We start from the raw sequence: 62,897 nt of genomic DNA, 5'->3' as shown, positions 1-62,897 counted from the left end.
TGGATGGATGAGTTTTGTCCATTTGATTCTGGAAAAACTTAGCACAGGACTTTTCCTTGTGTGCCTCTTTCAAACAAAGGATGTGCCTTCCCAGAGCCTCTGGATATACAGAAAGGTAGTGGCAGTATTGGCAATTTATGTATGCCAGCAGATTGTACTTTGTTTTTTTCTTGCTGCTGCATTTAATTTTTGTTTTTCCCAGAAAAGACTGCTTTTTAAGTAGTATTTTAAAATAGGAAAAAAAGATCCATTTTTTTTATCCATGTGTTTATCTCAATGGCTTTCTGTTGCTTTGCAACCCAAACTGTAGACATTCCTTTCATACCTTGTTTTAGCAGAGAGCAGGTGTTGGAACTTGCAGGTCACTTCACGAAAGTAAATTTCAGTAAGGACCTTTAGGTATAAAATAGCTGAAACAATGGTAGCCATATACTGAGTTACAGGTACGTGTCATAATAGATGCACAGTTATTGGTCAGAAGCATTTTGTTGGGGACAGAATGCAGGTGCAGAAAACTCGTGAAGTTTTGGTGGAGATGTGTCACCTAGTAAACAGTGAACACTAAATACAGGAATGCTGCTGAAAAACCACCAAGAAAAAACACTTGCTGCATGATCCTAAGTTTTCCCAAGACAGCAGAGCAAATTAGCTTCCCACAGTTGAAAGAGGAAGTTTCTGCTCTCCTCTTACCCTTCTCTCCTTGTGGCCTGCAATGAATTCCCTTTTGTTATCTCTGGTTTTCATCTTTGTTGGGTCAACTGATTTAAATCACTAAAAAATCAGAAAAGTGATTGCTAGAATGGTAGAAGAACTCTTCCAATTTAGTGAATTTAATCAACTTGTGGAAAGAGTTTGACGAGTGACAGAGCCAGAACAAAGGGTGAGGAACAGAACTGACTGGAGAGTAGGGAGAGAAGGAAGAGCAGAAAGAAGAAGGAGTTTGAATTTAGAAAGCGGTGGGATGGGAATGCCCTGTCACTGGCAGGGAATGGTTAGGTCAGCTCAGCTGTAGCCCGAGATGCAGTTCTAAGAGAAAGGAAAAAACCAAACAAAAAACTCCAACAGATTCTGTATTTGATTTTCTAACTGAAACAAATTCCGAGAGTCCAAACTTTAGCTACCTAGTCCAATCAAAAGGGATAACATCGGTTTTAACACAATTTGATAGATAAATTGCTATTTATCCAGGTGTGTGGTCTTGAGATTTTTGTGAAGCTTTACTAAAAAGTGAAAAATCTCTAAAATTCAGTGAATTAGCTTTTAACATGTCACTCACAAAGGCACTGAAAATAACAAGAGTTTTAAGCTACTTCACGTTGCTTATTATTTTAAATGATGTTCCATATCATATTGTTTGCATGTGAACTATATTAAATTGAGGTATGTAAATGATATTCCTCTAGGACTTTTGAAACCAGAATGTGTAAGACAGCAAGTAATATTTAAAAATGTGAAAGCAGTAGAAAATAAAAGGCTACATGGAAGGATGATAATAAGAGCATATTGCTCTGTGCTGAGGAGGGAACATACTGATGTTGAGAGAAGATGGTGTAGTTTTCCTGGTCTTCTGCTTTTATAGAGGCTACTGTTGCTAGCTGGAAAAAAAAATCATCTGGTGATTGTAAATCTACCAAAGACTCTTCACAGCGGAAGAGAGACCACCTCTTTTCTTTCTCCCCTCCTCCTTCCCCTGACATCCATTCACTACGGAGTCTTAAGGTGGCTTTCACTGTCTCATCCTCTTGTAATGGAGGATTTTGCTGTGTGCCTTTGAAAGAGATGTGTACAATCAAAATTCTCTGAGGATTCATTTCCGAGACTGTCACACCTGATAGTTCTGATGATTGTTGTGTGGTATATTTGCTACTTTTACCAGAATCAATCCCTCCCTCCTGTTCTGCCTCTTCTCCATTTTATATCTCTCTCGGGAGCTGCAGAGCAAAAGGTGAAAATGGAAATGCTTGGTCATCATACTCTCAGGCTGGGGTAAAAAAAAATCAAGATGTAAACAAAAATGTTGAGAGAATCAAGTCTTCACCAAGTGTGCGTTATGCTGATACAGTATCTCAAATTATTCAGAGTTAGCTGTGCAGTGTGATAGGAAGAGGAAATTTAGGAAAAGCCTGTAATGAAGATGAAGCAACCATAGAAAAGGGGCGGGGGGGAAGAATCAGTAAGACATTATTTCCTTTCCTCCCCTGTAAAATAAGTTTCTGTCTGGCAAAATGATCTTGTGAATGTATGGGAACAACCTTTGCGTGCAGCCTTTTGCAGAAGGTAACTGTGAACAGGAACCAATGTAATGATGCCCAGCAAACATACAAGTCTCATTTTCTCCTACCTCACCCAACCTGTAGCTATTTATACAGGCACATTAAACATAAGGTCTTCCCTGACTATCAAACTGTAAATTTTAAAGTATGTTTTCTTACTAAAAACTACCATTCTGATTTGATAGTGTCTTCTACCCGGTCACTGTTACACTTTCAGAGGTAGGTATACAAGACAAATGAAGATGATGAAGAATCATGTCCATTGACTGTGATGAGGAATAACATTGTTTCAGCTGTTGGTTGTTAGCAACAGTTTTGACTTGAAAAAGCATTGCCAATGGCTTACCAACATGCAAACATAAGGGCAAACACCATCTCACTGGCAAAAGAACATTATTTTCTAATACAGGCATGATGGGCATCCCTGCATGAGCTGCCCTGGGGTGATGCCAAAGTGCAGTCCCTGAGAGGGAGTCAATTGTGTAGCTGTGAGTGAGCTGTGCTGTGCTGACCAGGGTGGGACCAACAGGGAAAGATACCTCCTGTGCACAGCTGGTTAGCGATTGTGGGAATGGAGCCTTGGTTTCTCCCATATTCTGTGCCTTTTCGGTTTCTGATGTGCTTTGATTATTCTGTACCCCTCTGCTTGTTCTTCACATAGGGCTCGTCGTTGGCTGTCTCTCTTCACATAAAAACTTTTGTCTGAGTTAGCATGGTATGAAATCCAAAAAGTAATGGGCCACCTTCTCTCTCGGCATGTATTGTCAGGGGCCAATTGCTATAAAATTGGTTGCGAATTTAGAAGGCTTTTTCTTCATAAGTCTATGGAAATGAATTGTTATAGTTCAATTATGTTTAAAAGATCTCTTTTGGGTTGTTAGAGAAATTTGGCTTTAAGGCAAAACTGGCTTCTTAGCAATGTTGACTTTTTTGTTGAAACCAAAATCATAAAGGTCACAGAGCTCAGTGCATCCTGGTAGTTCACTGAGCAGAAAGTATCTCTTTGAAAAGGCAGCAATGAAGAAGCAGAATACATAGAAATTCCAATAAGACGTTTTGTTGCCTCTGGCTGTAGTTTATTAAAAAGTACAAAACTAAACCTTAAAAGAGAAAGACAATTATAATTTGCCATTATTTGTTGATCTGACTTTGTGTGCAATTAATATTCAAACAGCGTTCATGGAGATGGTAATGATTTTTGAAAGTGGTTTTTTTTTTTTGTGGTATTAACAGCTCATCATCTGAAACTTATTCTTGAAGTGAATTACTGATTATTTTCTTGTTCACAATACTCAAGTTATTCTGTCAGGAAATGAAAAAAATGTTGTATGACTTAGCTGAATAGTTGACAGTAGCACAAATTGCAAATGGATAATAGTGACACAGAATTAATATTTCAATCTGTATGCTGAAATTTATTAATATAAACCGTATGGATAGTACTTAGGAATCACAAATGGCTTGGGAGATTTAATGGGATGAATCCATAAGAAATATTAGACTGTGACTAGAGTTTTGTGTATCACACGTCTGGTTTTCATTTGGCCAAGTATAAGTCTTGTTATTCATCCAGTAATGTTTTTTGCTGGTCAGTAATATAAGGTCTGCAGACTGTACACCAATGAACCACTTCTAAATTTATTTTCTACATACTGCACTGTAAATTTTTAAGAATGTGCAGGGCTAACTAATTTTATGAAGCAGAGTATTATGGCCTGCTGCAAAGGAGACAGACTGTTTTATTTCACAGAAGCAATGTTTAATTTATTTAATCTAAATTTGTTACCATTCTGCATGAGATGGAGCAGAGCACCTTAAACATATGTTCAAATACACCCTTAAATTTGCTTGGAATCAATGGGATTTAAAATGTGCTTTATATGTCTGGCTGATGAATCAAAATATGTGCTTGCCATGCATTTATAGAAGATAACTATGCAGGGTCTGGTCAGCCAAGAGCTGCATGTCCATCCTTTCCATTGGGAGACCAGGTATATTCCCTCTCAAGACACATTCAGCTCCATATCAGGGCCACACCATATAAGTATGATTGTTCCTTTGTCTGAGCAGGATTGGTTCTTCAAAGAAAGAAATGTCTTAGTTAAGTTTTTTTAATGCAATACTGTTTATTCAGAAAAAAAAATACAAATGAGTAATTTCTTCAATTACTGTAGAGACAGCAGCAGGCACTGCCTTGTGCATTATTTACAATTCTGCTCCTTTAAGTTCTTTACCTCAGGGAGCTGAGTGACTGCTTCTCAAGTAGCTGGTTTGCTTTATACTGGCTTTTTGGTTGTCAGATGGCATGGCTACTTGGATAGGTTACCATAAAACAAGGAAGGATGTGTGCTTGTGGTGTGGTAGCTACTTCATGCATGTTATCTCAGGGTATCTGTGAAGAAACTTCCGTTTGCTCTGTCTTCAGTAGGAATAAGCTAAGATGTCTTCCATTTACTGCAAAATAAGAGTGATCATAGAGACAATTGTTGCGGAGTAGCTAACAAAGTGTAAACCTGTACTTGCGCTAGCTTTACAGGTAATTTCTGTAAATATGCCCTTCTAGGCAGGGGTTGCCAAACTGTCACCTAACTACTCTGTTGTGCGATCTGAGAACCTCTCAGCTACAGGACTTGGTTTCTAATTGGTTGTTTCCCTCTGGCCCAGTCCTTGGGTGGTATTTCCAAAACTAGTTATAAAAACCTTAAAAGGGACTAAAGTTTCAAAATTCAGAGTTCTCCTTTGAAGACACTGAGCATTTTTAGCTGCCACTGAAGTAAGCATTCTAGAGTGCCTAGCTTGGAAAGAAATATACTGGTTATGTGAGTATTGTATTAAATATATTGGGTTTAGGTTTTCATCATCTCATTGACTTTAATGATCTTGAGATCTACTCCCATTTTATCCTGCCTCTGCACAGGAGAGATTACTTGTTTTGTTACTTGCCAAAAGACATCTCTATTTTCAGTTTGCTATCTGTTAAAAAGCAAAAACTTTGGAATATGTTTTGTTTATCTACACAAACCAATGCGATTCCCTCCATTTTTCACTTTAAAAGTCTAGTCATTGAAGGTCTACAGAGTTCAGAATATATATATATGTACTTCCTTAAACTACTGGTTAGAAATTGCTGTTTTAACCAAGTGATATGTTGGTTCATATGTTGGAGGAAGATATTCTTTTCCATATTTCTCTTTCTGTGAATTGTGAATAATATCTTGGGTTTGGGGCCACTCCTGTTTAACATCTTTATTGATGATCTAGATGAGGGGATCGAGTGCACCCTCAGTAACTTTGCAGATGACACCAAGTTGGGTGGGAGTGTTGATCGGCTCGGGGGTAGGGAGGCTCTGCAGAGGGATCTGGACAGGCTGGAGCGATGGGCTAAGGCCAACTGTAGGAGTTTCAGTAAGGCCAAATGCCGGGTGCTGCAGTTGGGCCACAACAACCCCCAGCAGCGCTACAGGCTTGGGGAGGAGTGGCTGGAGAGCTGCCAGTCAGAGAGGGACCTGGGGGTGTTGATTGACAGCCGGCTGAACATGAGCCAGCAGTGTGCCCAGGTGGCCAAGAAGGCCAATGGCATCCTGGCTTGTATCAGAAATAGTGTGGCCAGCAGGGACAGGGAAGGGATCTTACCCCTGTACTCAGCACTGGTGAGGCCGTACCTCGATTACTGTGTTCAGTTTTGGGCCCCTCACTACAAAAAGGACATTGAATTACTCGAGTGTGTCCAGAGAAGGGCAACGAAGCTGGTGAAGGGTCTGGAGCACATGTCGTACGAGGAGCGGCTGAGGGAACTGGGGTTGTTTAGTCTGGAGAAGAGGAGGCTGAGGGGAGACCTCATCGCCCTCTACAGCTACCTGAAAGGAGGTTGCAGAGAACTGGGGATGAGTCTCTTTAACGAAGTAATAAGCCAGAGGACAAGAGGTAATGGCCTCCAGTTGCGCCAGGGAAGGTTTAGACTAGATATTAGGAAGCATTTCTTTACAGAATGGGTTGTTAGGTGTTGGAATGGGCTGCCCAGGGAGGTGGTGGAGTCCCCATCCCTGGAGGTGTTTAAGAGTAGAGTCGACATAGCGCTGAGGGTTATGGTGTAGTTGGGAACTGTCAATGTTAGGTTAATGGTTGGACTGGATGATCTTCAAGGTCTTTTCCAAGCTAGACGATTCTGTGATATCTCTGGTAAGGATGATGTCCTTTTCAATAAAACTACCTGTTAAAATCATCCTTATCACTGCATAAATGAATTACTTCAGTTAGTATAATCAAGCTATGAATGTAAGACTAACCTGTACTCTAATCTCTGAATTGATAGAAAAATGTAGCCCAAATAGACAATAAACAGAAATTGGCAATATGGAGAATTGCCTTAAAATAGCCTCACAGTGTCTTAGGATGAGTTTTTTTTTTTTAAAAAAGAATAGTTATTAATGTGATGAGAAGAGAAATACTGGCAGCAAGAGTTCTCACTTGAAAGCAAACCTTAAAGAAATAGTATATTCAATAAACAGAATTATAAAAGTTCTTTAGAGCGGAAGGAGGCCTAGTTTTGGGGTTTTTTTTAATTTTATTTAAGTTCTGAAGAAATCTATTCTTACGTTGTATTAAGAGATGTTATGTGCAAAAACAATTAGCAGAACTGCACCCAGAGTGCCAAGATGATGTATTGTCCAGACACATATAAGGCAACATTTAAAAAGTAAGGGGGGGGGGGGGGAAATCAAGTCATGAGTGGCAAAAATCAGATCTCAGCACCAGCCATTCGTAGCTGTCCTTGAGATAAAGAGTAATGGGACAGGGCCATGTGATGGCCCTTTGCCTGACCGGCTAAAAATAAACACTGTACACACTTCATATGCATCTCTGCCTTTAGTGTGTGGGAGGGTAGCAAAATCTACAGAGGAACAGATGCTCTGCTCTTGTCCCTTTCACAGCACCCTCCCAGGCTCTTATCCCTGCCCCTCCGCTCAGTGAAGCTACATACAAGTGAAAGGCCTCTGTTTAATTCTTAATCCCTACATGATGGGAGCAGGTCTATGGATGTAGCTGAGGATTAACTGGTCCTTTAAAATAATGTTAATTTTATCTATGTTTAAAAATATCTGATTCAGGCTTTTATATAAAAGTAACATAAATTAAAAAAACAAACCAAAATACTTTATAGATTTATTTACTCACAACAAAAGAATAAATCTCACACCTCATGGCTAATAAGAACAATTTCTCATTGCTTTGTTAAGAATCTTGCCAGTGTAAAGAAAAAGGATCAAATATTACTTCAGGGAAGTACTGTGCTATGAAACTGATTGACAGTAAGAATACCTGAGTGAGTAGAAGTATCACAGAAAATAAAGGAAAGAAAGATTCTTGTTCTATTCAACACGGCATATTCCATAAGAAGTTCAGATTTCTTTATCAAAAATTTGTTTGTTTATAGTTGTCCAGCATTCTGTTTTTCATTGGGGGTTGCTGGGTTTGGTTGAATTTTTTTTATCCAAATTCTTTGCAAACTGCCAATTTAGCATCTAAGGTGATGATTTATGGTGGAAACTTGCTGACCCTTGACTGTAGGAATATAGTAAACGTATTTTAGCTAGGTACTCTGAAGGCTTTGAAATGAGTATTGATGGTTATTAATGCAACATTCTGTGTTTTGGAATGAGATTAACAGTGGCACTTCAGTTGAAGAATTTTCCTGGTTCACATCACATTACCCTGAAATTACATTTGAAATCTCTTGATTGCTTTGTTTAGCCTTTGGGCAGACATTCAAATGCTAGTCAGAAACATTAAGGGCTTGTGGCATAGGTGTAGGGATTCAGTGGCTGTGAAGTACATCGTGGGGTTGATTTTTCTCTTGACTTGAACTAAATTAAGTGAAACCTCTCTTAAGCCAGAGGTATTGCAGCAACGCAAAATGAGCATGAAAGGATAGTCAAGCACAGAGACTTTCTGCAGGCTGTTTCCTCTTATTCATTCATTCATTGCTTCAACATGTGAGGAACACAGAAGCCAGGTACAGTGCCAATAGGACATCCATCATGATGGCAGAAAGGGAATGAGGAAGTACCACTGCCCTGCTTCCTCTGCTAAGCAAATACAGATCTCTCTCTAATTACATAGTCTGATTTCAGATATGTGTTATAGATTTCCAAAATATATGTTAAAGGCTGCAAGTTGCAACCATTATAAATTACTCCAAAATGAACATTTTGTGGTTTCATCTTGTAAATAAATATAGTCTGCATATTCGACTTATAGTAATATTTTGCCTTGTTTTTGTAAGAAAAAATATGCATATACAGCTATCGTTATGTGGTTATATTCAATAACTAAAGTTAAATTTGTGCTACACATTTTTTAAAATCTCAATTTTAAATGTTTTTCAGGATGTCCTTTCTCCTAATCTACTGTGTCTTTCACAGCCCTTTTCCTCTCACCATTTCTAATTCACCTGTAAAACATGAACGTCCCTCATCCTCTCATCTACCAAGTCACTCTGGGCCATTAGGGTCCATGTTTTCTTTGCTTTTGTCATAAAACTTTTCCTGCATCCCGGTGTTTTGGAGCTCTTTTCTGCCCTCAAATCCTTTTTTAAGATTTATGTTGATCTTTGTGCTGGTCTTCCCTTTGTGCTTGTGTCAGGATAGACTCTGCTGTCCAAGCAATTGCTCGTAGACCCTCCTAGACCCCTGCCCTTCCTCAGTTCAAAAGAAGTGCTAACTAATATGATAGTGAAGCATTCAGTCAGATGAGCGGCAGGCTTCCTGAAACGGCATTCTCTGTGCAGTGTCTGTTAGAGTGACTCGCAGTGACAGATCTGCAGCGTGGAACAGAGCCAGAGAATCCATGAAGAATGAAAGATGTCCAGGCTAGCTAAGCAAATTGGATTGTATAGGGGAAAGATTGAATGTGTGAGAAATTAAGATAGACTGGTTTTTAAAAAGGAAAAAAAAAGTGCAGCACCATTGTCAAGTGTTCTGTCGATCTTAATTTCTTACAGTTTTAACTGCATTTCTTCCCTTCTCTGGCATCTCTTAGGAACTCGGTGATGATGATACCAGTTATCTGCCACTACTATATTAAGGAGATGTTTCTTCCAAAATTATGAAAAATGATGTCATTCTCTTATGAGATTTGTCACTAAGCTTCAGAGTCATTGTGGTGACTCGTAGGGCTAAGCATTCCATAAAGCTGTTAGTGCAAACTCTGAAAACTTTTTCAGATTGCATGTCAAAGATTATCATAGACCTTGATATGTATGAAAAAATCAGTCTGTTGCGTCGAAATTCTGCATTCCAGAAAGGCAAATCAGTACAGAGTCAGTGAGGAGAAAGAGTATGGTGGTCCATGGGATTAGAAGTGTACAGTGTGAGATTAGAAGCATAATTACACTACACAGTGAAGTATGATATCGAAATAATTGATCTAACCACCACTAAACTATTTCCAGAAGTGAATTAGTACAACCACATTAGTTTGGTGTTGAGTACATGTTGAGGAAGACTCGGCTGTCTTGGTGATGGGGCACATCGGTTTGAAAGGAATGTGCTAACATATCTATACAGCTCTTAGAACCAGGGGCATGCGGGTATAGAGTGTCTGCAGTGTGCTGTTCAGATTGGCATGATGTCCCAATCAGCTTGAACTGCTTCACGTTGCATACCATGTTGTAAGATGGATGTGCTGTAAAAGAGCTTGACTTGATTAGCCAGGCAACATGAGCATTAACACAAGATAGGATTTCTTTCTCTGAATGTACCACCAGAGAGGTACAGCTCTGTTTAAACTAAGGGACGGTGTTAGCAGAAGAGCGTAAGTCATTGACTGACTAGGAATGCATTGAGTCTAAAAATCAAAAAGAATTTTCTGCTAGGTCAGAGACAGTTTGAGACTGCCATCTGATCAAGTAGTTATAAAAGGGGATTTGGTCAGTATCTGAAGAGGATTAAGTGACACGACTGCAAGTGTAAGAGTGGGTCGTTTGCAGTGATTCAGGAGTTCCCTTCTAGTCCTATTTTCAATTCTGTTCAAGTGCCAGAGTCAGCAATAAATTCCACTATTGAATAGTCTGGGAAGAGCAGGATCCTAATTATTCTAACCTTGTGGAGTATTAATTGGCTCTTATCTTTGTACATATATTTCAACTGGTGCATCTATATATATTTCAGTTAATAGAGTTGAGGGGTGAAAGGAGTGGGTTCTCTGGTAGCCAGAGTATATAACCTTAAAAATGTGTAGGGAATTAGGCTTCTTCAGTTGTACCGTTAATGAAACAATTTTGTTTAATCTTGATTCTTTTTAAATAACGGTGATAGAATCAGGGAGATCCTGGTCAAATTTCTAGTAGAAATATGCCAAACAATATACATCATGATTTCAGTCATTCTAGTCATGAGGACTTGAGAACTGCTGAATTCAGCCAGATGAAAAGTCCACCTAACCTAGTATCCTGTCTTAGTAAGTAGATACTTACAGAAAAACTGTACGGAGGCAGTCATACTTACAGTGATTTTTCCATCATCCTCTTCTAGCCTTCAGTGGCTAGGAGACTCTTTTGTGTAATAGTTACTGCTGACCTACTGAATAGTACTGCTGAATTCATGAAGTCATGATTTTTTTTTTTTGATCCATGTACGGTTTGGGCCCTGCAATATCTAATGAATATGAGTTTAGTTTATTATTACCAAAAAATGTGCATGCCTTCTGACATTTGTATTATGAAAACTAATGAATAATTATTCCCAGATCACCTTTTTCATAAAATTAATGACTTAGTACAGCTCTAGCATATCCTTCTTCAGATATTTTTCTAATTCTACCATAACCTTTTTGATAATGAAATGACTAAAACTGCATATAGTATTCATAATGTGTCTGTGGCCTGAATGTATCCAGGGCAGACTTCTTGTGTTTGTTCTGTTATTTTTAAATAATTCCTAAGTTTCTGTTTGCTTCTTGAACTGCCAGATGTCTTCAGATTTCTTTCCTGGGGATACTGACTAACACCCCATGTATATATGTATATGTGTATTTTCCCTTCCTCTCTTGATGTGCATTACACTTACTGACACAAAATAGCCTCTGGCATTTTATCATCCATTCAGTATTGAACCATCCTCTGAAGCTTTTCACAGCCAGCTTTGGATTTCCTCATCCTAATCGTTTTGTGTCATCTGATTTATTTTTTTTTTCTTTGTCTCATTATGTTTGTACTTTCCCATATCATTTATGAATATATTGAAGGGCCCAGATCTCTGTTGAGCCTATGTCAGTGAATCCTGATACTTTCTTAGTGTGAATATTTCTTTATGAAGAAAAGTATACAAGCAATATCTGACTTATAAAAATCACTCATCCTTTTTTCCTTCTTCCTGAAATGAATTTTTACCATTTTAGTTTCGTTGTTTATTTACTGCGTAAGTAGATGTGTTTTTCATTCATTTTCATGATGTAGTTCTGTTTTTCAAAGGATTTGTAGGATAATGGGAAAACAACAGAAATTCACTGCTATTTGATGATTTAATTATCGTATATGTTGAGTTTAATGGCTCTAACATTTTTATTTCATCAAGGTATGGGATTCTGGCAAATACTGACAATTGAGAGTGATTGTTGGGAAAAAGTATATAAAAGAAACTGTTCTTTTTATTTTTTGAATGTTAGCATGTAAAGGTTGTCTTTGACTGTCTACAATCTTCTATTGGCTTAATCCACTATGCTTACTTATTAAGCTATGAATACCTGCAAATCCTTTAAAGGATTAACTGTATCTGCCTGCTAAGCTTTCCAAGGCAGTTAAAAATAACCGCAGGCTGATTCTACTGACACACTAAAAATTGGACCTACTCTACATTTTATGTTGTATTTGCTGCTGCTTTGACAGATGTAATACAGTCTGGAGGTACTTAAACCTTCCATGAAGATTCAGGTTGACCAAGTGCTCTCAGACCCCTGTTATAATTAGCAGCTGCTTTCCCTTACAGCCCATAGAGAATCAGCATTGGCTTTGTCTTATAAAAACTGCCAGTGACCAAGAACATAGAAGGTGGAAAAAGAAATTCAGCTTAAACAAATGCGTGGAATAAAGGTATCCTTCTCTGTAGAAAAGGCCAGGACTTGTGCAACGTGGTCTGACCATTCTTGCAGTGCAGTCCTTTATGTATGGTATGGCTCTTGCTAGCTGCAGTCATTGACTTCAGAAAGTGTGGATCTCTTCCACATTTACAGAATTATTGTTATATTCTAATACAGTATGAGCATGTAAGCTGGATGCTGCTAGATATTACTAGGAAGGGAGCCAAAGAAATGAGATTGACTCTAGAGGAAGCCTCACAAGGAATGCAGTTTCTCTCGGTGCTCCAGAGAGTACATGAGACAGCAGTACATTAAAATGTGTACTGACTACCTATATGCTCTATTATTCCTGCTGGCTATCAGGGAAGAAGTGTTGGCTTTCACCTTCTTCCTAGGTCAAAGAAGTTAAATTGTGGCATATATAAAATGGAAACTTTGAGACAAGGTTTTTCACTTTTCATTGTCTTTTGCCAGATGTTTTCTCTCTGAAGTCTTGAACTGGTACAACAGAAATTTCAAGTTGTAAAAGGGTATCATACATGCTGTTTTCTTGTTGGAAAAGGACAATACTTGATGTGGATCCTTCTTTGCTACGGTGGTTCCTACCTTCCTTAACAGATTCTTTAGGTTCCTGCCAAAAAGCAGAAGTTAGAGTGTACATAACAGTGGAAACTGGTTCTAGCAGTTTTAAGAGCTAAAGGAATATAACATGGCATAAAGCTACTTTGCTCCCAAGTGATAGGCCTCAGGCTAAATAATACTTAGGTAGGTGCATGAATCCTGCATTTTTTCTGAGATGATGAAGGAGGAATATTGGAAACCAAATGCACTGAGATGGAGGTACTCACAGAGGGCAACTCTGTCAGCATCCCTTATAAGGAACTCCTGACTGTAAAGCGATACGTACTTGGGTCGTGGCTTGCCAGCCACCTGGTCAGAGTGTAAAGCACTGACACAAGTGCAGAAGGAAAATTGGATTCATCAGTGTGGATTCAACTGTCAGTCCCAAAATAATGTTTTACATGGAAAGGCTGCTAAACTTCTTTAGAGTTTAGCTATTCTAGGAGCTAAGTAGTTGTTACTTAATTATTATGCTGTTTGGCAGGGGAAGGGCTGTAGATTTTCCTGCTCTTCTAAATATGTAAGCAAACACTGCACAATCCAAGCTGAAGGTTCTGTCTTGGATGTAATAAGCAGTATAACTCCATTAACATTAATATGTGCTACTTTATGTCTAAAATACTTCTGGGGACTGATTAAAGTTTGTGCTGAGGCAACTTCATACTGAGCTACATCAGGAGATCAGATTATCCTTTTTACTAGTTCAGCCTAAGGGAAGTCAACAAAACTTGGGAGAGCGATAACATTTTAAACTATTTTTATAGTCAGTGTCTGCCCATGTATGGCCCTAGCTGACCTGAGCAAGTGCCACGGTTAAGCAGATACATTGCTTGTAATATTTCAGCAATGTCTTTTAGAACTAGTTGCAGAATTTCTACGATGCATTGTATTGCACTATGCAGGCAATAGACAGCATGGACTTACCAGTTAGATTGTATGGTTCTACTTATTTCAGTGCTGATTTTTCTAATTAGGCATATACTGCTTAATGTGTGGGTTTTATCTGAACTTCACAAAAAACTGTCAGGTTAAATTTTACTCGACGTATATTTTGGAGGGGGAAAAATGGACTTTTACAAAATGCAGTTCCTAATATAAACTATTTAGTACTTTGGTATGCATAGAAACTAGCATTCTTATGTTTTAAATAAGAAATCGTGTGGAACCCAAGCTTGTCAGTTCTTTGCCAGAAACCTGCTGGTTCCCTGCCAGCTCATCTACCCATCCACTTGGCAGGTTGCCCAGCCTTCCAAAAGCTGCAGCTGCCTCTGTGTTGAGGATGGCAGCACTTCCAGGGCTGCAGGCTCCAGAGCAGGCGGCCAGATGGACTTCTTCTCAGGTACCACACAAAGGGTCCCCATCGGCGTGGGGTGATGTGCTGCGCAGACAGCCTCCTGGCAGGGTGGTAGACTAAGGAACTTCCAGGTCTGGAGATGTTCTACCTTTGCTAGCTTTCAGTAGTTTTCTAAGACATTGTTTTATAAGTGGACATCCTATTCCTGTCACTAAGGAAGACTTTGTGTCTGAAAAGAGGGATGTATGCATTTAACACATCACTCTGTAGCAGTCCTGCTTCTAAGGTTCATGTAGAAATGACACACAAGACCACAGCATGTCTAGAGGAATGTTGCTTTTTAAATTGGAATTTGGCTTTTGACAGAGCATTGGGTTTTGTTGGGGTTTGGGGTTTTCTTTTTATCTTAACAGACATTCCTGTTTCTCCTACAAATATCTAATCTTATTTTAGATTCATCTAGACCTCAGCAATATCTTGTGGACTAACATGCAATTTTTTAATCAGTTGGATATTCATGGTAGTTAATACGCCCTTGGTATTAATAATGTATTGTGGAAGGACTGTAATAATAAATAAAAGCTGATAAGCTTTATGTTGATGTGTGCATGGTTGTTGACCTTAACAGTTTTTCTCCTTTTTAGTGCTGAGAACAGTACAATTTAATAGCACAGAGCAATGCTAGTGAAATTTTGGAGATTGTAACTCTTCATGTTTGTATAAAAGTGCTAACCATTACTCAAACAGCTTAATAAATAATAAAAGCACACAAAACAATTTTGCTTTTTTCTGATTATTCTTTAATAGTTCACTGCATTTTAAATAACTTGTTAGAAACCTTATCTTACATAACACAGCTCTACTCCAAAAATAAATCAATTCCACAATAGTAGGCATGATTGGAGAAGAACTTCCTTTTCTGCTCCAGCTATTGCCTGTAGATTGCTACTAGATGCCATATAAATAAATAAATCTCTGGTTTACTGAAGTTAAATAATTATATTGAAAGAGACATGTTAATGTAATGAAGCAACTGTGATACACCAAATAGAGTGTTGCCTGGAGACGATACTTTTTTTTGTAATTACCCTGAAGGAAATTTAGTGAAGAATTTTTAATGTAATACACTAGAGCATAAGATAATTAATGCTTCTTACCATTAATTTGTCAAATAGAAATATAATACTATAGAAGATGGCATTCTGATAGATTTTCTCCAGGTTAGTAACTTTTTCAGCAACTTTACTTAATAACTTTACTTCATACCTTGCCCCACTAAAGTTAGTAAGTCCGCTCCTGAAGTTCCTAGTTGGGTAGAACACTGGTTTCAGAATCTAGGTGGATAATCATTTGCTTATATAGCGTTATCTAGCAGTGGAAGAACTGAAGAACCAAATGATGCCTTCTTTAATTGGACCAATGGCTCATCAAAATCAGTACCAAAGGATAGAAGCACTATAATTTAAAAAAAATATATATATATTTCTCTTCTGTTTCTCAGCTAATACAATAAACTGGGCTGGAGAAGGTTGGCCTTGTGCATTTAGGAGATGCTTCCAATGAGCTGTCCAAAATGAAACCAAGCTCAGTTGATGTGCCTCTGTGCTAGTCCAGTTCTATGTGTATTGAAAGCATTGGAGCTATGCTATAATAAAATCAGAAGGAAATAGACATAAATCATGCACGCTGTTTCTCACTGAAATGATGACAAGTAGTTTCTCTTTGATATTTATAGTTCTTTTGCACCAGTCAATATAAAAATTTTGGTAACGTTTTTCACAACAGTTACAGATGAAAAGTAGGTGCCTAACTCCATTTCTGCTTACAAACTTAGCAACAACATGCTTATATAAAATAGACTATGATGGTCATATATTCAGCTACATACTGGCATAGCTCCAACTGCATATCTGTTGACTTCATGAGAATTTAGATACAGACTTAAAGTTAAGCCCATGCTTAACTGCTTTGTCAATCTGTCTCTCCCTCTCTCATAGCTCTTAATATCGTATCAAATCTATGAAATTTAGCTCATGCCAACAGACAAATGAACGTTCAGCTATTTCTATATGTTTTTTGTACCCAAAATCATGGTTGATTTACTCTTATTCCAAGCCCAAAGAAAAGCCTGTATCCACTGTGACTTCCATAGTGGTATTCTGTGGGTGTGAGCGTCTGTGTGTGTCTGTTTTCAAAGGTGATGTATGTGCCTCTTGTCTAACCAAAACTTCTGTAATCAGACTGCATTTCACAACAAATTATTTCTAGTGAATCTGCTTCCAAACTCCTGCTTTTTGTGGTAGATGTAAATGAAGTTCTCTTCTTTTGTGGCTTTTGGTTTAAATCACTTAATGTTTATCACAGTTATTGATACCTGTTTTTCATTGTAGTTAAAAATGTTTAGAGCAAAATATTACTTTAATAATAGTAGCAAAGATTTAGCACAAGAGCTAAATTATAGCCTGAGACTGTATATGAGATGACAAAACATAAAAGTTATTACACAAAGGAAAGTATAATAAAGTTATGGCTGTAGGCAGTGGCTTTAATTAACCGTATAGGCTTTTCTAATACTTAATAAACTAAGAGATTTTACCAGAAGTGTAACCTCATATTTCTGTGATTTATGTGCATTCTTCCCCAAAATAGCATTCATCTACAATAAGATTTAGTTGGGCTTTTATGCCTGACCAAACTAATGCGTGTGATATTAGACTGTCCAGAGAGCTATGGATATATTTAAATAAAAAGATTTGTAAGTGCTCCAATTATTTTGATAAATCAGTAGCTAAGTGACAATATTGGCATAGATTAGAATGAAAAAAATATTTTAAGCACACATTTCCTTAAATTTTAGTTCCTAAAAAAATTTGACAGCATGTCCATGTATCTCTTCATGTTTTTAGTGTTTGCTAGATGTAATGTGTCCTGTAAGGCAAGGGACAACAGAATCAAGAAATAAACATCTGAGCACATCACATGTCCAATTAACTCTGGCAAGGCTAGTAAAGTCAAGTGAATATCAAAGCAGTGCTGTCTGGAAGCAGCTTTGTATTTTAGATCGTACTGGAGGTGGCAGGATGCTAGCTAGACAAAGCAAAAATACTCCAGGCAGCTGAATTTTCTGCATCCACTAAGACCATCTTATACCCTGATGAGGTCACAGCACTACAGCATTTTCAAGTGTCAGATCTCATCTCTTCACTGTTTCTAAGCGGCAGAGAGGAGGAGGGAAGCATTCCCCTCACAGAATGTAAAATATGTGCTAATGTCATTACAAGGTAATGCAGTGAAGCAGAAACCACAGTTAACATCACACAGCCTCTCCTCAACCACCTCCACCACGTTTGATTATGACAATAACTTTCAATAGATTTCAGTGCAACAATCCTCAGGCAGAAATTCTGGTGATTGTCTAATCCCAGGACCTATGCATGTTAAAAGTAGCTTTCCTTTTTCTAGCTCTTGATACATGTAGTTATCCTGTGTCCCATTTAATGAAATGGAATGATTAAATGATTGCTTTACTGGTCTGCTGCATTCATTCATGCTTGATACTCAAAAATGTGGGTGAATTTCTCAGCTTGAGTATTGCAGTGTCAATCTAATGGTACTCCTTTGGCAAAACTATGTGGGATTTATCTTGAGAATCAATTCCATGACCTTCTGACTAGAAATCTAAATTCTTCACTGTATGTTTCTGCATAGAAAGGAAATACATACTCCATTTACTTTATGTAACTCAAACAACACTGTATTACACTTGGAAGTTGTATAGCTTTGTCTCTTCTCACTCAAACCTATTTTGCAGTCAGGCAGTATCCTCAAGTAAAATGCTCACTTTCCATTTACACTTGAGTAATGGAAGAAATTTTAGACCTATCAAGTATTACACAATATTCACTATTATTACTGTTGTCAACATTTGCAGCTCATAATAACCTACTTTTTTAGTTGCCAGAATAGTCAAACATAATAGTTTGTTAGTTCTAATACGGGTCCTAAAACTAGAACAAACAGCTATCCTCAGCTTTGGGATGGAGGAAGGAATGTTTCTTTGGGAAACAACGTGAGAATTGGGCTTAGCTTGCATCTCGCAGCTAATTTGCAGCTGACAAGCATTGGAAATTTCCCATCACTTTTCTAATATTTCTATTTCATTGAAACTAAAATTATAATAACCTCATCAAAATTTTCCAAAGGGAGATTTCTCAGGTTTAGAATGGAATTTCTGGTCTAGAAAACAGAAACACGCACAATGACTCAGTGGTTAGGTTATTAAATGATTAGATTCGGAGTAGGGAGCTCAAACTGTTTCCCCTCTCCTAATTCCACGTTTGTATGCACTGCATGTTTTGAATCTTTTCCCTCTGCAACCTGAAGAGATCTGAGTTTTGTTCTCACATAGAGGCCAAAAAAAGTAAAAACTTCAGTAAGTCAGTAGTGCCTGTTTTCTAGTTAATCTTAGTGTTGGTCCTATCTTTCCTGACACTGAGAATTTAACATGGGCTGAGATGAGTACATTTATTTTAACTGTCAGGATGGTCTCTGGGGTCAGGGAAGGGAACAAGGAAAGAATAAATAACATGGAAGATTGCTTCTACAGAAAACTAAAAATATCATTGTGCTTCTGCATTTCTCTAACTGCATCAAAACTTGATCTTCTTGCTACAATTTTGGACACAAATAGAATTTAGCAAATGGATATATATGCTATAGATGCAGCACAGGCATATGCTGACATACGATTACCATATGTCAGTCTGCAGTGATTCTCTAGCTCCTTGAGACATGTTTTGTTCTTTAAATAGCTTTCCATCTTTTTAGCATTTTGGAACATGTGACTATTTTCATTAACTTTTTTTTCTCCTTCCTTTGAAGCCACATGCATTTACAACTAACTTAGGCAGAAAAGCTGATAGAAAGAAGCTAAAATAGCTTTCAGAGATTACTACTACAAATACATTTGGATCTTGAAGAGCCAACACGAACTATTGAAACCAAATAAAATCTACATTGATCTTTATAAGTAACGAAAACATTATATGGATTGGGATTTTTGTCCTGAATGCATCCAGGATCACATACAATATTTTATTTCTGGTATGTAACACAGCAAGTTAAAATTTAATAAAAAAAAAAAAAAAAAAGAGAGAAAACCTTTGTATTTAATCACACATCATTAAATACTGAGGCCTTGACTTGAACTGGAAACTGCCTGAGTCAGAACCTTACAGTCTCAGACAGAAAAGAATTCCTAGCTGCCAACAGGGTATTTCCTGATGGTTTTCACAACAAACAAACAAAAAAACTGGATATCTTCATATGATCTGCAGATGTGCAACAGGAAAGCATTTAGATGCAAGTTTTGCAGAGGCCTACTATTTTAGGCAAATAATAGATAAACAAACCTCCTATCTCTTAAAAAAACAACTCCATGAGAATAATCTTAACATCTTTCAGCAAATTGTGAGACACACAAAATACACTCAATCTTATGTTCTTAAATTCCTAAAAGTTTTGGAAGAAAAAATACTTTAAAGAACTTTAAAAAAAAAGAAGGAATCATAATGAGAACATACACAAAGATTCCTCTGCACTGTGTGCAGGTAGAAAAACTGTACTGAACACATTCTTTGGCTTTTGCAACATCTCATATAGGCTTTATCATTTGTATGATACTTCATTTGTATGAAATAATGAATCATGATTTCATTAAATACTTCATGAAATACTTCATTTCTATCTTTAGTGAAATAAGAATTGCTTTATGCTTCTCAAGAGAGAAACCATCTCTTTCTGAATGTCTGGAGAAATGCTGAGAATAACTGCCATAAACAAGTAATGAGTGAGCATTTACTTACCTTTTCTGATTGATAGATTATTCCTGCCTGGAGACATAACATAATTTCTCAATAAACTCCAGCTTTCTAACTGTTGCAATACCGAGGACACCAAGCATTAGACTTTGCTACAAAGTGTATGTATCAGCTTAAGCCAGCACCGGAAGAATTCTTAAGACTGGACTGAAAGAGCCAACGTTTACGCAAGGCCTCTGATTCAACACAGGTACATTCACTTTCTGTTTATGCATCTCAGAATGGGTCAAAGTGCTCTGCAGTGTAGAAGGGCATAAAGTAGTGCTTGACGTGTTGGACATAAATACATATGTCATGCAGACATCTACTGTTCTGAATAACTCAGTTCCTGCTTGTGCTACAAGGCACTGATGTAGTCATAAAATGTTTTAGAGAACTGATCCTTTTGCTCTTAACTGAGTAACACTTGAAATTTTGCCCCTCTGCAAATTAAGGATTGGGCCTTAGTATACTTCTGCTGAAATAAAGGCTTTTCTGTCAATTTGAGTGTTTAAGTGGAAACCAAAGTTCCACTAGCTAGCCTTCTTTACAGGAGGGTAAACAACCCAAAACATATGGTGATATGTGTATAGTTTTCCTTCCACAACCACCTTGATTTCTGGAGTAATTGTAATGAGCTTCAGCAAGGCCAAGTGCCAGGTCCTGCAGTTGGGCCACAACAACCCCATGCATCGCTACATGCTTGGGGAGGTGTGGCTGGAGAGCTGTCTGGAAGAGAAGGATCTGGGGGTTCTAACCGACAAGCAGCTGAACATGAGCCGGCAGTGTGCCCAGGTGGCCAAGAAAGCCAACGGCATCCTGGCTTGTATTAGAAATAGTGTGACCAGCAGAAGTAGGGAGGTGATAGTCCCCCTGTACTCTGCACTGGTGAGGCCACACCTTGAGTATTGTGTCCAGTTTTGGGCACCTCAATACGAGAGAGATATCGAGGTGCTGGAGCGAGCGCAGAGGAGGGCAACGAAGCTGGTGAAGGGCCTGGAGAACAAATCCTATGAGGAGCGATTGAAGGAGCTGGGACTGTTTAGTTTGAGGAAGAGAAGGCTGAGGGGAGACCTCATCACTCTCTACAGCTACCTGAAAGGACATTGTAGAGAGATTGGTGCTGGTCTCTTCTCACAGGTAATTAGCAATAGAACAAGAGGGAATGGCTTTAGACTGCAACAGGGGAGGTTTAGACTGGACATTAGGAAAAAATTTTTCACAGAAAGAGTGGTCAGTGGAATAGGCTGCCCGGGGAGGGGGTGGAGTCACCATCCTTGGATGTGTTTAAGGGTCGTTTAGATGAGATGTTGGGGGATATGGTGTAGGGGAGAACTTTGTAGAGTAGGGCTGATGGTTGGACTCGATGATCCCAAGGGTCTTTTCCAACCTGAATGATTCTGTGATTCTGTAACTGGGTGTGCAAATTTCTTCTGGATGACACCAGAAGGGAAAAATGACAAAGATGATCTAAAACCATTTTTTGTTACATATCCTAGGAAAACCTTACATGGCACAGTTTGGGTGATCCCTGGACTTAAACCCATTAACAGAAAAAGATAGTGGTGCTATTATGAGAGCCAGATGGAGGGAAAATACATAATAATACCATATGCAAGCAAAATCAGGGCAGATCTAGAATGAGGGAAGGGGGAGGTAAATGATGCCATGAATGAGTTATCAGGTACAATAATGTGAGGAAAAGATAAGCACCTCTTTTCAAAAAGGGGAATCATAGAAATTTGTTGAGGATATTGTGGCATGATTCCTCTAAATCCTTTATGCTCCATTGTTCTCTATGTTTCTCAGTGGTACTCCCCTGCTCTCAGTTTTGCACCCGCTTGTTCTCTCCACATCCTGGTGTTGATGAGATCCTGTCTGTCTAAGCTTGTTTCCCAGGCTCAGCATCTCTGTTTGACTGTGAGCAAAGCTGTCACAGCGGTAAACGCTTTCAGAAAGATATTCTGCCTCTCTTTTTTGGCCGTGAAATCAAGGTGTAAGAAGGCCTTACTCAAGGTATTTTCCTGCACTGCTACTGTGGCTGCAGGGTGAAGGCTGATGTTCCTCCCCTGTGTCACCAAGCAATGCAAGTTTCAGCATCAAAGTGAAGAGCAGGATCTGAAACAAGTAAAACGGTGGCACTCAGAAACTGCAGGAGTGAGAAAAACTGGAGGGCTTCCTTCTGCCTGGGAAGTTTTTATGTAGACAGTGGAGGCTGGTGTGAAACATACCTGCATGAGACAGGTGAAAGGGGAACTTGCTGCTTCCTAGAAGTCCTGTGCTTGAGGAAGTTTTGTGAGATAGCTTTACTTCAGGGAGTTTCAAAATGTGCAATGGAGATGGGTGATACTGGGCCATTTCCCACCTGATGCAGAATAACCTCCATGTGAGAATATACTGGAGATGTGAGGAGCCTCAGCACCAGCTGTTTATGGCTGCCAATCTACTCCTGCTGCTCCCTGTGAATTGCTAAAGTAAACACAGCCTGGGCTGGTTTATTCACTGCTCACAGACAGAACAAATACTGGAACAGTTTGTGATGCACCATAATTCTCCAGGAAATTATATTCCATAGCGCTCTGAAAGCAAAAATACTGTATTTAAATGAGATTCACAGCAGTATATTTTATTGACTTTGAGAGACAAATTCAGAAAAAGAGGATTACCAAGCTGAGACTAATAGCTGCATTCAACACACTCAAATTTACACTAGTTTACATTTTAAAATAAGCACTTCATCTGTAGGGGGAAAATAGTACTTAAACACGCTTTACGTTATTGTATAGTGCCACCTAGGGGTTACAAGCTTTTAAACTTTAGAGTGGCAAGGGGTAGGAAGCCCTATTAGCAGAGAAAGTATTAAATTATTTGTATTTTGAAATTTGCTAGGAAAACGAAGTGCTGCTGAGATTTCCATACTGTTGTATCTGGCAAAAGAGTTGTAACTTTCACAGCTCTTTGGAGCTGGCCATACTCTTTTCTCTTCCATAGTCTGAGAGTGATTGGGGATGTTGCAAATCCCGATTTTCTCCTCTACTAGCCAGGTCTTGTTCATATGATCAGTGCAGAGTTCATCTACATCTGCTGCTGCAAGGCTGGGTAGGAGATTGTTGTCGTGCTGGTTTTGAGTCTGCAAAAACTTTTAAAAAAGAGCCTTGAAAAATTTGCTTTGTCAGGCCAAAATTGGAGAGGAAACCCCGGCCTACTTTTATGTAATTCTAGTCTACTAACGGAAGGTGCTGTACGGGGGAGGAATGAGATGCTGGGACTACTCTCTCTGTGTGAGCAGATATGCCTTATTCCTCCTGACACCTACCCCCCTCCCCTCACACATTACAAAATACAGTTGGCTCCTTTTGGCTTCTTTTGATTTAGCCTAGAAATGGGCAAAAGAGACCTAGAAAAATCTGCCCATCTCAGTACCATGTTTGTTTTTTCAAACTAAGTTTTGGACTAAAGGCCTGAATTGTGTTAATTTCTTCCCTGAAAAACCAGAACTCCAGGAGAGGTACTATTTTAGGAGAAGTGTTTTTTTCACACACTTTTTTTATTCACTCAAATGGTATTTGATTTCATTCTGCATCTTCCACAGCAGATGGCGTACCTGTCTCACTGAGACCAGAGACCCTTTCTGTGATCTGCTCACTTGGTGAGTTATACCTCAGGCAGAATGCAAATTAGACATATATGTAGTCAAGACACTCTCTCCTCTGTCCTTAGAGAGAGGTAGTGATGCTATCGCAATATTTTGGAAGGAAAAATGTCAACGTTTTTGATTGCATGACAGTGTGCTTGAACTGTAATAAAGGGCAGGTATCTCTTCCCTTCCTTCAGTACACTTCACAAACATAAGCAATTAAGATTTGATAATTAATAAGGGGGGGAAATACCTGATTTTATTTGTGTTAAGTTGCTTTTTTAAATCATCCACACTGAAAAAAGAAAAAAAGGCCAGCTGACAAAGATTGCCTTGTCCATCCCTTAGAAATAGAAAAAAAGAATTATGTTGGAACTAAAAGCCACAAACATGGCAAAACAATGCTGAAAGATATATCAAAGATTGCTGTAAGTACCCCTCGGGTAAACAAGCCCTGCGGTAAAATCATAGCATGATGGGTCAAGCAAACTCCTGTGACTGTGCTCTGGATGTCATGGTGTAGAAGGGACGAGAAGCTGGATACCAGGGCTGCCATACTTGAAGCTGAATGAGCTTTGACAAGGTTGTTAAAGAAAAGCTACAGCAGGGAATAGTAGATTGACCAAGGTGCCCATCTTGATGCGGCATGCTCCGGAACAAGCAGGCTGCTGCTTAGATACTGGAGATAAACACTGTACCGAGCCTGAGAGGGGGAGCGTACGTTCACATCAGGGCCACGTTAGACATTCTTGCTCTGTCACTCAGGGTGGATTTTTGGTGACTTTCTGCTTTTGATAAAAGTCAGAATATGCAGTTACACTAGTGGTACAGTGCTTTTGCCTTTATAGGGTCTATTGCTTACTAAAACAGCACGGGTTTTACACATATATATGTGTGTGTGTATAAATACACATATAACTAAATAAAATGCATGCATGCATAAATAATTACACTAGTAAATATATACACATTAGAAGGACTTTATTGGCAGATATTCTCTAATACAGATATGGCCTAATGATCTGGGCCAGCAGCTATTTCTTACAAGATACAACAAATTCAGAGACTTGGAATAAGATACTTATGAATAAAGATTGCAGGATTCTCTCCTATATATAAAAAAGCAAGTCTGAAGATCAGAATTCAGTGAAGAGGAATTGGAGAAGCGGTGATTAATGGCAGTCATTAAACATAATTTGGAATATTCAGAATTTCAGTTACAAAATAATCATCCTGCTCTTGAAATTCCTGAAGTAGTGTTTCCAGAATCTTTCATTTTGCAGGGCCTGGCTCATTAAAAGCTGTGATGGTTTCAAGGTGTTCAGAGCTGGTGTGTCTAAAAGTGTGTTTGTTTCCAACTGTATCCCTCCGTTAAACAAAGGATCACCTTTCCTTACAAATCTTACCTCTCTGAGGTGCCTGACAGTAGAGGTAGGGAAAACACGGCAGCTGGAGGCCTACCACAGGGACACATCCTGCTTCCATTAAATCAGTTTTGCCATTGACTTCCCGAGGACAAATTTCATCCTCAGATCTGGTCTTTCTTGACAAATGTCCACCTGGCAACAAGGTCAAAATCATGTAATGCAGAATCTGTTAATCAGTATTGGGTGGATCCACACTGACTTGTCACAAGGAGAAAAACAAATCAATGTTTAACAGGAATAAATGAGGAGGGGGGGGGGAAGTCTTGGAGAACCACATCTGAAGCAGTAATATGAGAGTGTTCCCATATTAACAGATGGCAAAATTATGGAAGCGGTGTCTTACAGGAACCCCATTGTGAACATTTAAAAATCTTAAATATTTATGATGCTACCAATGTAATTCAACCCACGTCTGGTACTTTAATGACAAAGATAATGACACCAGTAACAAATGCTAATTGGAGTCTTCAGTCCGATGAGGGTTACTGTGCCCTCCAGCGCAGACTGCGTGAAACTGGGCTTCCTCGGCTCTCCGGAGGGGCTGAGCCGGTGCTCTGACATGCACCTGCAGAGGAATTCGGGGTGCGGGCACGGGGGCACCTTTTCGCCGTTAATCACTATGGTGATGAGCACCTCAACAACACTTAAGGTAGTCAGGCTGATAATCCACATAAACTAGCGAGTATTTCGAAGGTTTCCTCGTCACCAGCTGGTGACACCCGAAGGAAGCCCCCGGGTCACAGCTACCGGCCCTGGCTGCTCCGGAGGGGATCCGGCACGTCTGAACCGGGCAGGAAAGAAAAAATACGTTCAAGACAGCGGCCGGCGCTTACCAACCGCTTTAGTGCCGCGGAAGAACCGGAAAGCAGCGACACACAAAGAACCCACGCCCTTCCCCCAGTCCGCTCCCCCGCGCCCCGCTGTCCCGGGGCCCGCCGACAGGCGACAACATGGTTCCCGCCGCTCCACGGCCCCCCGGGGCGGGGCGGAGCGCAACGCGCATGCGCTCCTCCTCCCTCCTCCCCCCCCCGGCGGGAAGCTCTGCGGCGTCCTGACGTCAGATGCGCGGTCCCCCGGCAACGGCCGGACGTCGCGAGGCGGCCGGGAACCCGGAAGCGGCGGGCGAATAGGAGCGAGTGGCGCAGTCAGCGGGGCGGGCTCGGCGCGCGGAGGGCGGCGGTGGCGGCGAAGTAGTCCCGGGGGACAGCGGCCGGTTGGCGGCGTTGCGGTCAGCGCTTGGCACAGCGCGGAGAGCCCCGGCCCTATCGGCGCGCTCTGACTGCGCGGCCGCACCGCGCGGCAGGGGAGATGGCGGCGGACAAGGCGGCGGGTGAGTGCGAGGGAAGCCGCCGGGGGCCGCCGTGCCCTCCTCGGGCCTGGGCCGCCTGCTGCGGAGGGATACCACTCCCGTTGGGGGGCGGCGAGTGCCGGTACGTCCCGGGCGGAAGAAGAAACGGCTACTCGTTCTTCTCTGTGCTGTTTCCTTCCGCCGAGGAAGTAGTCCCCCCCGGCGGCAGGACTGCGGGCCGCCGGCGGCCGGTGTAGCCGGTGTGAAGCGCCGACGAGGTCCCCCGCCGGTGGGCCTGTGGCCGGGCGGGTTAAGGCGGGGGCGTATGGGAACGGGGCTCTCCGTGCCCTCCGCGAGGGGGGCTGAGCTGTTGCACCCTCCTGGCCTGGAAGGGCTCGGTGGGGAGGGAGTTATGGACGTATTGGTGGGTGTCTCCTAGAGCTAAATACCCGCTACAGAAGTTGAGCTTCAGGGTTAATTTGTTAAACCGAGGCATTCGGAAGGTGCTGGGGAAATGTGTTGCTACTTAATCTCTGGAGTTCAGTCTGATTCCCTCTGAGTTGCCGCTTTGGTTTCAGGGGATCAGTCTTTCCTAAACCTGGGCCTGAAAAGAGACTAGAGAGAAATCATAGAGATTAAAAAATAAATCATCCTCTGGTAAACACTCGAAACAAATCTCAAGTGTAGTTGCTGTGTAACTCATTAACATTGATAAGCTACTGTCTTGTCCATCTCCCTTCAAGCAAGAAGTCCTCTTTGCAGGAAAGGCCCTTCCCTCAGATGGCAGCTCAGTGGGGATGGGGAAGAGGGTGCTGTGGAGGAAAGCCAAAGGGATCTGCTTGTGTTCTTTTTTTTCAGTTGGTTTTACGTGGTGGGAGCATTATTTAAAATCACCATAAGCATTTTTTCTCTGAATACTAATATGAATTTCAGTATCTGAAAAAGATTGTGGGAAAAATTAGTGTACTGTACTAAATGATGTGTACTAAACTATCCTGTATTTATAAGCACTGCAAGCATCTCCTTCAAGAAAAAAAAATGGCATTGAGTTTTTCATATTCTTGTTATTGTTGTTCTTGGAAGTATTGAAGGAACTTTTCAGTTTGTACTTTCTTAAAAGAAAAGCATATGCCCAAATGAATCAAAAACATGAGCTATGGCAAGGTATTCTACACACTATACTTGTTCACAGCAGTTAGTTAGAAATAACTTTCCTCTGAGAAGTGTTTGCTTTTTATTGTACGGCACTGAAATCTATAATGTTTATACTAGTAGTGCAGTGCTTCATAGAAAAATGTAGTCTTGGTGCCACAAACTGTCATTAGCTTGTGAAGGCTGAACGGTCTGGCTGGTCTTCATACCCTTCAAAATGCTTTTGGAGCAAGACTCGTGATAGATTCCTCCCCTTCCAAGGAATAGATTATCGCCCTGCCTGTAGAGTTTGGAAATAAAAAATAATTCCAGAGATGCTCTGGTGTCAACAGCAGAGTTCATGCAAGATGTAATTTACAGGGCCTAGAAACAAGAGAGCTCAGGAGCAGCAGACCTCGGAGATAGAGAACAGGTGTGAGAAGGGTAATGATTGCAGTCATTCTCCAGGTGTCTTTGGGTATGTGTATGTAGGAGATACAGCTTCTTATTGTTTATGTGCTGTGGCAGCACATAAGCTGATGAGGAGAGCAGTCTTTCTTTTCAGGTGGCAGTCTCAGCTTTTCCTTGTTCTCCTCTCATAGAGCCAGTTTTTCCGAAATTCTGCAGTCCACCAGGATGTAACTTCTCCAGTAGGAACAACTGCCTGCTTGTGCAAAGCAAACAAGCCTCTGTGACATAGTGTTTCTGCTGCTCAGCCCCAGGATTGGTAACTAGGAAGATAATTTCCTGCTCCTTTAACTTCAAACTCAGTGCAGCAGCTTCCTCCAGATCAAAATCTGAGCAGCTGATTTTTACACCCTTCTCCAGGTTGCCCCTTTTGCCCCTCATCGCTAGCCTGACAAGTATTAGTTTTAGAGTTGCTCTGTACTTGTGAAAGTTGGACAGAATGAAAAGTTAAACAGGTCCATGTGTAAATATAATTTACAGAGGTAAATCGAGTCCTGTCACTTGTATTTCAGCTGATAATTGTAGCTTGTGTATGGAGAGGAGCATGTCGGTAGTGACTGGCGTGTTGTGTGTTACCCACACCACATGCTGTGCAAGAATGCTGAAGATCACTAGATCTGAGTGAGCAAGTGGCACGCTGTACGTTTTGCCAGGGAACAATGCACCTACCTGTTTCATTTTTCAAATGCCTCAAGAAATATGGAAATAATAATTTTATTTGCAAGCACTTGATCACCATTTGCAGCCAAGAGAGCAAGAATGCTTTTTTTTCTTCCCCCATTTAAGTGGAATTGGCGGATTCTCTTCAGTATCTTGTACCAGACTCCGTGTGAGATCTCTCAATAGTAAAGATCAACTGAAGCAGTAGATCATGGACTAAACAAGAGTGGCAGGATTACAGTAGATTAGAAGGACCTTTATTTCTTTAACAGGTTTCACGTGTGTTTGGGCAAAAAGTGTAGAGAGTAGCAAAAGTTTGTTGTTTTGTTTTTTCAAAGGAAAGAGCTATACTGTGAACTATGTCAGTTGGACTTCAGTTTTATTCTTTCTCGATAAGCTTCCAGTTTAGGTTTTGCAAACCTGCTTTGTTTACCAAGTCATAGCAGGTGCAGTTGATTGGATTACAGCCATAAAACTGACTTTATAGGAGAAGGGACAGCTCTGTTTTTACTTAAAGTAGTCCCCAGTTTCTTTTTGGCTTTTTTGATGTACTGGCAGACTTAGAGACCTTGTGAAATTTGTAGACCTGTCTGGATTTTTCCCTAGGAAATACATCAAACAGCTATATAAGTGGTGCTTTTATTACACTTACAAACTTAGAAAACAGTCTCTTTGGTTTATCTTTCACTTAAGACATTTTACTTCAGGATTCAGACTTCCATAAGCCCACCTTCGTTTGAGGTGCTGGTTTCACGAACTTGCATACAATGGCAGTAATCAGTAATGCACTCGGTAGTTGATGGCACTCTGCTAGGTAAACCTGTATGCGAGGAACCTCTTGACCAGACCGAGCGTTATCAGCTTCAAAAGTTGTAGAGTCTCAAGTCTCCACACTATGGTTACTTTTACTAGCATAATCTGAAAGGCATGCTGAGCAAGTAAAGCAGATAATGTAACTGTTAGTGTGAAAGTTTGAAGGAAGATGTGTTTCCTTATTCGCTGCTGTTCTAGAGATTGTTGGATCTGTTCAGTTGTACAACCACAAGATTTAGAGCAGGAATCAGATCTAGTCTATATTTAGCTGGAAGGAGAGGTGCTTCTTCCTTTCCTCTTCTGCTGTGGAAAACCTTGGTGCATCAAAAATTTTCTGAGTGTTTTTGTGTTTGAATTTTCTTTCCTTCCTTTCAAGGAAAAGGTGGTGCCAAGTGGGGTTGATCAGTGCCTTATGCAGAGTCAGATGTTACTGCAGGTGTGTGCAGTTTGTAGTCCCCTGAGGATCCATCCCTCCAGAGTACTGAAAGTGCTGAGGCCTGAATTTTGTCTAAATCACAGTGTAACTTTGTAACTTGCAGGTGTAAGATTGTTGAGATTTTAAGGGCTCAACTTCATTGGCATCTTGATGCAGGATGAATTACAGCAAAATATTTACAGTTCTTGCTCAAATGTGTTATTGCATAAGGCAATGGAAGGGATCTCGCTATCTTCCCAGCAGCAAGCACAAACTATGAATAGATTACTAAATTTGCTTTATTCCTACTGTGGATGTTAATTGGTGAGTCTTCTGAGGTTTGGTTGCCCCTTGTTCTTTGTCTTATATTTGTAAATTTTCATAGTCAGTAGCAGATGATCCAGGTATATTGGTAATGATGAGGAATGGATTTTGCAGTGGAGCTCACAGATAAGTGTTTTCATTTGTTCAAAGTAAAACAAAATTAGCAGAGTTTGCATTACATCTATGAATTCTAGGGAAGAGAAAGAAGACATTGACTTTACAAAGCCTGCCTAGCCTATTAAGATAGGAAAAGGTGGGTTAGAACAAAGCTTCCACTGCAAAATTCAAGAAATAATTTTCTGCAAAAGTGGCAACCATTGCTCATTTATAAAGTCTTTGTTTCACAAACATTAAATGATGTTTGCATCTTCTAGCATATGAGTTAATGCTCCTAGAAATAAGCTGTCTGGTGTGGTGGTTGTGTGGTGGTTTGAGTTGAATTTTTTTTTCCTCCAGTAGCCTGTGTTCAGTACAAGGAAAGGTTTGGTGGGGTTTTTTCAGCTTCTTTAACATGGAATGTCTATACTGGTTTTTAATGCAACTTCACTGAATTGTTAATTACGTGATGACAGAAGGGTTCGGTAGACTCTGAAAAACGTGTTCAATAGTGACTGAAAGGTACAACATTAGGAATTCTTTGTAAAAGAAACTAAAGACAATTGAAACCTTATTATATTGCTATATAAATGCTCAAAGGGACCACCATCATAATTGCTGCATGCTTGTCTTAATCTGGAAAAGGATATAGTAGAACTGGAGAAAATTCTGGGAAAAACATGTGAGGAAGATGCAGAATAAACTGTTCCTGCTCGCCTCGGAAGAGAGATGATTCAAAGAAAGATCTGCAAGATTGGGAGTGAGGTTGAAAAAGTGAATAGGCAGCATTTGCTCGTGTCTTGCAGTATAATCACTAGATAGCATTTTGATGGAGTATACTTAAGAGTACAAAAGTGTAGAGGGTTTTTAAAAATATGTCAGGTCCATCATTGATTATTAGCAACGATGGTTCACTTGCAGTCTCTTATTTATGGAGACTTATTCTTTTAAAGCAGGGAGCTGGGTGGAAGTTCCAGTCTTTGCTCTTGGTTTATTATGTTGTTCCCTAAAGCATTCCTTGCTTGCTGTTTAGGAAGCAGCATACAGGATGCATGGGTTTTTCATCTAACCCAGTGTGGTACTTATTTTATGATGTGTAGACTTCACTGCTAGTTTTTGTGCAAATAAAGACAATCCTAGTATGCAGTTGCAGTTTTAAAGATAAATCTAAAATGTATACATTGTCAATTAACTTGCAGGACTTTGGTTATTGATTGAGCACAGTAATTTAGGTAGGATTATTATATTTCCATTTTATGGAGAGGAATTCAGTAGAAGTATAGGATAACTTGAGATATTTTAGTGTAGTAGGAAGACAGTGCTGCAGTTATCTGGAAAGTTACTTGTACTGGCAGGAGGATCTTGAAACAGCATTTTTAAGCTGAATAGCTGTCATCACATTTGCAAACCTTCTTGTAATCTTCTATCCACTTTACAGATCAAGGTACTGAGAAACATGAAGGAGTGGGTACTTCTGGGATTACTGATCAGGAAAAGGAACTGTCAAGCAGTGCATTACAAGCTTTTCTGGTAAGACAGTCAAACTCTGAGACTTCTGATTTACCACCTAACTGCTAAATGAGCTTATATAATTATTTTTCCTGTTTTCTTAGTACAGTTGCAAATGTATTAGCAGGATATTATATCAAAAGTAGCACAGTTGTATTACAAAGCCAGTGCATGCATCTTCTGTCTGCTATGGTGTGAGAAGACTGAAGAGGATGCTTTAATGAAGTGTGCAAGAGCACCTTTAATCTTGATTCTCAAAACTTAGTAGCCTTAAAAGCTGTATAATGAGTTAATTTGAAGTAGCAGGCTGCTATTCCGTATCAGTGTTGGAAATGCAGGATCTCTCTGAAGAGTTGATTGCTTCAAGCTAAAAATACTGTATTAAAGAGCTTAAAGGCACTACATTTATTTAAAAAACAGCAACCAAACAAACCTTTTTTGTTTTATTATCTTGCTGTATTCTTTCACAAAAAGCATTTTATACTGTTTTGTGACTTTACATTAAAACATATTCTTCAACACATAATACCTACAGGCAGTATTTACTACCTGTTTTGTGTTTCGTGGAAGATTTTTTGTGTGTTAAAATTCAGTTACCAGGTCTTTCTGTTTACTTCTTTCTTTGTATTGTCTCCTAATTTTATTTAGTGTGGCAAGTGACAGGAAGTGTAATTGCTTTTCCTTTTAATTGTTGTCTCTCTATCTCCACAATGCCTTGCATAATTCAGTTTTGGATGTGTTAAATAGATCAGGGGAAGAATTCAAATACTGTCTTTTGAGATTCCTGCCTGTATGTTTCACTCATTACTTTTATTTTGTCTGGAATGTTGTTACGTGAGGCGTATGGTTACATGGTCCTTAAACTGACTACAGCTGATGTTGTTCACGGATGTCTTCTTGAGTGCTTTCTAGCTCAATTACTCTTTTACAATAACTTTACTTATTGGCATTTGATCCTGAGAACGGAAGGCACATGAAAGGGTTGTCTGTTTTCCACCTTGCCCACAGATCTACATGCCTTAAATACTTTTGATCTGTTGATTACTTCAGCTTTAGTTCTATACTGGTCCAGTTGTATCTTGTTTATCTCTTTTGTTTTTTTTTTTTTTCTTGCTTTAAGAACTTGCTAAATTCATGGAGTTGTGAGGTGGTGACAGATGTGAGCAGAATTAATCTGGTGCCTTTTTTTGTCAATTTTGCTTGCTACTGAGTTGCTGTAAATAGCTTTGTGGACTGCCTTGCATGCTGCCTTATCATATTGCACTTCCAATTTCAGTCTTGATAGAATTACTGTGAAATTGTATAGTGTATTCTATATTCTGTCTAGCAGAATGGAGTAAAAGGCTGTTAGCTGAGGAAAAACATCATAAAATAAGCTGAGCATTTAAGGGTTCAAGGTTTTTAGTCCAAGCGTGGTTGGAAACCTTGTTGCTGTGATCTGAAAGCTACTCCCATTGAAGAGAAGCTCTGAGTGTGAACACATGAAGAAAATCATTGGGAGATGAACCATCTCAATTAAAGAGGTTGCCAGCAGTTGGGTTGCAAGTCCCCCTGTTTATGGACATGATCACTAGGCAATCCATGCTGTTGATACTTGAGAGTTGTGGAAATACAGCATGTCAATGTCCTGCTACATCTCTCTGTAAATTGTCTAACTGTGCTTTCACAGGAGACTGAAGGAACTGGGATGGTTCTGTTGAGAGTAGCTGCAGAATGGCAACTTTCTCAGGAAGAGCAGAAGGACCACAGAGCCTTTCTGTGTTGTAATTCTTCCTTTAATAGAGGAAGTTAGGCAGGAGCCCAGGAGAAGCTCCATGGAACAGCACTTACAAAGGAGGAGGAAGTGGAGAGCGATCGTGATACTCAAGAGCATAGCTTTTGATTGTGAAGCGTTGACAGAGGTGGAAACGAATTTGCTTATCTGATTGACCAGATTGGAAGTAACCTTCATATGGAAGAGGTGAAGGTGATTATTCCTGTATAGGAATTGAACAGCAGAGAGTGAAGGATCATTTAGGCTTAACATAATTGAAAGAGTCTGGAGTTCTCTTTCATTCTACGATGCCACTAAATTTCTCCTGCACAAACACAGGAAAGACTAAAACTGAAAGCAGGTGAGCCATTCTGAAGTCCTTGCTTATTCCCAAGGTCAAAAGGGATTTCTTGTTCAAATCGCACCTCAGAGGAGCATCCTGCTTGGGTCCTAGTTTCAGTTTAGGCATACGTAGGTGATTGAATACTTCATTCAACAGCTAAAACTTGTAAAAATATTATTTAAACCTGTACTGGGAAAGTGACACCCTCTTTTTTTCAACCTGTTTTAAGCCAACTTCCACAGACTAAGTTGTAACTCACAGTGTCTCCAGATGACGTGAAGAATGAACACAAAGTGATGGGCTGGGATTTACGTATGCAACTGCAGCCCCTCAACGTACATGTGATGGGGAAAGAGTGTGAAAACTGAGGAAAGAAAGAATCTCGAAACTCAAAATAATGCAATGAAGAGAAATTAGAATAACACTTTTCTTGGAAACATCTGTTTATAATGGACTACTCCATTTAGCCTTCCTCCACAAAATTCTCTTTGAAGTTTGTATATGTCTGCAACTTTTAGACTTACTTCTCATACATATTAATCTGCATAAATAATGAAGTATGTGGGTAGACGTTTAGTTTGCTTCACTTGCTGTGATGAAAGACATACTCCTTTGCTCTCTAAACTTACAGATGATGCTTTCATTAAAACTTTGTAGCTTGCTCATTTAAACTTTGTATCTTCTAATGCATGTTTCTGATATGTGTGCAATTTCCAGGCTGGAAACTATGATGCTTGTTTACAACACCTAAATACCCTTCAAGACATAAACAAAGATGACTACAAAATAACTTTGAATACTGCTGTTGCAGAGTTCTGTAAAAGTAACCAGACTACAACAGACAATTTGAGACAAACTCTCAACCAGCTGAAGAACCAGGTAGTGCAAACATATTGACATGGTGCTTGATTTTGAGTATTATTAATGGTGGTGAGATCTTCCAGTGAAATAGGAATAAAACTTCTGCCTCTTGTCCCCTAGATTTAATAAAAGAATAAGGAAATAACATTATTTGTAAACCTGAGTCTTTAATCATTTAGGAAACTGGTTTTATGGTTTATGGTTTTAGTTATTGTTGAAATTGATCTGAAGCTGAAAAGTTTTAGAGATTATAACCATAGGAATACCTGCTATGTTCTTTTAATAGGAAGTTCCTTAATCTGAAATAGTTTGCGAAATAAAAAAAGTGAAATGTAACTTTACCACTCAATTGTCAGCTTTCTATTTCATTGTAAATTTTTTGCTGGATTTATGTGGAACAACAATAACATTTATTAGCTTATAACTCTTACTGATCTATCTTTAGATGGATTAATACCTTTGGAATATTTTTTAAAACATTTGACACTTCTTAAAATCATAGGTATTGAAAGTTTAATGAAACAAGTGGGTTTTTTTCAGGTTCACTCTGTTGTTGAAGAAATGGATGGTTTAGATGATGTTGAAAATAGTATGTTGTACTACAATCAAGCTGTTATTTTGTATCATCTGCGTCAGTATACTGAAGCTATATCAGTTGGGGAGAAGCTGTACCAATTTATAGAGCCTTTTGGTATGTAGACAGAAGGGTTTTGTTCATGCAATAGCTACAGAAAGATCATTCATTCTTTCTCGCTATCAGACAAGTGATTTGTAATTTGCCTAATACAGTTCTAAAGCAGTAGGTAGGTTTTGGAATGAAGAGTATGTTTTACTTATATCAAGGACAACAATTGATTTTGAGTGGAAGGTACTCCAGAGACATTTAGCAGACAAATATAATGAAACTGAAAATGGGGTTTTGACAACTTTAAAAGGTATTTATGTAAATAAGATGTCAAAGCTAATCAAATTGTTTAAAATCTGGTATTTTGAGTCATCAGACAACTTCATGGGTGGGTGTGTATTTGGCAGGGCACTCACATTTTTAAGTACTTGCATTAGGTCATGGATAATGGTATGTGCTCATCAGAATATAAAGTTTCCATCTTTTATGAGCTGTGGCACCCTGTGTAGTGGAATTGCCATATTTGTATGAAATAACTTCATAATCCTCATTGAGCTTCAGAGGTGACAAGGCTGAGGGGTGTGTGTGTGTGTCTCAGTAAATTAAGTAAATGCTACCATTTCTCTGCTTCAATTCCTTCAAGTTTTCAGTATGCCTGTTTGGGACTTACTCTGTGAAACCAGCCAAGCAGAAATGTGTTTGTGTAGAATCCTTTCAGGTTCTGTGGGATTCTGCATATGCATATGGCTCTATCTGTCTATTTAGACACTGGATCTTTGGTGCTTAAACCAATTCTCAAAATCTATAAACACGAAATACTTGTTAAGCTGTCCTTAGTCTATGCTTTTATGCTGATGCTATTTGAATGAATCACCTTTGTTTTTTAGTATATGTGCTTATATACATTGCGTAGATGTCTGTGGCTTTTTTCTTATGTAATATATTGATTTTTCTCATAATATTGCATAGATGCACTTTATAGTCAATTTTTTTTCTTCAGTCATGTTTGAAGGGATTGGTATTAGAGGTGTAAAATAATTTTTGCTACTTTGCTTCATACAGAAGAGAAGTTTGCCCAGGCTGTGTGCTTCTTGCTTGTAGACTTATACCTGCTAACTTACCAAGCTGAGAAAGCCTTGCATCTGCTTGCTGTTCTGGAAAAAATGATTTCACAGGGCAACAATAACAGCAAGAATGGAAAAAATGAGGTAAGCTTAAAACCATATGAATACCACAAAGTCTTTGTCAGAAGTATGCTTTATCTCAATCCAAAATTGCTCTTCTAAAATAATTTTAAAGTATAACACTGTGTTAGATCACCTGTATATTCAGACAGCAACTTATACATGTTAATAACTGAGTTAATTGTATACAGGAGCTGCTTATTCCCTCTCTTTCACCCTTTTCTCTTACTTCTAAGGAGCTAAGAATTGTTTTTTAAGTTGGAAAAACTGTTGTCTTCAGAGTCAAACATACACAGGTTTCCTTGTTTGTCTTGGATTATGACTATAGGAGACCCTAAGTTTGAAAGGGAAGTCAGTGTCAGAGAGGAATTGCAATTGCATACCATAGTATGGGAAATGAAACATCTTTGTTACATAGCATCTGAAAGTATGAGACATACTTTCAAATGGAATCTTTTGTATGTGTGCTTTGGAAAAATCAGTAGAATAAGTAGTGGCTTGGAAGTGAAGAGGACACTTCAGTCTTTTCCTGTTGATGGAATGTCACGCTTAAGGTAATTAACATTTTAACTTTAAGTATATAGTCATTTTACTGAAGGAAATATTAAAGAGAGACTAGAATGTGCATATCATCCTTCTGGGTAAGACAACTCTTAACATACCTCAACTGCAGAGCAACATAGCATAGCACTAATATTAATAGAGAATTCTGCTCTTCATGGACTGGTGTAGTTGTTCGTGAATTTTGATAAAGTTGTTTGGTGGGATGTGCATTTTTTGACTATTAAATACTTATTTTTTTTCCTTCATGTGAGATTGATAAAAATAGCTTATGAAAAAATCTGTAAACTGAATTTAAAAGGTGACTGATTCTCTTTATTTGTTTGATACTCAGTCAGGTAATAATACAAATAAAGATTCCTCAAATCAAAAAGCTGAGAGTGGAGCTTTAATAGAAGTTGCTAAATCTAAGATACATCAGGTAAGTGTCTGCATATTATTTATATAAGAACATTAGTTAAGTTTTTCTTAAAACCGAATGCCATCTGCTTCAAATCTAGTTCAGCATGAATTATGATACTGTCTCTCCTTGAATTTCATGTTGTAAAACAAAAGGATGAATTTATCTAGATCTTCCTTTTTGTAAGATCCATGTACAGAAAAAACTGACCCAACACAAACCCCTTATTTCAGTCCCTGCAGTTTATCATAATTTTTTAAAATTATGTTAGCTTTTTTAAAATTAAGTTAGCTGCACTGACTTTATCTGTTAGGCCTCCAACAGTCTAAATCAGCTGAAGGTTTATTTCACTGTACCATTCTGTGGAAGAATATATGAAGAAACAAAATGCTTCTCTATCATCATTCACTTATTGGCATGTTCAGTTTAGTAGGTACATGTCTGGGAGTAAAAGATTAGGTTATTTTATTTAGCTTATCATTTTAAGTGCTAATATCTGTGTTTGAATATGGAGTAGCTGCTGACCATTGAACAAAATGTGAATCTGCTTACTCTAAATACGAAGCCTGTAAGTTGTTGAAAGTCTGAATAGAATTTCTTTTTTAGGAAGACTTTTTGAACAGCTTTTTACTAACTATTTTTAAGATGTATATAAAATATTCTGTAATAAATCTCTAGATACGGTTCATCTTGCAAACCTGCACAAGTTATTGTTTTCTATTTAACAAATTTAATTTTTTAACAGTATAAGGTGAGAGCCTATATCCAGATGAAGTCACTAAAAGCATGCAAAAGGGAGATCAAGTCTGTTATGAATACAGCTGGGAATGTAAGTATTCTTAAGGCTATTGTTTTTCTAGTCTAGACCTGTCTTCTATCTTAAAACTGAATTTCCTGACTTCCTTTACAAAGAAAGGTCTTATTGAGGATGGATGTCTGAAATAACGTAGTCAGTTGGGTAATATCTTTTCTGCAAGCATAATTAAAGTAGAATTTTCTTATTGGCACTGTTCTCAGTTGCTCAGAAAAATGCACTTTATTGTTAATGATACCAAAATAACACTGAAACAGATAATAAGCAGTTAATAAACAGATTCAGTTTGCTTTATAATTTAAGCAGTGCAAAGCAAGTTTTAGTCTACTATAAATGTTAAGGGTATTACAAACTTCTGATGTTGGCAGTGGTTTAAACCAGTTCACAAAAGATCAATTCTGGGATACAATTTTTTGGGCTTTTTCTTTTTGTTGAAATTTTTTGGAAGCTTACCTCTTGCTAGAAAGCAGTTTCTTTTTTTATATAGGAGTTCTCAACTCAGAATTACGTCCACCATCCCAGATAAATTCTACATTAACTGAGGAGCAGGGAATGGGAGGAGAGCACTTCCCTTTTGTTGCCAGTCTCAACAGCTGCTAGTTTGACAGAAATCCTTCTGGATCATGAGGTCTCTGTTGGCAGACCAGGAAGATCACAGCCCAGGAGGAGGTTGTTGAACTCTGCAGGGAGGGAAACTTGGGGAGGAGTGTACTAGAAGACAGGTTGGAGAAAGATCCTCTTAAACAAAAAGGAGATCCTCTGCACTTAGCCTTTGCCATGACAGAGTTCTCTAGAATAATGTTGGGTTTTAGAGCAGTAAAAAGAGTATGCATAGTTTTGTAGTTCAGAAGAGGTAAGTGTTAATCATTGGCTCAACAAAAGAAATGCTGCTTCTTGAAAGTATTAGGGCCTAAGCCCATGTATATTAAAATGGCAGCAGAGGCAAGCTGTTTGTGGAGTGATTTAACACTAGCAGTAGAAATCATGAGATAATTAACTATTGTTTTCTCCTTCACAGTCAGCTCCTTCTCTCTTTCTTAAGAGCAATTTTGAATATTTGAGGGGCAATTATCGTAAAGCAGTCAAACTTTTAAACAGTGCAAACATTGCTGAACATCCAGGCTTCATGAAAACAGGTAAAATAGAAAACCTTCATCCTGCAAGTACTTAAATGTGTAGTATAAGATCAACGACTAGTCCTGTTAATTTTAAGCATATTAATGATTACTTGAGGGAGTAGGCCCTGAATGCCATGGGTTTATATGCTGGATATATTTTCATGTTTCCTGTTGTGCTGGTAACACTGTTGTGTTTTTCATTGAATGTTCTTCCAGACAATGCAGTGTTTGTCTATGAAAACATACTTGTGAAGGTGTAAATGTAGTATTTGCAAGGCTCATATTTGGGTCTCTAAATCAAGACATGAAGCAAAAGGCAACCTACTAGGTCTAGAAATGAGATTTCAGATTGTACTCGGAGAGGAGACTATAGCAGTTGTAAGGATGATTGTGGGGGAAATGCAAATGTTTCATGAAGTGTTAGAGTTTGACTTCTGTTGTATGCCATTTTAAGTTACTTTTCTATCTAGAAAGTATATATGTGTAGACATGCACAGAAATGTAACAGCACATAAATGTGTGTAATTTTTTAGATATAGAAGTTATCTATATACTATAAATATATATGCTGTGTATATACACACTCACTGTATATGGTGTTATTTAAAAATATTGAGATTTTAGTTGACTGTTTAAAACATCAGTTGAAAAATATGGAGAGGAAACTTGTGGCAGTAGAGAGTTAGGATTTCAAAAAATACTTGTACTGTAAAACTACTGAATTTCTTTTCTATGTTCAGTGCTGGTTTTGTGATAGCACTCTTAATTTTTTGTGCTGTAAGATCTTTCATCTAGTAGATACTGCTGCACAGATTGCAATTGGGTGATAGAAGTTGCAGAGTTGACCCTCTGAGTAAATTTTTTTAAACTTCTTATCTTAAATAAGTTTTATAGAAAATATTCAAAATATTTGTCATAATGCCTATTCTGACATATTTTGACACTTAATTTAGAATTTACTGTAACTTACCTTTCTGAGCATTTTTATGCTTAAAGTTATCTTTAACTTAAGATTTACTTTGATATAACTTTTGCACTGGCTTTTTTGCACAGTAGAATGTTCACTTAATAGTCTTGCTAGATTATGATTAAAATAATGTTTAGTTAATTTGTTAATGGTCTGTTTCTTGGTTGTCTGGATTTTTAGGGTGTGGGGTTTTTTTCTTTTTTGTCAATGGTAACCCTGTAAAGCTTCAGTTACCAGCAGATAAGTCAAAAGTTTTAATTTTCTGTCCTTATTTAGAAGGAACTTCTTACAGTGTTACCTGAACATGATATAGTTAGGAAGGAGAGTGCATTTCCTGCTTGTATGTTTAGGTTGACATATTTGTTTATTTTATAAAACTTAGGCAAGTAACATCATTTGAGAATTTCCATTTTACAAGAGCCATCTGTTAGAAAACTGGAAGTGCTTGCACGATAAGTGCTATGAAAACCTCCAGGTGAACTTACTTCAACTTGCAAACTGTCAGATTGGCTTTATACCTGGCTCTTCTAGAATATGGTGCACAAAATCTGGAGGTCTGTGGCTGCTTATATATAGGTCATTTCAGGTGAACTATCCAAGAGAACTAGAATGGTATACAGAAATATAGATTATTAAAATGCTTATGAGGCAGGGACATAACTGCATAATCAATTAACATCTTGCTGAAGAACATGTTAGATAAACCAGCATAATATGCTGACCCGTGGGAAGAGTGGTGGGAGCATTTTATGGGCTCAGTGATGTTTTTCACTTTATGAAAATGGTCCTTTGCTGTTCTCTCAGGTGAATGCTTAAGGTGTATGTTCTGGAACAATCTTGGCTGCATCCACTTTGCAATGGGAAAGCACAATTTAGGAATTTTTTACTTTAAAAAAGCCTTGCAAGAAAACGATAATGCATGTGCACAGCTAGGAACGGGCAGCTCGGATCCAGGTAAGACTTCTAAGAGGTGAAAAAAGGTGATGGAAGAGGGGTGGGTGAATCAAGAAACAAGAGAATAGAAGCTTTCAGTAATTATCAGCAAAATTCCTGTTCCATCTCTCTGCAGAGGACAGGATAAGGAGGGTAAGAATTTTTATTGTGACTTGATTTCAGAGTATAGTTGCTGTTGCCAGAAATAGATGATGATTAAATATGGGGTTTTTTTGCTGTTTTCCTTGATGTGCTATGGGGCTGGGGCAATTTCTTCTCTCGTTTGTAGTCTTTGACCATCAGTCAGGGAGATATGACAAAATGAAGTTTTCGTGACCTATTATCATTAAAAATGTTACTTGTAGTCCTGCTGTGACAGTAGGTAGAATCATCAGGATCTGAAGGATGGAGGGGGTGTGTTTGTTTTTTGTTTGGGGGTTGTTTTTTTTTTTTTAAACTTGGAAGATACAGAAAATGTGGAGTGCAATACTGTTAAATTAGCATTTGGAAGGTCGTGTATTTCTCAAACTCTTTTACTGAACAATTCCAAGACATGTGTGAGAAATGTTGATCTATTGTTTAGTTTTATGGTTAGTTTTATCCATCTACTTTTGTTTTAAGCATACAAAAGACAAGAAAATAAACTTTATAATAAGTTTTCTTGCTTTGATTAATAATACTTAAGGTTTTTCTCTCTTCCCAATAAATGATTTCACAATGAAGTGATAATTTCTTAACTACTTTAAAATCTAGTTACTATCACACATTCTACTGTTTTTCCTATTCTTCCCCTGGCCCCGTACCTAAGTGCAGTCTTAGGTACCAGTGTGAAGACAGCAAATGTTTTATGCTTGTTAACAGCAAAGTAGTTTTCTTCTGGAATTTATATGAGTAACGAAGATGTGTATTCTCACAAATCTGGGATTCAATATAAATATGACATTTAGCTTGAGTGACAAGGAACATAAATGGTTAGCGTTTAATGTACTTCAACCTTTATTAAGAATACAGTTAATCTGTCTTTGGTATCAGCTTTGGGGAAGGAATTTATTTACAGAGGGAGGCTAGTGAATTTCTGCAATGAAAGGGATTTTTGGGTGTTTCCCACAGCTTCCTCTCCTCCCAGAGTTATGCTTTCTGCTCTCCTGAGCTGCACATCCAATATGATGTAATCCTCTTCTGCAGGTAAAAAATTTTCAGGGAGACCCATGTGTACGCTACTGACTAACAAACGGTATGAGTTGCTCTACAATTGTGGAATTCAGCTCTTGCATATTGGGAGGCCTTTAGCTGCCTTTGAATGCCTCATTGAGGCAGTCCAGGTTTATCACTCAAACCCTCGTCTTTGGCTGAGAATAGCAGAATGCTGCATTGCTGCCAATAAAGGGGTAAGTAGATTTGCAAATTCCTTATTTTGATTGTAGTTATAAATGTGATCACAGAAAGGAAGAAATAATACCTTGAGCTGAACTATGCATTTTTAAAGGCCTAATGTTGCAACACCTCTGTGTAAATCCAGATTAGGTTTTTTTGTGTATATGTATGTTTGCATGTTTAATCTGCAGCTGAAGCAGGTGGAGGAAAACCACTGTAGAAACAGTGTCTAGAGACCCAGTGTTTAATTGACTTTCCTAAAATTAGAGGAGTTTGAGTAAGCTATTAGAAAGATTGGCATGAGATGAAACAAAAGCACGTAAGTGGCTGTTAGAGCTGCTCTTCTATAAAGTTACAAGTGTTTTGCTGGAGAGACTGGTTAAGCCTGGTTTTGTTTCGGCAATATACTGTCACACTCCTTTGGCATTCCAACTCAATCTGAATGGGTAATCCTGAATTGGTTTGAAGCACATTAGATTTCTCCAAATCATCTAATGGTTTACCTTACTTTGTCTTGAAATAATTTTAGAAATAAACATAAAGACATTATTTGGAAAGAAACTTGTATTGCTCACTAATGAGGCATCACTTCATAACAGGAAGCAGTATGTTCTTTCTCTAGTGAATGCTTTCTACTTAAAATGTAGATACTAACATTAATAGTTTGACTTAGTATTTATGGATATTTTATGATGCCTCAGCTTTCCACACTCATTTCACATTGATTGCAAAATCTTGGGGTTTATGTATATTTAAAGATACATAAACCCCATGTAAAATAATAGATGGTATATACTGAGAACAAACATCAACAAAAACTCAACCCACAAGTAATTCTTTTTTGTGTGAACAGAAGAATTAAACTTGCTCAAGATTTTTTGTCTCTACTAAATTCTGTACTTCCAAGGATTTCTGTTCCTGGATTGCAGGAATAACAAGGTGAAATTGGAGTCAGTGACCATGTGTAGTATCCAAGGAAGGAAAGTTTTTATGGCTGCTCTTGGAGGGTTGATACTCCCTTTGAGCTTGATGCACAGAAACAACTTTGATAGCTTTTGTTGCTGATAATTTGACATGGAAAGGTTGTTTTTCGGAAAATTTTGGACTGGGACATCTTGGATTTTTACGTTTAGACTCTAGGAATTGCATTACCTCTACTGAAACAATGAGGTTCTACCTTAAATTCTAGCTGGAGTAGTAAGAGAAAACATACATCTATCCAGTAGAGATCCTTTGTCTCCACTTCAGGGCTAGATACTATGATGTAAAAGGTATGACTGAAAGTATGTTCCTTCTGTTTTAGCAGACAGGTTGGGTTTTTTTTTTTTGATGTTTTAATGAATATGGTTATTGGATTAGACTGATGTTTAGAAGACTCATTTAAAACCAAAATACAGCACTGTGTTGTAGAACTTTATTGGAAGATGCAAAGACGCTTGTAGAGGACTACAAGTGTTTGGTTAAAGAGAAGCTTCCTTCCTGGGATGGTCTTAATTAATTTACAGGACATGGACCTGCACATGCAGGTCCAGAGGAGGCGACAAAGGTGATCAGGGGGCTGGAACACTTCCCCTATGAGGACAGGCTGAGAGAGTTGGGTTGTTCAGCCTGGAGAAAAGAAGGCTCCAGGGAGACCTTATAGTGGCCTTTCAGTGCCTAAAGGGGGCCTACAGGAAAGATGGGGGAGGGACTCTGTATCAGGGCGTGTAGGGATAGGATGAGGGGTTTTAAACTGAAAGAGGGTAGGTTTAGATACAAGGAAGAAATTCTTCACTGTGAGGGTGGTGAGACACTGGAACAGGTTTCCCAGAGAAGCTGTGGCTGCCCCCTCCCTGGCAGTGTTCAAGGCCAGGTTGGACGGGGCTCTGAGCAACCTGGTCTAGTGGCAGGTGTCCCTGCCCATGGCAGGGGTTTGGAACTAGATGGTCTTTAAGGTCCCTTCCAACCCAAACCATTCTGTGATTCTGTATTTACAGCTTTCCTGATGTACAAGTAATATAAAATCCTTAACTTTTTTTTTACTGTCTACTGTAAATCCACTGTCCAAATTAAGATGTGGCCTCATTTTATAGGACTAAATGGATGAAGATAACAAGATATGCTCTTATTTCCACTGAAATCTTTGCATATGATCTTCCTTCTCTCCATGCAGCCAAAACTCATCTAAAATTTCATTCTTTTCTCACTCAGTTGCTGCTAGAGGTTGAGAGGGGTAAGACTGTAGTGTGGGTAGCCTAAAAGTGGCATAGGCTGAGGGAGCTGAGATCAGCCTTCTTCATCCCGAAGCTGTCGTGATCACAGCCACTGGGGAACTGAATCCCTTAACTGCTGAGACTTGTTGTTCCTCTGCCAGCAAAGTTTGTGGAAACCTGCTGACAGCAGATGTGTTGCATGTCCTCTGGGGCATCTTGGTTTCAACCTGTTGATCCATGTCTGTTAGGATAAGCCTGTATATTAAAATTCAGAGGGGTGAGGACATCATCGTTCATTCGCAGAACAGAAAACTGCACCAAAATAGTACGTCTGTGAAATTAAGAGATACTGTACTTGATGCGCTGTTTAACTGTAATTCGCTCCTCCTGTGTGTGGGCAGGATGATGTCGTCTATAATTACATGATCCCATGCAGTTATTTCCACAGTATGCCCATTTCACTCGAGGTGGGTGGGATTAATTGAACAAACAGCTATATTCACTCTTTTTCTTCTGTCCCCGATTTCTCTCTGTTTTCCCTCTTTGAGTGGCCTCTGTGCCTTCTTTTACTGCACGCTATCTGAATCCTTCCAAATACAAAATTTGTAAATTTTGTCAGATGGTTCTGAGTTTTATAAAGCACAGTAAGTGCAGGAAGAACAGCTTTCTGATTTTGCAATTTTCTCTGTCTATCCTACTGGTTACAAATCACGCATAAAGAAGACACAGCTGATCATCTCCAGTGGAAAGCTGGGTATGGGGGACAGGATTAGTGTAGGTTTTGTGGCAAAAAGTAAAGCTGGGATGCTCTCATGGGTCACTTCATTTACCACAGACTAGCCAAAGCAGTAGATCGTCCCAGGCTCCTGAAGCCTATCTTTCTTCCTCCTACAGTTGTGATGTTGTGTCATATACCAGGGAGCTTGAATTTGGGTCACGAAACCAGCTTACTGTTTCCCAAATTCATAATCTTACAAGATAAAAATTAACTTTGGATGCTCCTTAATATTAAAGGCAAAGGGGAATTGTCTTTAAATTATAAGTTAGATTTGCAACATAAGTGAGGCCCTGAAGTCAATAGTGTGTTTAATTTGACCTTGTAACTCAATTTGCAATACTATTCCTTGATATCTAAGTATGGATTCATATCTATGCTCTGAACACCATACAGAAAAGTAATTTTACTGAAACTAATTTTCTCCCGCTTTAGTGTTTCAGTTTATAAAATATAGATGGAAGATGACTCCCTTCCTGCAGTTTTTTTAACAACTTTTCCAAAATATGTGCTTCATATCCAAACTAATTCTATGTATTTTTATATTTGACAGTAAATACCATTATAATGTCAATATTCTTCTTCACAATAGGTTCTGATAAATTTTTGGAATAGTGTTAGCTATTTAAAATACAGATTTAGCATGAGTTTTTCCTTCCAACTGTGACTCTTCATCACGAACTTTACTTACCAACAAAGTTGTTAAGATGGCTCATGGTAAAACAAACAAATAAACCCCAGTAAATATGGTGTAGAGATAATTGGATGGGTAGTTAGGGTGCTTTAAGTTCATTCAACCCCCAGAATGTCTGCATGCTCAAAAATCTGTTAAACAAGTTAATTTAATGGAACTTTGCATATGTTATGGTTCAGCTTCATGTTCCCCCTGGAACAGTTTGAGAGCAGCTTTTTCAGAGAATGTTTTGAATGCTGTGTAAGCAGAGAGAGAAGATCAGAAGCGTTGCAGTGCCAATTCTGAATATTATTTGGCTGATCATATGATTTCTTTTCAGATATCCTGGCAGTTCTTTGAATAAGACTTGGTTCATTGTTCTTTTGCTTTCAAAACAGAGGAGAAACTAGGTCAGTAGGCTATCAGACAAGCTGTCAGAACTAATCTGTGGTTACACTGTGTGCAGTAAAATCCCTCTGCAACACAAAGACAATAGAAGGTGCCTGATCTTTCACGGTACTTAAGATTTAAAACTGTACTCATATAAACTAGTAATTCTTGCACTTTAGCAGGGTTCAAAGTCTTCCAGCTTTCACTTATTTTTGTCAAGCTCTCATTTAACAGCCTTGATATTTTGTGGTGTTGTTTGGTGTTTTTCTTTTTCCTTTTAGACATCAGAACAAGAGACTAAAGGTCTTCCCAGCAAAAAGGGAATTGTGCAATCTATAGTAGGTCAAGGCTACCACCGTAAGATAGTCCTAGCATCCCAGTCCATACAGAATGTTGTTTATAAGTAAGTATGTTTTCCACAGGCTATTTATCTTGTTGTCATATCTTTGTTAAAGATACATGTCTGCTTATCAGCAGGTTTTAAAACTGTCGTGGAATAACTGTTCATTTTGGAATAAACAATGTAGTGAAGAGAGGCATGCTAAAATGCTTGAGGAGTCCTACTTAAACATCATTTGGATGCCTCCTTTATGATGGCCAGCAGAGGGCTTAACTGTGTAGTCATTGTAACTAAGAAGGGCATTAAAGCTTAAAATTGATTTATCTCAGATTTATATTTCCAGTTAGTTAAATCTATCCTCTTTTTCTCACTTAAAAGTACATATTTTCAGTAATCCACTTTAGAAAAGTGCAGGAAGAATCTAGTAGCTCTGCCATAAAACTTCAGGAAGTGAAGTCAGGAAAAACAAGAGAACTTATTATGTGGTTGAATCTGCCCACTCTATTTGGGCATTGTGGTGTACCTTCCATATATAAGAATAGCAAGATACATACGTTTTCATAAATTAAACGGGTTATATTAAAACATGATTTAACTTTCTTAGGATAGAGTTTTCTCTGCATTCAGATCTTTCTGGAGCTCTGTTTTTATTTTTTAATTTAGTAGGATTGCTACTCACTGGCTAACTTCTGTGTCTCTTTAAGTGATGGGCAGTCCTCAGCAATACCTGTAGCCAGTATGGAATTTGCAGCGATTTGTCTACGAAATGCCTTGCTGCTACTGCCAGAAGATCAGCAGGAGCCAAAGCAGGAAAACGGATCTAAAACTAGTAATCAGCTGGGGGGAAATACAGAAAACAGTGAAAGCAGTGAAGCATGCAGGTAAACAGAATTGCTATAAACCTTTCTTTTTGTCCAAACTAAACTCTGGGCTGACAGTCTCTGTCTGCTATCTATCCTGTTTGGCAGCAGAAAAAAAACAACGTATTTTTAAATTCTCTTAGCAGTGTTGGGATATCCAAGGAAATTATTTAGCTGCTTGTTGTTTTAATTGCTCGTATGCTAATTTTAGAATAAAATACTGAGTTGATTCCTATCATTCCGAACAACTTTAATAAATTAGACAGTGAAATTCCTTTTTTTCACTGGCCATCTTTTTTTCTGTGCTGCAAATGTTATGTTTTCCCACACCCTCCTGCCGCGCATATTGGTATTTCTCTAATTGTAAGTGAAGTTTCACATGTTACAGTGATTTTGTGTGTGTGTGCACGTGCGCCATGTACTTGATTCAATATATAAATGTAAACATTTCCCCATGATCAGATTTGACATTCATCAGCCCTAGTATGCTTTGTGTTTGTTTTAGACTAGAAATGGGAAACTAGATTTAGAAGATAAGTAGGAAAGCAACATGGAGCTATTGCTTAATAAATTGCATTTTACAAAAAAGAGTTTAAGAAAAATTATTTTTTTCCTCCTTAAAGCTTCAGAAAAAGTAACTTGTAGACAATGCATGTTAAATAGCAGAAAGGTGGTGGGGTTTTTTTGCATTGATCCTGATACATTCCGAACTTCCTTTTGAAGGATATCTTTGGCCATAGCCTGCACTTCTCATTAATGACCACTTTGAGAAGGGAAGAGTTACAGTAACTAATCTGGAAAAAGTGGCTATGTTGGAACTTGAACTACTTAAAGTAATGAAAAAACACAATGTTTTTGTCAGAACTAAGGACAGATAAATTTTAAGAATATAAGATCTATTTGTCACATGGCAGGATTTACTGCACATATGCTGTGTCGCGTAGGCACATTGCGTGTCCTTGTATATTCTGAGGTTGCCTGGAGAGAGACTAGGGCTGGGGGTCGGTGTCTGTTACTGCTATAACAATATTTGAAGGCTGTTCTCTGTAACCCTTTTTTCCCAATGACAATCTTTCCTGTCAAGTGACCAAATGATTTATAAAAGCCTGGTGGGTTTTTAAAATTTTTTTCCTTACCAACATTGGAGGTTGTGAACTAACTTCCCCTGGCAAGCTGTATGCAGCTGATTGAGATGAAGCTTCTGTGGTTTAAATGAGATTGCAATTTTAAGTTTATGGGGCCCACTAAGGGGCAGTGATGAAAACAAAATGGTAGCCCTTACTCAGACAAGACCTCCTTTTTTGTTTTGTTCTGGATTTGTTTGTTTTCATAGGAGTGAGGAAAGGAAACATGCCCTGTATGGAAAGACCCTTTACTACCTTCTGCTTTCAAAACCAGTTGCTTCTTCAGCTTAAAAAAAAAAAAATTAAAAGAAGACTCCCTTATATCTCCCCATAGTCATTGCCAGTTTCAAAATACCCAGCAACAAAGCAGGCTGTTCTTGAATTTGTGTGTCACGTTCTGAAAGGTTCTCTAAGGATTTGTTCCTACTGACAAGAGACCCTCTGTGAGAGAAAAGTAAAACATATAAGGCATTTGAAGAAAATCACACTAATTGAAGAGGATGGTTTTGAAGAAAATCCCACTAATTGAGCAGGCTGACTCTGTGGCAGATTCTTCTCTTATGCACAAGAAAACAGTGAATATTTTCAGTGGTTAAGGGTTTTTTTTAATCTAACTTTTGGCAAAGGCATGAAGTAGATACACTACAACGGTATTGAGTACAGGCTTTCTTGGAGTCTGTTGCTTTCTGTTTTGAAGGTGTAAGTTGGAGTTATTTTACCTGTTTGTAACAAACAGATATGAAATTAGATCAATTAACAAATTCTTGTTAAGTGGACAGACTCTGTTTCAATTCAGATTTTTAAATTTTTTTTAATCTGTTTCTAAACCTTAGTGTCTGTCTCTGCCAAGGTGTAAGCTGTTAGCCTTCTCTTCAGTTCCCATTCCAGAAGGAGGTTCTTTCAGCTTATTGGAGAGCAAAGTTGCGTACTTATTAAATACAAAGAATACTTGCTCCCCCCGAAAAGCCAAGCATAATTTTTAAAAAGTGAAATTTTATTTAAAAAAAAAGATATTGAAATAAAAGGGCAGCTAGAAGTCTAAAGGAATCTGTAACACTTTGCGGGTTATCTTGCTAGAATATTTATGTAATTAGTTTTTAAGATGTCTAGGGAGAGAACTAGGTTACTGCTTTTCTTACAGGTTGAAAGAAGAGAGGCTACAAATACAGCAAGTTCTGCATCTCTCCAGTTTAAAGTTCTTGTCCTACACTGAACTTCAAAAATTGCTCAAGGGTGTGGAGAATGGTGTGGGTTGTTTGGTCTGTCAGTCAAATCCTTCCCAGCAGATGTCCCCCTTCTTCATTCTCAATTAGAAGGGTTAGGATAAGAGCATGTGCCTCAACTTCTGCATAGCTTCATTTCCCTGTTGTTTAGGCTACAGAATTTTTGCTGTCCTTTTAAATGGAGTGAATAAATATCAATGCTTATTACACTGAGATTTTTTTAAGATTAATTATTTACATTCACTCCTTACAATTAATACACTGTTTTTATTCTAGCAATAAAAGTCATGAAGGGGATAAATTCATTGCAGCTCCACCTTCTTCACCTTTGAAGAAACAGGAATTAGAAAATTTAAGGCAAGTAAACAATTACAGAATATTCACCACTAAATGAACCCCCTCTGAAATTGTGCTATGATTCCGGAGTTGTTCCTAGTTTTTTGGGGTTTTTTTAGGCACTTGCAACATTGAATTGTAGCTGTTATTCTAAGGATGTCTTTTTTCAAATGTGTGTGCTTACTTTCTTCTGGGCTTTGAGTCCAAACAAATAGAAACCATCCAGAATTTCAATTCAGAAGGTAGATCAGTCTGTTTCATCCCACTATTATGGGCTTGGTATTATATACTGAGGGGAAAAAAAAAATCAAGGCCCATAAATGACAAAGCTAAAAACCTGACAATGGCTGTTGTGATTGGTGGAAGTGGTGGAAATTACTGTATGGTACCTTTTCTTTTAAGACCTTGATAAGGCTAGTTTGGAATTCAGCCCCCACAACATTTTGTGCTTGTGGGATGGAAAAAAATTGGAAGTGGTAAAAGCAGCTATGCTGCTTTCAAATGAGAGCAGTGCTACTTTCAGCAGGAGTAAAACCATAGTTCGCATAAAATGGAAAGAAAAATTGCCTCTGTCCAGGCATTTAAATTCCTCACCATGGAAGAACATAAGTAAAATTTGACTGTAGATTTTTTTTTTGTGTGTTCTCAAAGATCCTTAAACTACTTGTTCAGCAGTCTGAGTGCTCTCCAAACAGAGTAACTCCATGTGTCTAAATAAGTATCTTCTTATCTGGAACCTCTTTACTTTTCCCCAACAAGATTATCATTTGCTGGCAATGTTAATTATTTCAGGTGGCTGCCAGCCTGTTGAAAATCTCTCTTACTATAAAGCTTGCACCTGTTCAGAAAAAAGAAATCTGTTTTAAGTTTCCATTATGGACAAAGCATACAGTAATTTCCCACTTAAACTCTTGGGTAAACACTCTGTTCCAGCCTAACCCCAGGTAACCTGTGTTTTATAATGACCAGCTTAACCTTTACTTTGCTCCACTATGTGTACTAACACTACTTGTATTCATTTAAAAGCAATTTAGCAGGAATCTGTGAGGAGACGTTTCTGAGACCTTGATTATTTATTCTGAAGTGGTACAAGAGTATGCTACTCAAAATAGAAAGCACTGGATTAAAAACAGTAATGTGGGTTGGTTGTAGGGTCTTTTTTTCCTCCTGACTGTTGAAAATGTGGTTGCCACATGTCAAAATTACATGGTGTCACATTGTGATTTTTTTTTTTTTTTTTCTTAATACATAGGCTTTTCTTTCACAGTCAGCTGTTGTTATCTACTGATGAAACCTGACAACATGTCAGGAAAAACTTATCAGTTTAGCAAGAATTACACTGCTTCTGGTAAAGAACATCATATAAGGAAAGGAAAAACACTGATTTGTTTATTGCAATACTTGCTTCGGTGGTTAAATCCAGAGGACTAGACATCCCTAGAGAGTGATTCTGCTGAAACTGTTTCTAGGTTTCTGCAGATAGCTGTGAAAAGGAAAATACACTCAAACATTAGTATATTCCTGTAGTCTTGCTCATGAAGGACCTGAGAAAATTAAAATTCTTGTCAGGGGAAAGTAAGAAAAATTACTGAATGTTGGCGATGATTATCCTGAGGAATACGTGTCTATTCAATTGTGGTCTTCCCTGTTAAGTCACTGGATTGAGAAACCTCTATTGCTTCTAGAACTGAAATGGGGAACTTAAATGCTTTTTTTGTATGATTTTGTACAGACACACATCCTAATAACAGTTTAAAATGACTGACTTTACCCCTAAATAGTTCTTAAAAATACTGTCTAGAAAAGGCTTATGTGTCATGTGTGTTGTTTGGTACTTGTGCACAAATTAGTTGAGCAGACTGTTCTCATAATAAGCAGTAATTCAACTGCAAGGTTTTAAAAGCAACAAGCAGAAGTCTGAGGACACCAAACATTGTTAAGAATTTATGCATAGGAAGCAGAAACTCCAGATTTTTTTTCTTCTGAGTTTCTTCTAAATAATTCTGCTCCTCATTCTTCTCATCCTCAGAGAAGCCAATTCCCCTTGCTCTACTTTCAGCCTGTGGTATGTTTCAGCGTGCCAGAACAACCCAGCACTGTTAGGATACATCAAGAGTAAAGGAGTTCTAGTAGACCACAGTACTACATTTGGAAAATTTTGTGGATTTTACTGTAAAAGTTGAGACAGGTAACAACAGACCTTGTTGTAGCCTTTTTCTCCCTAGATTGAACAACACAGTGTGAGAATGTTAATTTCCCCCTTCAAAACAACTAGAGATAAAGGAAGAGTTTGATCATTCGCTTTGTCCTGAATAGATTTGAACTGTAAGCCCATGCTGTAAGGCATGCCGATCCAATTTTACCCTTTCTTTTCCTTTTCCATTTGGCCATCTCCAGTCCATCATTACGCTTTATTTATTTTATTTACTGACGTATTTTTGAAGTGTGCATACCCTGGTATTGTATATGGTATTCCAGGAGCATCACTGACATTGCTAATGATTTCACAGGTAATACTGTACACCCCCACCAATATACCTTCTGTCTTCTCCACACCTACCCAGTTGTGCCTCATTTACCCACTTAAAGGTTGCAGTGGTCTGTTTGGTGCTGTCACAATACTGGAAGCTTACGATGATTATTACCCATAGCTGTTTCACTCTTCTTCCTCACTCTCAGCCACTGTGTAGTTCTCCCTCATCTTTCCTTTGCTGGTGCTGAATTTCCCCCTTGAGTAAAGCACCATCTGCATTCTGCATTTCTTAATATTTTGGATTGTCTTGCTTGTGTTGAAACATAAAAAGTAGATAGTTTATATCCACTGTTGTGCTTAGTTAGCTATTTGAAGTTATTTCAGATTAGTGATGTTCTCTAAATGGTTTAGAAATGCCATTTTTGGTGCCTTCACAGTAAGTTTTGAAGAACTGGATCTGCTCTGGCTTGCCCTTTGCTTGAGAAATAAGCCAAGTCAGATGTGGAGTTCGGGTTCTGTAAACTTGCAGTCAGTGTGGGCTGACAAATCTTGTTGCCTAGACCTACACAAGAGGCTGTTTGACATAATCTGGCAGTTTAAAAAAACATTTTTCTTTGTCCTAGTGCAAAGGCAGTTTTATTTAGGGCATGCGGAGGCTCGGTGATGCTGGAAGTCTGCCGTGCTCAAAGGCGACCTGTGGAGTTTTGTCAGAATCCTGACCGGGGTGAAAAACTAGTTTGTCTTTTCCCTTGTGGTGCAATTCTTCTGCTCCGGTTAGCTGTCAGGTCTCCTGAGTGTTTGGTTTAGCCGATTCAACAATGGATCCAAGTGCGCAAGAACAGTACTGCAGGGAAGAAAACCTGAATATTTTAATCTTCTTTACACAGCTGTTGGTAAAAAATCCTGCCAGCTCTTACGTGGCTTAAACACTGACAAGTCCTTAGAGCAGAGGAGTAGGTTTCAGTTTTGCCTGACTTACCTATTCTGTGATTGGAGTGTGTCTTGTGTTTGAATTTACACTTTCAGAAATAAAAACGGGCTTTTACAAAGTTGTGGGAAATAGAAGACACATATTGATGTAAAGAGCAGTAGCAACCAACTCCGCAGGCCTTGACTTGAGTCTAAGGGTATTTAGCTGGTGACGCTTAGCATCTCCGCTGGTTCAAAAGCTGTGCTTCCTTGAGGCAGAGACAGCAAGAGGCTAGTTAGAAGCTGGCTGTTATTACAGAGATTATTTTGTTTTCCCCCATTCCCTCCCCCTCCCCAGTTGCAACCTTTCAGAAATATTTTAGGTTTGGGACTTGAGCTGGGGAAGCTTTCCTCTCCCTCTCTCAAGCTTTTGTATGTGTTCAGATTTGATGTGACATCTGGGCATGATGGAGAGGAAGTGGGGGGTAGGGAGAAACACTGGAGAAGTTTCTTATCCTGCTGGTGCATAATTAAGGAGCATGCCTCCTGGGAAAGGGGAATAAAGGCACCCCAGGTCCTGCCACGAATTACATGACTTAACTGCTGGACCAAAAGTGGGCTTGACAGTTGCCAGAAGGTTGATGCGGTAATAGCCCACCTACCAGCAGGAGAATCGGAGGCTCTTCTCCCATCGCTCCCAATGTGACGCCCCGCTAAGAGGATCTGCTCTTCCTCCCTGGAGGAGGACAGAGTCTGTGCTCACAGTGAGGCATTGCAGGCAGAGGCTTGTGCCCAGAGGACAAGGCAGCCTGCACTGGATGGTATCTTACAAAGTGGAAAATAGCCCCAAGTGCTGTATTTGGGGGGGAGTTATTAGAAAGTGTGAAGCTTGGCCTAATGATGGCATCCTGACGTGGGGTTATTGTTTGAAGATAAAAAATGTGAGTAATTCAGATTTCATTACAGGAACTGTCAGAGATTTTGTGGTTTTGGAAAGGTAGGAAAGTCTGTGACAGCAACAAAATGCCACAGATCAGTCAGAGTCTTGGCAGCTGATTATAGCTCTCAATTGAACACAAAACTGGAAACGCCAAATTCTCCTCTATTGTCTTGCTGAATGCAAACATTGTACAATACAAGAGTGAAATATGTTACAACTTAATTGATTGTGCCTATGTGTCTGTAGACTGTACGTTCTAGTCATCTACAAATGTGCTGCCCTTTGCTGTAACAGAAGGGGCGGCCAGGGAAGTACAAATGAGAGTCCAAGGTAAAACGAATAAAAAGAGGGTGAGAAAGGGAAACTGTCCATGAGAAAAATGGCACATGTAGTGAGGTCCATCTTTTTTTAATCTGTTATTTATCGTCAAAATTGCAAAATCTTACCGAGCGTACTGTGGTGGTCCTTGGTTTATACCGATAGAATGCAATGTATATATCTCCTAATGCAGAGAATCTAACTGAGGCTATAGATAATGAAACACTAGTGCCTTTACTTCATAGTTTGATGCAAAGATACTGTTGAAAGCTTATGATTTATTTCTTCAGCACTTAACAAGAAAGAAATTTAATAGATGCATTTGGAAACACAGAATTCTCCATTTAATAATTTGTTTCCCCCCCTCCCTTTTTTTTTTTTTCTTCTTTCTTTTTGCCTCTAGGTGCTCAATACTTGCGTGTAGTGCTTACGTGGCTCTGGCTTTGGGTGATAACCTTATGGCACTGAATCACGCAGATAAACTTCTTCAGCAACCAAAGCTGTCAGGGTCTCTTAAGTAAGTCTGATGTGGTCATTTCTTCTTTCTCAGCCCTGCTTTTTGCTGGAGACTTCTGAGTTGAAGCTTCCAATGTGTGTAGCTGCTTGCCAGTTCTGTATCTGATGCAAAGAATTGCTTGGCCCACCCCTGTTCTTGTTGAAGCCCTGACTAAATGTTCATTGACACACAGGAACATGAGTCCCCTCCCTTGTGTATGAAATCCATATAATTCAGAATCTGTTGCTGCTTTTGTTGCTATTTGTTAATCTCCAGCTATGGGTCCCATGCAGTGGCAGGACCATCAGGTCTCTGTCCTGATTTGCTGTGGAGCTCCACATACTCCTGTTGGCACAGCTCAAGGGGCAGGAATGAGCAGCCAGGGGTAGACAACATCAGCCCAAACCAGCATGCTGCTGAAAGTTCACCTAGGAAACTACAGCCTTGGAGGGGAAGGTTTGCTCAGTCAGTAGGGTACCAGATCTTGGGTGTGCAGGACTGTCACTTCACCCGCTGCTGTTGCTTATATAGGTTCCATTCTTCAGTTTCTCTTTTTCAGTTCTCATTTGGTACTGTATTTTTTGGAAGGATATTCAAATCTCATTCTGTTTCTACCCTCCAGTTCTCATATGTCTCTGCATATTCAAAAAAGGCAGCTTTAGTCCCATCCATCTGACCTTGTTTTGTGCATTTAAATCCCATGTCATTCACAGGATAAAAATACAGCAGAGGTGTTTTTATGGTAGTACTGGTAATGTACTTGCGGAAAGCAAGCTAATTTGTGCTTATTTTTATATGCTGGCAGCATACTCTAAAATGGTCCATGCCAATTAAATTCTTTGGCTCCCATGCTTGAGACTACTGCAGAAGCTCATCTTTTTGCACAGTCATTGTATAAGCAGTGTTTTAGAGGAGTTTGCAAGGTAACACGTAATTTTGTGAAGACAGCATTACCATTATGTAATGCAAGAAATGCTAGATAACAGTTTTTAGAGCGCCATGTATCTTGGTCCCAGGAAACTAGGCTTTTGTGCAGACTGGGAATATTGAACTGTTCCTGTTTTCTTCAGTGAAATAAATTGCATGTAGAAAGTTAGTCTAACACCTCAAATTATGGATGTATTCTTATCCTGGGGTGTTTTTGTAAGGATTTCTTTTTTAATTCTCTGAGATAAAGGCATACCAAGGTACTGTCTTTCTGAAATGGCAATTCCTGTGCATGAATTGTCATTACTCAGGGGCAGGTTTTTTTCACATTAGTGCCTAAAAGCAGTAAATGGCAGAACTGGGTATGACAGTACATTATAAGCAAGCTAACTTCCATGCAAGTGTTTCAAGTAATAGTTTTCATGTGCTTGTGTTAGAAACTGCATTCAGTTTGTCTTACATAACAAATTGTGGGGGTTGTGAGGCTGACGTTTGTACCTAACCCTTTGCTGTTGTAGGTTTCTTGGGCATTTGTATGCAGCAGAAGCTCTCATCTCTCTAGACAGAATATCTGATGCCATCACTCACTTGAACCCTGAGAATGTCACTGATGTTTCCCTCGGGATCTCTTCAAATGAGCAGGATCAAGGTTAATGAATCCACACTTCATTAAACTGGTTATGCTTTCAGCTGTCCTCCTGCTGTAACTTTCTATATAGAAACATAATTATGCTTAAGATATCTTGTTTTAAGACCATAGGTTGTTTGGGGTTTTTTGTTTGGTTTTTTGTTGTGTATTTGTTTTCCTGGCTTTAGTTCCTACTTTGTGCTTGGTTTGTCTTCTGCATGTTTGTTATTTCTTTGAAGTGGCTAATTCTGTAACAGAAATAGAACTATATATTGTAGCGTTCTGGCTTGTTTGAAGGTAACTTTTCAAAGCTGCTTTTGTTAAATGTGCTATTACAGTTAAGTTTGGGCTTCATACCTCCTCTTCCAGCTTTTTAGTCTCTAAACCAGACTTTGGAGTACCAGTGAAGTCTACTTACTGCATTTAGTGAGAGATAGGAGTGGGGAGAATTTAGTTAATCTGTATCTTAATCTTCTTGCAGTGCTTCCAGCTGGGAGTGAAAAATACTTCAGAGCCCATCTGTATAGTTCAGTCTACAGCAGCTCTGATTTCAGTGACATGTCTGAAGTTTAAACTTCACTGTATTCATCTGCAAATCCAAAAGAAAAACATTAAAAATACGAAGTCTTAAGTGACGTAAACTCTTGAGCAAACTGATGTATCTCTGTATTATTTTTGTAATAAGCTGTAAAAAAGCTCATGGAACATGATGGGTTTTGTGGGGTTTTTTCTTTGCAGGCTCTGACAAAGGAGAGAATGAGGCAATGGAATCTTGTAAGTACCAGCCACTGTATTCAGCAGAGTACAGGAACTTACTTGGCCAGTTTGGAATAAAGTGTAAGGAAAAAAAAAAAAAAATGTTTTTAATTGCAGCTGGCAAGCAGACCCCACAGTGTTACCCCAGTTCAGTCACATCTGCGCGAACAATGATGTTATTTAACCTTGGAAGTGCTTACTGTTTGAGGAGTGAATATGAGAAAGCTCGAAAGTGTCTTCATCAGGTATGAAAAACAAATCTCAAAGCTGTCTAAAGACAGCTTTAGGGACAAAGGTACTTCCTTCAAACTGCCAGTTAGGTCACAGCAAATCCTGGTGATTCCATAGCCCAGGTTTATGTGCAGACTTTGCTGAGATGGCGGCGCTCTCCTGTCTTTATAAACCAATCTCTTAGATTTTTAACTTGTGTAAATAATTCAGTACCACTACAGGAAGCTTTTTTTTTTTTTTGCTAGATTGTATCAAAACAGTGGAATATGACTAGGAAGCATTTTCATTTTTTCTAAGTTTGGTTTTGTGGGTTTTCTTAAATGGTCCAATAATAATTGTTATACTTCAGAGGAGAAAGTTCCTGAGGGTCATGAGTTTGCTTCTCTTTAACCAGTTAATAACTCACCCTCTAAGCTATTAATTTTAGGGCTGTGAGAACAAACTGCAGTTCTGCTGGAGGTATGTTCCTTGCCTGCCTCTTGTCCCAAGAAAGTACTGCTTTTGAAACGCCATCTCCACTTAGCCTGTGTCATTTGGTCTTTCTTACAGCTGGGACCTATCTCTTTCAATGATGATGTTTGTCTCTGCAGCCATTCCTTGACTGTCAGGAAGACTACAAATGCATTGTTGAGCTGCAAACTGAAACAGCAATCTTCCAAATTACTTCATAGTAGTTGTGTAGGTGAACAGGTTCAAATTCTGTGAGGTTCTCAACTGCTTAAGGCAATTGTCTTGCTCTTTTTCCTCCCGAGGCTTCTTAGGATTGGGCAGGTGTCTGTGCTTGGGCTCTCTAGCACATGTGTAAAGCCCAAAGGAGTGTAAGGCCGTCTGTGGATGTAAAGTATAGTAGGTCTCTGCATCTACAATAAATCATTGACTTCATAGCTGAAAAATATTTTTTATATAGAAAGCTAATGAACGATCCTTGTTAACTTTGTATTCTGAACTTGGGAGCAGTGGAGGTTACCTTTTTCACCTGTCATCTCACCAGGAAACCACAGTAGATTAGCCCAGGAATTACAGATTCACATTAACAGAAGCATACAGCAGATGGTCCTGCTAATTAGTGTGAAACAATCTTGCAATGCAGATAATCTTTCAGTCTCTCCTTGCATGCATAAACCTGATAGAGTGCATTAGTTTGAAAAAAATCTTATGTTAGTTTATGAATTGTTACTTGTTTTTGTTAGCTAAGATGGTGGTAACAATCTTGTCAAGGGGCACTTTCTTTGAGCTGGATGTTTCTCTTTAGCACTTTCCCCGCACCCCCCCCTTCTTTTTCAATAAGGCTGCTTCGCTGATCCACCCCAAAGAGATCCCTCCAGAGGCTATTCTGCTGGCTGTATATCTTGAATTGCAGAATGGTAAGTTTTGAAATGTTCTGTCAACCTAGATTTGGGATACGAGGGGAGGAGGGTGGTAGTTGTCATTCCTAGTCTTTATAGAGTTGTGCCAGTATTTTGAATGGTACCCTTTGGGCCTGTCTCCATTTTACTATGGATCCATGTATCTGCACCTTCATTTCCACAGTTTATTGCCATCCTGTTCTTACACACTCCAGACTTCCTAAACATTCATCTTCTGAGCTGAAATCTTCTATACTTTGTGCAGAAATCAGCAGACTTGGATAGACTCAGTAAAACCCTTGATAAGGTTTATACTATAAAGAGGGTTTGAAAGGCTTTGCATTAAAAGACAACTGCGATCCAGGCTTCCCATAGAAGCCATGTCAAGGCCCTATGTAGCAAGTACTGCCACAAAGCTTGCAATATTGGTAACTCCCTTTCCCAAAATCCTTCCTTTTGAAGATTTGCTCTTTGCATGGGAAAAAAACTCTACATAATGAGAAACTGGGAAGATCGCACTGGAATTCTGCAGTGTGAGCAGACTGGTGCAGTGGCACCGCTGAAGCTGTTGTGGGTGTGGACCTGTGCCCCTTGGGTTGTGAAATGTTCAGGGTGCTTCTTCCCCTTCAGTTCTCTTGCATTGCAGGCAGGCCGGGGATTTGAGCATTTGTATTCAGAATTGAGACTTCTACAAAGCTTTTCTTATAAAGATGTTTCTAAGTTGGAATTTTGGAAACCTACCTTTCTGCAACAAGGTAGTACAGAGCAGAAGAGAGTAGAAAGTGGGATTTACATCTCTTGCTCTCTTCTAAGTATATAACCAAAAGGAGCTAAAGATATTTTTTATTCTATAAATGGTAACACAGTGGTGCATCTCTTCTGAAACTAAAACTTTACTGAAAGAAAAGCATTTGATAAGAGGGAGAAATGTTCTTTTTAGAACTTAGCAGGTTTTCTCCTACAATTTCATAGGTTTAATTTTTAACAAAGAATAATTTTTCCATTTATATTGGTAATTATTTGATGGGCCATGCATGCACTTGACAAATCAGATTTCTAGTTTTAAAATCTTGGTTTACATACACCCTTGACATTTGGATTATGCTCTGTTATGTCACATGGTGAAGGCGTTTTGTGTGAGATCTAGAGTGTCACTATGTGGATGGGAGAGAGAAGAGGTACCCTCTAGGTGCTCTGGCATCTTCAGGCTCTGAGGTTAAAGCTTGAGGTCTTCAGCTAAGAATAGTTAGAATCAAGCAATACTGTTGTTTCAAGTTTTCTTGTCTAATACTTTCCATGTCCATGTCAGCATTTCACTGAATAGGAAGACCATGAGGGTACATGGCCAGGGCTGGCTTGTCAGCTCTGTTCTGAGAACAGTGATTTATAAGTCATACAAAGGTACTTTTTTTTTTTTGTTAATTGAAAGTTGTCTTGTAGGTAACACACAGCTGGCGCTACAGATCATCAAGAGAAACCAGCTTCTCCCTTCTGTGAAAACACTCTCTGACATGCGGAAGAAGCCTGTGTTCCAGCCAGTCCACTCAATCCAGCCCATTCAGATGCCAGCTTTCACCACTGTTCAAAGGAAGTGAGGTTGTGCTTCACTCTGCTGCTGCCCTGCCTGTCAGGGCTTGGATTTTGTATATTTTTTTTTAACCTAGGACACCTGCATACCCCAATTGCTGGAGTGTGTTCATTTATGTAAATTTTTAATAAAACATGTAAACAAAAAGGCATGCCTGGAGGCGTTTGTAAAGGCTACTTCATAAAGAAAGAGAGGTTGGTATCTGTTTTGAATGTGAGTGGCAGTTTACTTACTGAAAAGTAGTGGATAACCAAGTGTGTATGGGAGGGAGGTGACTAGAAGAAGAGACTGAAGTCCTGCTCAACCAGCAGCTCAACTGTTATGTGTCAAAGCACAACAGTTTTGAGCTATGGTTTTGTATTCCTCGCAGAAGAGGCTTTTACCCAACTTTGTGATGTTGATATAGCTAAGGAGGCTACCCTGCAGCAGCTGGGAGTTGGGCCATGAGTAGTTGAAGCTGCCCCCTCAGGCATGGGTACAGGTCCGGGGCTGTGTGGGCATCTGCAGGCAAATGGCCTTAGTTGAAAGGAAAGGAGCTTTTTTTCCTGCAGGTCAGAGCCAAGGGTGGAGAGGTTTGTACCCACTCTGCCCCCCCTCCCTGAGTTTCCTGTGGTTACTTTATTATAACTAAGTGCAAAGACCCCAGCTCCAGCATTAACAGTGCAAGGCCCTAGTGCCCAGCGTTAGCAGTGTCTTTCAATCTTTCTATCCTCCTTGAACCCAGCAGTGTGCTGCTGGCCTCAAAGGGGTAGGAGGTTGCAGGAGCTAAGAGGTGGGGGGGTAAGGACACATGCTCTGTTGCCATATGCTGCCAAACAGGAGTGACTTAACTGTCATGAAGTTTGTATATAATTAGAAGGGGCAGAGGGTGCCTTGTACTGAGTTTGTGTGGGCAAGACAGCAGAGTCCTGGCATGAGGGAGAGGGTGCTGGTGCAGAGTCTTCAGCTCAACGGGTAACAAGAGCCAAAAGGCAGTTTGCCAAACTGGGAAAGGTGGAAGAGCTGACTGGTCAGCAAGGACAAAACCTGGTGCAGCTGCTAAACCTTTGTCAGTGCAGCAGGGTAGCGTGGCGATGAAGGTTGCAGTGGGTGAGCTGAAGGGATCAGTGCTGGGGAACACCTTCTCTTTTGCTGGATGGGGCTTGTTTGTGTTGGGGGGTGTGTGTGTGTGTTTTATGGTCTCCCTCTTTTTTCTTTGTCCTAAGGGAAGGTGTAATGGTGTAGGTACAGTGGAAGAGGGCCTAGCTGTAAGGAAAATACTTGGTTTTTTTCTTTTAATTTTTGAAATGCAGTTTCCACTTTAGAGGACTACCTCTTTCTTTCAAAAATTTTTCTGCCTTTTGCTCAAACCAAGAGGGTGTAAGATACCAGCATAAGCAAGGACTCCTTGGCTGGTTACTTACTGTGAGCATAGAAGAGATGAACCATCCTGCCTTGGGACTTCACCCAGGCATAAAATAATCAGAGCCCAGCATGGGGCATAGCATCTCTCCTCCTTTCCCTTCCCTGGCTGTTCTGTGCCACTTCAGCTGTTTGAGACTTTGCCCAGCT

The 62,897-nt window shown here is 39.1% G+C and overlaps 1 protein-coding gene across 4 annotated transcripts; it reads left to right on the top strand.

Annotated features, from left to right (window-relative positions):
* Positions 1-26,274: 26,274 nt before the first annotated feature.
* CNOT10 (CCR4-NOT transcription complex subunit 10) lies at positions 26,275-61,496 on the top strand. 4 transcript variants are annotated; one of them, XM_074860637.1, is made up of 20 exons: positions 26,275-26,514; positions 31,818-31,909; positions 34,702-34,863; positions 35,386-35,536; positions 36,533-36,678; positions 37,550-37,636; positions 38,361-38,444; positions 39,448-39,565; positions 41,319-41,468; positions 42,633-42,835; positions 47,133-47,254; positions 47,896-48,072; positions 50,675-50,755; positions 55,778-55,891; positions 57,316-57,446; positions 58,164-58,199; positions 58,299-58,426; positions 58,962-59,090; positions 59,701-59,776; positions 61,199-61,496. In XM_074860637.1, the coding sequence occupies exons 1-20, from the start codon at positions 26,493-26,495 to the stop codon at positions 61,351-61,353; spliced, it is 2,364 nt and encodes a 787-aa protein (XP_074716738.1). In that variant the 5' UTR covers positions 26,275-26,492; the 3' UTR covers positions 61,354-61,496. The 4 variants fall into 4 exon arrangements, with proteins under 4 accessions (XP_074716738.1, XP_074716749.1, XP_074716760.1 ...); XM_074860648.1 differs by lacking the exon at positions 50,675-50,755; XM_074860659.1 differs by lacking the exon at positions 58,962-59,090 and having other exon boundaries at positions 26,276-26,514.
* The last annotated feature ends 1,401 nt before the right edge of the window (positions 61,497-62,897 follow it).

Source organism: Strix uralensis, chromosome 1 (genome assembly GCF_047716275.1).
Source record: "Strix uralensis isolate ZFMK-TIS-50842 chromosome 1, bStrUra1, whole genome shotgun sequence".
NCBI lineage: Eukaryota > Metazoa > Chordata > Aves > Strigiformes > Strigidae > Strix > Strix uralensis.
The sequence above is the reverse complement of the archived record's forward strand: the minus strand, read 5'-3'. Positions and strand labels throughout refer to the sequence as shown.

Excerpts from the sequence above, each read along its gene's own strand:
- CNOT10 (XM_074860637.1), top strand. The coding sequence starts at position 26,493 with ATGGCGGCGGACAAGGCGGCGG. Across the intron at positions 47,255-47,895 it reads ATACAGAATGTTGTTTATAA|TGATGGGCAGTCCTCAGCAA; the intron begins GTAAGTATGTTT and ends TGTCTCTTTAAG. Across the intron at positions 57,447-58,163 it reads TTCAAATGAGCAGGATCAAG|GCTCTGACAAAGGAGAGAAT; the intron begins GTTAATGAATCC and ends TTTTCTTTGCAG.